Below are 72,089 nucleotides of genomic sequence, written 5' to 3'. Positions count from 1 at the left end.
TGCGTGCAGAGGGAATTTGAAAGACAACCGATTATCCCGCCCCTCGGACTGAGCACTGCAAACGGTGAGTGCCCAGACCCTACATTTTAATGTGGGTCTGGCTCGTCAGGCTAGCATTTTGGGGATTGCCAATACTAAATTCATTCAGATTCATAACCTACATCCTGATGTGTTGATATTGAGGCAATGATTCCATGCAAAGGCTTGGGCATCAGGGCCCCCTGACACCTTGGGCCCCTGGATTTGGACCCGGAAGGCCCGTGCAGTAATCCATCCCTGGGACCAGGGTCCCAGAGTTAAATGAACATTGGTATCAAAGGGATCTAGCCTACTACTACTAGGACCATGGGCGTTGGAGGCATTCTTAAAGTGGGTGGGACATTTCAGAGGGGGGGTATGGGGGTCCTCCCCCAGAAATTTTTTTTTGGACTAGATGCAATTTCCTGAATTCTGGTACATTTTAACAGGTTATTTAGATACTTCTATATAACAAAATAAAGCCAGCCTACGAAATTAATAAAAAGTAAATCATGCATAATTTTAAAAAAACTCAATAGGCTACTTGGCTATAAGGTTTCCATTACAGCACCGCAGACGTTCAATGAAAGCGGATGGTTTGTTTGAAATCCCGACACTCTTTCAACTACATGGAACGTAATAGTGATCATCAAATACCTCCCCAGATTTCAGTGCCCATCAGTCCCAACATTTAACAATATAATCAAACAGTCCAAAAGTAAATTAAATATCAAACTAACCGTAAATCCAAAGAAAATGACAATGAAGCACTAAACAGATGCTGAAAACAGCACTGGTATTTTGCACGGCAAAAGTGAGGGGGTCCAAACAACAATTTTAAAAAGTGGGTGGGTGTTTTGTAAGAATTTAAGAAATGTTTGTTTATTTTAACTTTTAAATGCATCAATCAAGTGCACTTTCTAAATAAATTCAGAGGTCAGACTTGCTTATTTTTATGGAAATATTTGTGCTGTAGCCTAAGCTATTTTGCACTTCAGAATTATAACCATGCACACACAGGTGTAATAGTTATGGTGATATTGCAATAAGTTCAAAACCACAAAAACATATGCTACATTTCACAGTTCAGAAATGTTCAAAAATGTGTGTATATTTCAGCACTCCATGAAATTATGCAGAAGTGGTCACCTGTGTTATTCAGTTTATTTAGGATGATATATTGATCATTGTAATGGCCATAGCCTATAGCCTACATGTTATTCCTTTTTCAGGATGTAACCATATCTGCATAATGTGAATGTTTGCATATGGCTTATGTCAGGCTTTATATCAATATTTGTGTCTCGTTATTTGATTTTCTTCATATTTTTGCATTAATGTCACTAGGAAGCATGCCAATATAAATAGTAATTTATCTGTCATGGAATTGGCTGGAACCTGACAATATAAGAACCATATAGTGGGATAATCTACGGCTGAGCAATTTACAAAAATGTATGTAAGCCTACTGACAAATAGTTTACATTAGAATACATTATAATTTCGCCCCAATGAGGCTATGTAGAAATGTGTTGCAATTTCAAAACCGGATTACTCAGGAACCACTTATTGCACAGAGGCATGCTATATCCTCGTATTCGTTACGGTTTGCTGTTTATTGTGATATTGGGTTTGCCAGGTGTTGTGTGAAGGGTTAGTGAAATATTAAACCGAGAGTAATGGGTGTGCACTGTGTGCAAAATGCAAATATGATTAGCCTAAATTGCACGTCGGTTCAATGTTAATTTTCTCGCGAACCATTTATCACAGCAACTTGGCGCTAATATCATTGGAAAGCTTAGATTCCGCACGTTCACCTGATGTGTGATATCATATGTATAGGTTTAGTTTAGTTGAACCTCATCTGCCAGGTATTTTACCTACCAGGTTGACACTTCAGCGTGAAAAATAGCCTACTCAATAATACTCAAAGCATACCTGAAGCCGGGGAAATGCGGGGGGAATGCGCCTGGGACGGCTTCTGAAGTAGCATCGCAAATGAGAGAACATTTAGAAAATTCCACAGACGGGGTGCACTTGAACCCTTTCACCGTCTCTGAAAGCATAACCGTGTCTCAACAGGTAGATTTATAGATAGGCTAAACTAATTTTTCAGGCATCTGACCGACCGGGTTGACACTTCAGCGTGAGAAATCGGGGGTGTGGCGTGTGAGTGTGTGAAACTAATCAAATGCGTGTGTCTCACGGCCAATGCGTGAGAGTTGGCACCTATGGATATAAGCACTTACACTGAAAACTGATTGGTTGATTTAGCAAAACAGACCAGGATGCTCTCTGTCTTGGATGCGCTTCAGGCACAAACACACCACTCCTCTCTCTCTCCCTCTCCGTTGTGTGCGCATTAAGCTATGCACACGCGATTTGAAGCAAAGATTCTAGAATCTTTGATTTGAAGTCCGGTCTGGCTTGCGTGCTCTTGTTCGCTCTAGGTTCCGGGAGATTTTATGTAATTTGCGGGCGTCAGGAAGCCGCTATCAATATGTGGGAGACTCCCAAAACTTCGGGAGACTTGGGATGTCTAGCTAGACAGCACTTTGTCGCCAGCACAGAATGTACAATGTACCTTAATGTTGTCATGTTTAGCTGACACAAACTCAAAGTAATGACTGATGAAATGCGCATCTCTCCCTCCATTGTTGTTTACGTTTGTGTGCACGTGAATTGTCCTCATGCTGAAAACGTGAGCATAGCCTACATGACAATAATCCCCAAGACAAGAAGAAAGCAAAGAATATATATTTTTATTAAGGAAAATGACAAAAATAGTAACGCACAGTAACTTAGATAAGTAACTTTAATCTGATTACTGGTTTGTAAATAGTAGCGCGTTAGATTACTCGTTACTGAAAAAAGTGGTCAAAATAGACTAACGCGTTACTGGCATCACTGTCAGCCATAGATAAACGTAGCCTATCTGGTCGTGGTGGCTAGTTGCACCAGGTAGGGAAGATGTCCTGAAGTGCAAGTGCACGTTAACCTTATGGTGGTCTTCTGATTGTTGGCGTGCTAAAACATTTTCCTATTGCATCCATGAACAATTTTCTTGCAGCAAACCGCGCAAAAGCAAACCCCTGGCACTTTATTTTTTTACACCATGGCTTGTTAGTTCTCCCCGTTTCCAACAGCCGCCCATCTCCATTTATTTTTTAACTTGACACCTGTGCCTTCCTTTATTGTTGTTTATGTAAAGCACATTGATGTTTATGTAAAGCACATTGAATGACCTCTGTGTATGAATAATATTAATAATAGCAAAGTTTTAAGTTGACTATTTTAATTGCATGGTTATTTTTTGTCAACATACACTCACAACCTACTGTCGTTAAAATGAGGCCTAAGCAAAATAGGCTACAAGGCTGTCTGTGCGTCACAAACACGACTGACCCCCACTGTAAAAAATGACACAGTAGGAATGCATGAAAAAAATTAGGCAACTTACATGTGAAAATATTAGGGAAAAATATAACCCTATTATTTTTAAGAATATAGACGTTAACAAATCATGGAAATTTACTTAAATTATTCATGTATACAAAAAAAAAATTTGTAAAATATCTAAATGTAATTAAGCATATTCAAAATAAATCAAGGAAATTTCCCTGATTTTTTCTGGTTAATATCGCATGATAAAATCACGTGTAATATAGTTGCCTCACTTATTTTGAGCAGTTATGCATGTTTTAAATAAGTCTATTACCATACATTTTAAAGGATGTGGTGTATATACAGAATTAGAGAATCAGTATTTCATTTAACAGCATTTATTCAGTGTAAATTAAACCTGACGTTGAGAAAAAAAATAACAATATCTTGGGGATTTAAAAAAAACATTTAAAAATATTCAGTTTTACAGTAGCCTGGCTAGCGCCACCACTTCTCAATGAGACGTGGTCTGGAAACCAAACGTTAATTTTCTCGTATTTGAAAAAAAATTCACAGATCCGTTTATCGGGTGCCACGGATGTCTATCACATGCGTCTGTGCATAACTCATTCCCTATCTCAGGCGAAAATTTGCTCCATGGTCTCCAGGCTGTCTTAGCAGCGTGAATCAAATCGCGCGCAAGGCAGCATGGGAACACCCAGGCTAGTTTTACAGTGTACTTGGAACATAATACATTTGATGTATTGACAGATACAGATGACTGACAGAGATATAACAAATATATCATCTTCATCAACATCTACACAAAATTCTCCAACTCTCCGCAAAAAAGCAAGCCAAACTGAGTAATCCGGGACAAAGGGGCCTTGGTCAGACAGGTAACCAAGGACCCAATGGTGACTATGAATGAGATCCAGAGTTCCTTTGAGAAGATGAGAGAAGTGTAAAGAAGGACAAACATCAGTTCAAAATTGTTTTTACACAACAATTCTACTACCAAATTTAGGTTTTTCTTGTCACGCTGCAGGCAAGTTGTGTGTGAGGCTATATGTGCACAACAATGCTTCTACTTTGTTTTTTCACATTACAAAACAAAACATACCCATGCATTTCAACAATGTGGCTGACCAGGATATGATGCCGTCTTGTGCAGTGTGTCAAGGGGCTCAATCTCTTATACTCCTCCATTGTTATCCAGAAGAGCTCCTGGACCATCTATGGGTAAAAGAGAAACAATAACGGTGATACACTTGTAAAGAGAAAACTTACCTGCACCCTCTAAAAACACAGGAGATGTATTAAAGTGTAACTTAAGATTACAAAAAACCTAGGGTCTATTTAAGTGTGGTAGCAAAATTGTGTTAATTGGTGAAGTTTTGAGCAAGTATGTTTTTTGCGTTAACACTGAATGGGCATAGGCTACAGTGAAAGCTAAGGGTGCAGCAAGCATGTTGAAAAAACAAACGCTATTTTAAACCACTGGCAGTGCTCAAAATATGTACACTTGGTAGTGTGGTGAGGGTCTGTAAAAAAAGTGTTATAAACTTTTGAAAGTGTACAGGGAGATTATAACAAGACCTGTATCTGAAGGAAGAAAATTGCCTAGATTCGTGTTCCGTTAATGTCAAATAAGCGGGCGCGTTCGATCTTGCAGCACTGGATCTGCAAGCACATCTGGCTGAATCTAAAAAACATGCCTTACGTTCAGCCAGATCTGTGTAGTGCTGCAAAATTGAACGTGCCCGTTGATTTGACACTACCAGAACACAAAGCCAGGCTTCCGCATTTGGAGGACAGACAAGGATTTCTCCTAGTGAGATTTTAATTTTAAATGCTCACCCATTTGGCCTTTTCTGCTGTATCCCCTATGGCAGAGGTGTTCTCTCCTGCACCAGGAGATTGATGTCCCTTGTTTGAAGAGGACCTCTCCATATCACTTCAGAAAAGTGAAGCATTTAGAGTAGAAGAACCTGCTGGCCCAAATTCTGCAAAAACACAAAATTGGAATCTTAAAGGGTTGCTTTAAGAATTTAACAAATTCAGTTTCCAATTTTAGTTCATTTAATTCAACTAAAGGGTAACAAAATCTTTTTTTACCTTACCCACTGGCCAAGTGATCTGATATCAGATGCATGCAAACATTGATTTCAAATTTATTAGCTAAGCTCACATAAAACCTCACCTTCTTCAATGAAACTTTCATAAGAAAAACCAGGCTGCAGTTTGAGGTACTTTTTTAGTCCACGGTACTGGACCTTGATGAGCATTTTGCCAACCCTGTTAAAACAAACAAAATCCATAATTATATAAAAACAAGAACCACAATTGACTATCAGCAGTATATCAACTAACTTAACTAGCAAAGGACTTCCAAAATTCATTCTGACATCATTTACCATGTAGACTAACAAATGTTTTAACCGCAGACAAACAGAAGTGTTTATGTGTTCAAATATGTTAACATAATCGCTAAATAACCCAAATAAAACCAACAGACACTTAACTAATATCAGTGCCATTCTATTACTGAGAATGGACAATGCACCTAACCTTAACCAACAACACTAACAGTTACCTTACACCACGTGTATGCTACAAATGCCTAAAAGAATGCCCTGGTGGTCTCAGCTAACGTTAGCTACGAGCAAAATATATATAACCCGAATTAAAAGCAAATAGTGTCCAGTTCAATCAAACGTCAATTAGTTGACAGACTGCTTTAATCAGTCAGTCAACAGATCCCTTAGTGCCAGACAAGCATTTGAAACCACACTAGATCGCTTAGAACAGTGGAGTCCTGGCTAACTAATGTTAACCAGCTACGTTAGCATGTTAGCTATTCCCTCAGTGGCTATTAAAGTTCCAACCGTCTTTTCAAATTCGTTACAAAAAGATTAAGACGTCGTCGACTCCAATATTATATTAATGTCAGTTTAGAGTGTCCCAATTATTACAAATGATTATAAACGTGGCCATTTCAAATTGATAAGGTTATAATATAACCTACCGAAGTTAAGGTTAGCTTGCTGGTTAGTTTACCAACCATCTGAGTAGAAGCTAGCTTCTACAGCTAACGTTAGCGACCTTGCTACTGTTAAGCTAACTTCACCAATATTTCCTAGAAGGTCAAACACGTTGGTATGAAAAAACCTGTGATGTGACATTACTTAATTGTATATTTGTAGTAGTTTTCATGCTAGCTTTCACAAGTAGCAGGAACAAAATACTTTACCTTTTACTATTCCATGTTGAACTTTACGGAAGCGTATTAGGGCCACATGAAGAGAAAATATTTTTGAAAATTCTGAGATAAAAGTCAAAATTTTCGAGAAACAAAGTCAGAAATATTTTCTGAGATTAAAGTCAGAATTTCTGAGAAAAAAAGTCAAAATTTTCGAGATAAAAGGCAAAATTTTTGAGATAAAAGTCAAAATCTTTGAGAAACAAAGTCAGAAATAATTTCTGAGATAAAAGTCAGATAAAAGTCAAAATTTTCGAGAAACAAAGTCAGAAATAATTTCTGAGATTAAAGTCAGAAATTTTGACTTTAAAGTCAGAAATTCTGACTTTAATCTCAGAAATTATTTCTGACTTTGTTTCTCGAAAATTTTGACTTTTATCTCAAAATGTGTTACTTTTATCTCGAAAATTTTGACTTTTTTACTCAGAAATTCTGACTTTAATCTCAGAAATTATTTCTGACTTTGTTTCTCGAAAATTTTGACTTTGATTCTCGAAAATTTTGACTTTTATCTCGAAAATTTTGACTTTTATCTCGGAATTTTCAAAAATATTTTCTGTTCATGTGGCCCTAATACGCTTCCGTAGAACTTCAATGGCGTCCGTCTTCGAGGCATTCTTTTCAAAATCTCAACTGAAGGACGTTTTTCAGATGTTCAAAATATTTGAGGAAAAGGCTGCACATTTATCAGCGAGAAATTGTGCAACTTCCCACAATTCTTTTAGGGAACATTTTCTCTGAATATTTTTCTCGCAAATGTAGTTGATTTATTTGGGGAAAAACATAATAGATATTTTTTTAAGGCGACTGCTTCAAGAAATTAAGTCATACTTGATTTTTTTTGTGTAATTTCCTTGGCACCAGGATTCATTTTTTACAGTGCCCTTACTCAACAGTTCGCAATATTTTTATTTTATGTTAACATGCTCAGTCAAAACCTTCCGTCGCAAATTGTGAAAAAAGACGGGATAGGCATAGGCTATGGTTTATATTGAGTCGCTTTACTGTTAGTTGCATTGATCAAAAACTGTAACAATAATAGTAGGCTACATCGGGTGGCAGCAGGCTATCTGTTCAAGTCATAGGTGACACCCAAAATGAATGACCTCCCCTGACAAGAGTTTGCGATAGTAAGAAATTGTCTACATTGATGCACGGAAATAACACAGCCTCCAAATTCGCACATAGAGCTCACAATATCATATCCAAAAAAGTTAAATGGATTGGGCAACCTCATCAGCTGTCTCGATGGTGTCACTATAATCCAACTTTGACCATCCTCCAGACGTGTTCTTTTTTTTTTAAGCAACCGCCCCAGGCCAATGAGACAAGCGTGTAGCTACAACATAAACAAAGCGAAACTCATGGGTGACGTATCTTCTTGATCGGTCTGATTGAGACACAGAAAGTTCTCAAGAACACTATTAGGTCTTTAAATATTTACCATCACACACATTCATTAATCGGAGCTAATATTTGTAGTTGCCTTAAAAAAAGGAAAAGAAAAGGTGATAGACCCCCCTCCTATTTTTTTTCCTCACCGGATCTGCATGACGGAGAACTTTAATCCTTGTCTGATTTACGCTATGTGAGGATATTAGACTAAATCTACTGATCATTTGAAAAATTAAGACCTCCGTGAAAAAATTTCAGACTTTTTAAGGCCTTAATTTAGGAAAATGAAATTTAATACTTTTTAATACTTTTAAGACTCCGCGGGTACCCTGGTAATAGGGCAGTCGAGGATCGGACTTCAGGTGAGATGGGTGAGAGGAGGGCCAACACATGGATGGTTGATGACTGGTGATGATGTACCTCAAAAGTGAGGTACAGTAAGGGGAAAAAGAGAGATGTAGAGTGGGTTAGTATTACTGAAAAACAAAATGCTTAATGTCAATAAGTAATTAGTGGTACACTATATATTGTTACAGTATATCATAGTGAGAATAGGCAAGAGAGGGAGAGTTGAGAGAGAGAGGAGAGAGAGGAGAGGGGGGGGGGGGGGTTGTACGGCGTGACACATGAAAAGTCCATGACAGCACTATGCTATAGCAGCATAACTAAGGTATGGTGAGGGGTAGTCGGCACCAGCGCAGGTATGGTCAGTGACCACCATCGCACGCGCGACTGGGGTGCCAGTCACACGAGGACTCAGCAGGGTGGTCCATTCCAAAAATCCCTGAGGTGGGTGAAGTTCCACACCGCACCATACCTAACTATGGGAGGCAGTAAAGAGGTATGTTTTAAGTCTAGACTTAAAAATAGGGAGGGTGTCTGCTAGTCGAATTGAGGAAGGAAGATTATTCTAGAGGAGGGGTGCGCGATAGCTGAAAGCTCTGCCTCCTACTGTAGTTTTTGAGATTCTTGGAATTACAAGAAGGCCAGTATTCTGTGATCGTAGCGGTCTAGGTGGGTTATATGGGACCAGGAGATCTTTAATATATTCTGGTGCCTGGCCATTAATGGCTTTGTATGTTAGAAGTAATATTTTGAAGTCAATGCGACTTTTAACAGGCAGCCAGTGTAGAGATGCCAGGATAAGGGAAATATGTTCATATTTTTTAGTTCTAGTGAGTGTGCGAGCAGCTGCATTTTGTATAAGCTGTAGGCTCTTTAGAAAGGTGTTATTGCAGCCAGCGTATAGAGCATTGCAATAATCAATCCTTGAGGTGACAAAAGCATGGATTAATTTCTCAGCGTCTGGTATGGATAAAGACTTCCTTATCTTTGAAATGTTTCTTAAGTGATAAAATAAAGTTTTGGTAATCTGTTTTATGTGATTACTTAGTGATAGGTCTTGGTCAATTGTAACTCCTAGATTTTTAACACTTGTGGATGAGGATAGTCGAAGATCAGTAAATGTAGCCTGTGATGAGGATAGGATATCCCTCGTCTTTTTAGGACCTAAAACCATGACTTCTGTTTTATTGGAGTTCAAGAGCAGGAAATTATTTGTCATCCATGTCTTTATGTCTCTTATACATGTGTCAAGTTTGGCTAACGGAGTTAATTCGTCAGGTTTTATGGAAAGGTATAGTTGTGTATCGTCTGCATAAGAATGAAATTTAATGCCATGTTTCCTAATTTCTGAGCCTAGAGGAAGCATATAGAGAGAAAATAACAGGGGCCCTAGTACTGAGCCTTGAGGCACCCCATATTTTACCATAGTCTGGGTAGACGGTTTATTGTGAACCTGTACAAATTGTCTGCGGTTAGAAAGGTATGATCTAAACCAAGCGAGTGCTGAGTCTTTAATGCCTATCGAATGTTCAAGCCTGTGGAGTAGTATATTGTGGTCTATGGCAGGGGTCCCCAATCTTTTATGTACCATGGACCGGTTTGATTCCTATTTTTTTTTCACCGAGCCTTGGGGGGGGGGGGGGGGGTTCGGGGGTTCCATGTTCCATATGTGTTGTGCATGCATTACTTGAAAAGAACTAGCTCCAGTTATGTATGAACAGTGAAGGTAACGATCTCTTGTGAAAAACGTGAACTTGAAGAAGTGAAAATTGAACAATATGAACTATGAATATTGAACAACTTAAAGCTACATCTATAAGTGTGAACATGCTTAACAAAATATGGGAACAAAACATGGGAACTAAACGTGCACTTACATCTGGGGGTGATGGAAGACAGTGACACCCTCAGTGTGTTTGAGATGTCCAGTCGATTGCGCAATTTGGTCTAGTTGCAGTCATTGCCGAAAACCCAGCCTCGCATAGATACGTGGTGGGAAATGTTTTCAGCGCTTTTACGGCTATCTCGGGATATTCTGCTTTGGTTTTGATCCAAAAACCCGCCAGAGAGGTTTCCTTATACACACTCTTAAGACCACCGTCATTTGCAATTTCGATCAACTGCTCTTCCTCCTGCGCTGACAAGTTAGGACTATTGACAAATGGGTTGCGGACCCACTCATTGGTTTGCCGTAGATCTTTGGAGGATGGGAAGTAACGCTCAAACTCATTTGAAAGCGCAACAAGGTGATCGCGCACCAGCTGCGAGAGAAAGGGCCCTGCCTCAGTCTCTCCCAAAACCCCCACTACTGTTTGGAACATATCAAATACACCCCGGTCCACTCATCGTCCCCACAAATCAAGCTTGGCTTTAAATGCAGCGACTTTATCTGCCAGTTTAAAGACAGTCGTCATTCTCCCCTGGAGTGACAGGTTGAGGTCATTAAGCAACCCGAATATGTCACACAGGTAAGCGAGTTTTGACACCCAGTCCTCATCACTAAAATGTGCAGCTAACGGTGACTTTTTTTCTGTAAGAAATCTCTGCAGCGGCTCTCGCAACTCAAACACTCTGGCCAGTGACCTGCTAAAGATGCTTGTTTTTGATGCTCATTCTAGCAGTTTAGCTAACTTCGTGTGACACTACCGTTCGCCAAGAACTGATCAAGTGAAGTGAGCTGACCTGAGGCTGCGCAGCGCTGAAGGCAATATGTGTTGAAGGCGGGACAGACAGACGTAAGAAAATAGACCTTGCAAAATGCAAACATGCGTGCAATCAAACAACTGCATATAGGCCTATGCCATGTAAAACGTGACATTATTGCGAATTAAATTTAGTTTAGTTTGCATGCATATTTTTTTAAACTCATGTCGTAGGCTACGGCCCGGTTAGGAATGTCCTGCGGCCCAGTGGTTGGGGACCGCTGGTCTATGGTGTCAAAGGCAGCACTGAGGTCCAGGAGGACCAATATTGATATATGTCCATTATCGGCAGCGATGAGGAGGTCATTAAAAACTTTAACTAAGGCTGATTCAGTACTGTGGTGAGCTCTGATATAATTCTTGGATTTTATTCATATGCAAGAAGGTACCAATTTGTACAGACACTATTTTTTCTAGTATTTTTGACAAAAAAGGGAGATTAGATATAGGCCTATAGTTGGCCAGGTTGTTAGGGTCAAGGGTAGGCTTTTTGAAGGATGGCTTAATAACAGATAACTTAAACGACTGTGGTACATGGCCTGATAGTAGTGAGTTATTTATAATCTGGAGCAGAGCATTGTCCAAGAAAGGGAGAGCAGTCTTCAGAAGAGGGGTAGGAATAGGATCTAGTAAACTAGTTGTAGATTTTGATGAAGAGATTGTGGAAGTGAGGTCTAATATGTCGATAGGTGTAAATAAATTCAACGTTGTTCGTCTAATCTGTGATTCAATTATATTTTCGCTACCGTTCAGCAATGGAGTATGAATATTTGGTGAGACTGATTGGTTATTAATCTTATCTCTAATTGTTTCAATTTTGTCATTGAAAAAGTTCATGAAGTCATTACTGTTTAGGCAAATAGGGATAGATTCAGTTACTTCGGTGTGGCTCTTCGTCAGGCGGGAGATTGTGGTAAAGAGAAATTTTGTATTGTTTTTGTTTTCTTCGATCAGCGAGGAATAGTAGGCGAGGTTGACTTAGCTTCGTTGAGTGCTTTTTTGTAGGTGATAAGGCTATCTTTCCATGCTTGGCGAAAAACTTCCAATTTAGTGGTACGCCATTTTTGTTCAAGTTTAAACGCTGTTTGTTTGAGTGTTTTTGTCTGTGTGGTATACCATGGAGCACGCCTTACTTGTTTTCTTATTCTCTTTTTGAGTGTTGTTACTGAGTCAAGGGTTGAGCGTAACGAGTTCATCACATTATCAGTAAACAAGTCGACCTCGGCTGGATTAAGGAAAGGGCCTACCTTTAGGCCTACCACATGATTCCGGAATGGGGTAGGCGTAAGCGAAATTTTTTCTAGAAAGTCTGCATTAGTTTTTTCATACTGGTTATAAATGGAGTATATGCCATCAATAGGGTTGGGTATCGTTTCAATTTGAACGATTCCAATTCCGATTTCTTTTTTCGATTCCGGTTCCTAACGATTCTCGATTCCGATTTTTTTTAAAGGCAGGGTCAAAAAAAGTTTAGGATATTTTAAATGAGCTAGCTAACCAACGGTCTTTCTCAGGGTATCTGCACATTTTCCAAGTGCAAATTTAAAGACTTTTTAAGACCTTTTCAAGTAGGGCTGGGCGATAAACCGATTTTATCGATTAACTCGAGTGTGCAGTTCACGTCGACTTGTTTGAATGAAAATCGGTTTTCTCTTTAACATCCGCTAACGCTTCCCTCTGGCCTACCGTAGAATGAGCTCGGCCCTCCCTCCCCCCGCATAGAGCGCGCATTTACCAAATAGTGAGTGATAGTGATAGTAGTGAGTGACAACATGGCAGCAAGCAGGGAAGAACTCGTTCCGAAGAAAGGCACTGTGTCATCCGTAATTTGGAATTGGTTCGCGTTCGCGAGGTCAGATTTAGACCAGACAACACCCCGCTGCAAAGTATGTATGAAGTCTGTTGCTAGCAAAGGCAGCAGTACGACAAATTTACTGCAGCACCTCAAACAAAAGCATCCTGTCGAATGGGAGAAATGTTGCGCGCAGCGGAATGAGAAAGACAGCAGCACCCCAAGAACCACACGCACAGCCGCTAAAATACAGTCCACCGTACCACAAACGTTTTCAAACTGCATCCCCCATATGACAAGAATTCGGCCCGCTGGAAAGCCATAACAGATGCGATCGCTATGTATATAGCAAAGGATATGGTGCCAATATATACGGTGGAAAAGCCGGGGTTCATTAACATGATTAAAGTTTTGGACCCCAGGTATGTGCTACCTAGCCGAAAGTACTTCTCCGACGTTGCCTTGCCCAATCTATATAATAGCACAAGACAACGGGTCAAAAAAAGAGTTGGAAGATGTGTCCTTTTACTCTGCCACCACAGATTTATGGTCAAGTCGGACGATGCAACCGTACATGAGTCTCACTGTGCACTTCATTAACAATGACTGGACCCTGCGCAGCGTCTGCCTTCAAATGGCATACTTTCCAGAGGACCACACGGGTGAAATTGTAGCCCAGGGGCTAAGAGATGCTCTCAACTCATGGAACCTTGCCGAAGACCGACTCATTTGTATGACTACTGACAGCGGCATGCAACATGATTAAAGCTCTGAAGGACAATGCGTGGCCTAACCTGCAGTGCTTTGGACACAGATTGCACAATGCTATCGGTAAGTCTAATGGCTATCCATCAAGTGACATTTTTTACTTTAGCAAGACAATCTAAGTAATGCATCATGTAATTAATGCATCAGGCCAATATTATGACAAAATGTATGAATTAATTAACCCCGGAACCAAATCTTGTCCTGGGTTCGGACAAGAAAAGTCGCCATCTTGTGCCCACTTGGCAAGATTTTAGTGTGTTGGAGTAGGTAACTAAAGCTGTGGGGGGCATTGTTACATGCCACTGGGCATGTCTAAAGCCAGAGGTGGTAGATAGGCTTGCTAAGAATGTTTAGAAATGTTTAGAAAAAAGCACCCTATGCTGTCATGTACAGATAACTAATGCTGTTGAATGTTATGTTACATAAGGTTACATGTCATGTTACATTTTCACAGTTTACAATGGCAGGGCCTGCCATTATGCCTTTTTGGCAAGTTGTTGTTGATTGCACTTTAACTCCAAGGGAGAAATCAAAATAAACAAGTATTTTTGGAACAATTTCTTTTGCATCTGAATTTGGGAGCTGTTAAGAAAATCGATTTAAATCGTAAATCGGATTTTTTGTGAAAAAATCGGGGATTTTTTTTTAGGCCGATATGGCCCAGCCCTATTTTCAAGACATCTAAATGAAAATTAAGACTATACCACAACAAAAAGATATATATGACTGTTTATGAAATAGTTTTTTTTCCCTACTAATTTTAACCCCTACCCCATTTTGGATGTCTACAGAAGTTACCAAATATCCCAGGTAAAAAAAAAAACTATTAAAAGTATACTTTTTGAAAGTGTACTAAGTACCGTTTGTACTTTTTTCGTCAAATCCAAGTGTAATTAAGTGTATTGAAGTATGTATTAAGTTCAACTTAATACCAACTTGACTATACTTTGAGTGTAATTAGTGCGCTAAAATGGAACAACTTTTTTCAAACTTTAAGTGTTCTTAAGTACATTATACAAAAAGAGATTTTATGAGCATTTGAAACACAGTCGCAGTACAATTTTGTAACATCCCAAGTGTATTGGAAATGTACTTAAAAGGCATTACAGTATAACTAATAATAGTGTAGTAGTGTATTTTGAATACACTCTTATCATCCTCATTTCTATTCATTTGGCATGCTTCTGTAATATTTTAAATTAACTTCAAATGTACTTCCTGACTACAATAAGTGCCTTGAAAGTTTGCAGTTATGTTAATAAAAGTATAGTCTTAAGATACTTTAAGCATTATAAAGGCATACAATTTAAGTATAATATTAGTGTGATTTAAAATTGTACTATTAGTACTCTCCTACCTATTCTGTTACATGACAAATTACACTTTGATTATGAGAAAAACATTTTATTGACATGAATGAAAACAAAACATAATATTCATCCATAACAAAAGTAAAACATTTTTCTGAAAGTTATGGATCTCTTGAGCACATCTTTTCAAGTTGGATGTGGTAACGCATGCATTTGGGTGTATTATATTATTTCACATGCATAGATTTTTCGAGTGGCTGTTTGGAGTGCTGGTCAGATTCCTCCTCGCTCGCAGCATTTTCTTCCATGCTTGGGGAGCAGTTTCCTCTGAGTGCGCACGCGCAGAGAGAATTTGTGCGCACACATTTAATATCTACGTGTGTGAAATAATATATAATATAATACACCCGAATGCATGTTTCATCGCGCAAGTGCTTTTTGCCACTATTGTGTCACGATACTCTACAGCCTCATTGGTAGACCATCAATTCAAAATGCAGATTTCATGAAAAACAAAAGTTGTTTACTCTCCTAGGTGAGAGAATTTGCCCTCTAAGCTTGAAATTGTTTACTGGACACCCAGCCTACAAGCCAACAACTTAACAGTCTAACATGGCTAAATTTGTAATGTATGATCATTTATTGCTTATTTGTTTGCAAAGTCTTCCGGCCCAGAGAGAAAACCATGGTGGTTACGGATCATGGCTGAGGAGGAAAGGTACAGCTGGTAGAGTTGTGCAGTGAGTGAACTTCCCTCCCAACACTAAGATGTGGTGGCAAAGGCTGTGGTAGCTAGCTTCCTTACTAGCACACCATCTTCCAGTCCAAGATGCATAAAGTTTTCGGTGGCAACCCGGGGCTGGACAGCAATCAAATGCATTGACCTTGGTATTAGAGAATTTGTCTCTGTTGTCTGTGAACAGAAAGAAGATGGATAATATTTTACAAGATGAACAATATTTTACACAGAAATCCATTGGCAATGATGAGATTAATACAGATTATCTGTACCTATTTGCCATTTACTTTTTATGGGTCAAATTAGTATTGACACCATCTGTTTGCCATCCTGGTATGGGTAGACCTGGCCAGGTAGTCTTTCCTTAAAGCGTTGTGCACCTTGGCACCGATATGAGTGCAACCACCCTGTTTTCTGCATTTGATTACCTTAGATTCCTTTGTTTCCATTACAACCGTATTATCGTTTTCGGGTCAAATGGCATTTTAAATGGGAGTCGTAGGGGCACTAGCCTATTATTTTGATGCATGAATCAAAATCATCATGTATCAAAATAGTTCTGCCCCTACGACTCCCATTCAAAATGGCATTTGACCCAGAAACGACAATACAGTCAAGCTTAATGGTGGCGCTTCTGACTTAATTATGCTTTCAACGAAAGTTTGACTCAGGTACATTCACAAAAAGACCCTGTTGCATTTTGGCTTGAGTTATGCTTTAAGAGTAAGGGGACAAGGTCCTGGATGAAGAATATTTACCTTTACTGCTGATTATTTGAGGCGTTCAGACATCTCGGTTTCAAAACTGTCCAGGAACACCTGTAAAAACATAGTTAGGCTACAGATTAAAACTAGGTAAATTACAAACACTACCATGAAATGAACTTGAATGCTCTGTCAAACACAAATAATTAAAAAAAAATCTAAATCTATCGCATAAACCAAGGCATAATATCAATCATGTAGCCTAAGCTTCATAGCACTAACTTAGTAGAACACCAGGTTTAATTCCCCCTCTAATATCAATGGTGGAAAAAAACGTTCTACTTCATAAAATGCATGTAATTTGTCCTGTAGACGCATTTTGAAAGATGTCTCCACGAAAGAAAAGAAAAAAAACAGCTACAATGTCATTAGCATGCCTAATGAATGTGAAGTGTGACTAGCCTAGCACCATCCTCATTTCTGTGAGTTAACTTAGCCTACACTATAATATTAAAGAACATTGGTGAACTTTAGGCAAACGTTGCTTAATAAAGAACACACTTTCTTCCATCATAGTTTGTCTAACGTTAGTGCTAGCCAACGCTTGTCAATAATCCCACAAACACAAAGCAGGCTAATGTAACGTTAGTTTTCTTCTTGATAGGGATCTGGTCGACGTTTATCATAGATATATATATCTATGGACGTTTATGACGTTAACGTTAGCTAAATTAGCTAACGTGATCTGGCATTGCTAGCTTGTACTAGCAAGGATAAAAACAAACTCTTGAAAGATTGCTAAGCCATCAATTTAACTTCCCCAAAGACTACCGAAGGTCATAAAGAGTAAGCTACATCAGAATAATTTAACAATATGCTTTGGGACTCACCTGATAACGAATAACTTGGCACTTTAGATCCAACTGGCTTCAGCCCTTGTTATCTCATATGACGAGTCCTTCTGGCTCTGTAGGACCAACGTCTCTGGCATGACTAGAATTTATGGTATCTTTAATTTGGACCTGTAACCTTATACGACCTGTAAACGTATGCATTTTCTGGTCTCTACAGTCCATCTATCTTGCAAATAAAGTTACAAGCATAGACTGTATAAAATAACGTTATTGTTTGCTCACACCACGTTTTGCTCAAAAGCTGCACAGATCGGCCCACTCCGTTTCAAATTCAAACAACCATGTTATTGGTCAACTGGATTGCCTATACATTTAACTGTGTTGCCTATAAATTTAACAAAATGCCACATTCATCCTCTAACAACCTCTACTACATCACAAACGTATAGGCTACTACCTTGCTAAGACACAAAATCAACAAAAGAAAAAATATTGTTTGATGACCAAAACTGATAGATCAGTGTGTCTAGGCTAGGTTATTGCACATTGCCATCCATGCGGCTGACACATCAGGCCTAAAAGCTACACACATTAGTATTTTATTAAAGGTGAGATGACTATGAATCTATACAAACAATGTATTAGGCCTACCAAAAAAATATACTTTCCATAAGTACACTATATTACAACTCTAAGTATTAGCAATTTAATACACTTAAACTAAATAAACTTCTTTACCATTTAAAATACACTAACAACAAAGTACACTTTTAAAAAGTACATTACAAAAACACTTTAAATATTGCACAATAAGTATATTTAATTGTAGTACACTGAAGTTGAACTTAATAACATCTACTTTGAAGTATACTTTCTAAAAGTACATATTAAACATACTTTACATAAAGTACAAAAAGTGTAAGCATACTTGCTTTATACTTCATGTACTTTAATCATATTTCTAACACACTAAAGTATACTACTTTTTTACCTGGGATACTTTGGCGAAAGAAAAATAATTGTGTGTGAATTACCTTCACAGCTATAAATGCCCAATTTTAATGCTTACTACTGAGGCTGACTGTTCTTCACCTGTGTCTGAAGTAGCCTAGGGCTACTTGCCAAAGACATGTGCACTGGACTGGATTCCCTTCAATATTTTTTTTAAAGTTAGACTAAGCTATTTACATATTTTAATAAGCCTACTTTATATAATTTACTATGTGCATCTATTCAAATATGCAGCACAGCAAATTAAAGTTAATCCACTACTTTACATTTTGCATACCAGTTGTATCTAAACCAACCAAAGCTTGACTGAAACATTGTAAAACCATTGACTTGTTTTAAATTAATTAAGAGACAGGTCCTCCTCGCATGATCCTGCCGAAAACTGCTGGTTTAATTTCAAGCACGCACGTATTATGAACGCACATATTTTTTTTTTTTATGTAGCAGTCGCTGACATTCAAAAAATATGCGGTTATATTTCACAACTTTTGCGAAGTAGGCCTAGCCTACTGGGAAACGCTGGCAAGCAAGCTGCTGGCAGATATTACAGGTAGGCTATTATAACTTAGATAGATATTTTCTTCCCTAGGCTAGGCCAGCAACACACGCTGGAAAGATGCAAACAGATCAACTTAACATATACAGTATTTCCTCCTGATTGCGAAGCACTGCACATAATTTGAGCAGCGGTCTTCGCGTCCATAGTTTGTGAAACGATGCTGCGTCCGAGCAAAGACTTTAGAGGCCAAGCGCAACTCCAAAAAGGAGAACAAATGAGCGTCTGGCTTCAGGCTGCGCCGGACGCCGGACAGGGCTTTTAAAATCCATATGTCCGGCCTAAATTCGAACATATGGCCAACCTATCGCTAACTGGCTTACCAACTCTTTCTCCCGCTCATTCTACCATAGGCTCCCTCATTCCACGTAGGCTACCTGTCTATCTCTCAGGCCTCAGCTACACCACGAAAACGTCAGGCATATTATTTTGTACATAGGCCTACTGTATTATTACTGTTTTCACACCTTTAACCAAACCCGTAAAAAACATCTTCACTCTGCAACCACTACACTTCCTCCCGTAGCCTAATAGCCTAGCCACTTATACAATTGCGTTTTAAATACACAAAACTGGATGGAGACATCACTCGCTCTCTTGCACTCGCTGGCGGTCCCATACGCACATTTAATACCTCTCTTTCGAAAATTCAGTTGTATTTAAGACGTTTTAAGGATCCGCGGGAACCCTGCTTTTTGAATGAAATAGTCTGACTGAATTTTTATTCTATGAACTATGCGCTTCTTCGTTAGTGTTCAGCGTTTCTTCTTCTGGTCGGCGGACTGGGAATCGAAACTAGGAATCGAAATTTAAACTTTTGAACGATTCCGGGAAAATAGCAAAGATAGTCCCGGTTCCAACCAATACTCGATATTCGAAACCCAAGCCTAGTCATCAACCTTATAGATGCTGTTTATGAAGCCCAGTAAACTACGGTCTGCCACAATCCCGAACCCTTCTGTGTTTGTGTCTCCCTTCATACCGGATGCACCCTCACGTTCACAATAATAACACAACGCAGAGTAGCAGTGGAGGTGCTGGAGGCCGGCGGCGTGCGCGGATGGAGAGCTAGAGGGCTACATAAACATGAACAATTTATCATTCAAGCAAGTTTATATAATGAGTTTGTTGTAAATTGGCAATAGGCTAATTGTTGTCATATGGCAACAGCATGCAAATACGAACCTATTCACGTCCATTCAAATTAATGACATTGTAGCGACTGGCTGTCAATCAGGGAGTGCCCGCGCTATGCATAACCCCGGGAACGCTCATGGTTGGCAGCCTGGTGAGAGGGGGGCGGGACCCCCGGGGAATATAGGCTACCTTTCGGGAAAGTTCTGCTCTTTCGGTTCTGGGCCTGACACGGCCCGCTGTGTGTTACATGCTGCATTGTGTACTTTGTGACAATAAACAAGTTCATGAAACTTTGGCTCTTGGTGAAACGCTACACTGGTGTCAGAAGTGAAAATTATCGAAGGAGTGATTAGGGAAGACCGAGGGTGCACCCTGCACGATTAGCTGGTGGGGGCTCTCCAGCGACGGTTTACAGGAGCGGGGCTCCTCCGCAATGAACTAAATAACAGATACAGAAGACAGGGCGAGCCGCTACGGCATTTAGCCAATGACATTGAGAGTCTTACCCGCAGAGCATATAGCAGCATGCCCCCGGCGGTACAAAGCGAGCTAGCCCGCGACCGATTCATGCAAGCCCTCTCACCACCCGAACTGCGTGTGGAGGTGCAGCTGACACACCCACGGTCCCTGCAGGAAGCGTTGGAGAGGGCGTCGGAGAGAGAGACGGCCCGCGCCTACATCACAATGCCCACACAGGAACACAACAGCCCCCAGGTCAGAGCAGCAGCAGAGGTTCCGCAAACACCAACATGGGCAGCGGAACTGACAGAGCTAGTGCGGGCAGCCTCCCTGGGCACTCAATAGCGCCCGGACCGCACTATTAGACTGTGCTGGGGCTGTGGAAAACACGGTCACCTGGTACGCTCATGCCCATAAGCACCCAGGCACCAGGGAAACGACCCCGGGTCCACATAGAGGGGGCAACGCGGACCACGAACCACAAGCCCCCACATACACCCTCAGGCACGGCTGGCCAGAGGGTGGTTGCGATAGTGGGCCGGACTTCAATTGGGGACCTCTGCCACATTCCAGTCACTGTGGAGGGAGTAATGTGTGTGGTGCTGGTTGACACCGGCTCTACAGTGACATTAGTGCAGCACAATGTGCTCCCCAGGCGAACTGTATTGGAGCCAACAGCACCTGCGGACGGTGACGGGGGAATTGTCACCCATGAAAGGCAAAGGGACACTGACATTTGTGGTGGGCGGTAAAACAGTGCGCCACCCGGTGTGGGTGGCGTCAGTCCAGGACCCCTGCATTCTCGGACTGGACTTTTTGAAGAACACGGGCTGTCGGCTGGATCTTGCAGAGGCTACCCTGTGCTTTCCGGGGGAACGGCCTGTCAACATGGCTCCACCCCCCCTGGGCTTCAACCCTACAACACCCCAGGTAACCACTGTGTCAGCAAACACTGCTGAAGCCAACAATGACCCTGTTGTAGGGACCGGGAGGCCCACTCCTCGAGACCCCTGTAGCCCCCCACCCCCCCACTCACAGCTGAGCAGAGGCATGTTACAGCCCCCGCTGCTCGGAACACACCAGCCGCCTCCCCCACTATCCACCTCACCTAGCCGCCTCACCTGCACCACAGCCTGCACACACTATACATACCCCTAAGAGCTGGGCACCTGAACCATTGGCAGCCCAGCTCCCCCAAACGGAGGAGGGAAGTGTCGTGTCGGCAGTACGGGTACTGCAGCAATTCCTCTCTCAACCTGTAGAAAATGCTGTGAACATCTGATTATGCATGGTAAAAAAAATACCCTCATATACCGTGAAACCGTAAGAATTTTGAAAAATGACCGTGATATACATTTTTGGTCATACCGCCCAGCACTAATTTCAAGGACATTTTTGCATTCAAAGAAGGTGACGTGGGGCGCACACACCTAATACAGCACGACATAGATACGGGTGACAGCCCGCCTATCAAGTTACGCCCACGTCGCCTCCCACTCGCACGCCAGGAAGCAGCAGACAATGTGTTATGGGAGATGCAGCAGGCGGGCATTGTGGAGCCGTCTGACAGCCCGTGGGCCGCCCCTGTCGTCATGGTCCCAAAGAAGAACGGTCAGTGGAGGTTCTGTGTGGACTACAGATGGCTCAATGGGGTGACAAGGAAGGACTCCTACCCCCTGCCACGGGTGGATAAGGCTCTGGACCAGGTAGTGGGTTCGGCCTGGTTCACGTCACTGGACCTAAGATCTGGATACTGGCAGGTGCCCCTCTCCCCCTCTGCCAAACCAAAGACTGCTTTCTGCACAAGCCGTGGCCTCTGGCAGTTCAAAGTTCTCCCATTTGGCCTTTGCAATTCACCAGCCTTATTCGAAAGACTGATGGACAAAGTGCTGTCAGGAGTCCCTCGGTGTAAGTGTGTGGTTTACCTGGACGACATTCTCGCCCATGGCCCCACTTTCCAGGCAGCTCTCCAGTCTTTGTGGCATGTTTTGGAGCGTATAGCAGCAGCGGGTCTCAAACTCCACCCGGAAAAGTGCCACTTCATGCAGAGAAAGGTGTCATTCCTTGGGCACAGGCTGGGCAGAGAGGGCATTGGCACAATGGATGAAAAGGTACGAGCGGTCAGAGACTGGCCCACACCAATGGACCAACAACGACCAAGACTTCGTGTGGATCGGCGAGTGTCAAACAGCATTCACCTCGCTACAGAAGGCGCTGGGGGAGGCTCCCGTGTTGGCTCCGGCTGACCCCTCCCTCCCGTTCATCCTGGACTGTGACGCGAGTGGCCAGGGAGTGGGCGGGGTGCTGGCACAGCTAAGCCCAGAGGGAGAGAGTGGTGGCGTATTAAAGTAAGACTTTTAACAAGCACGAACGTCGTTACTGTGTTACACGCAGAGAACTCCTAGCTGTGTTATCATCCATCCGCCACTTCAAATACTACCTCTGTGGGCTACCGTTCACCGTCAGGACAGACCACTCTGCCCTCCAGTGGCTCATGTCCTTTAAAGAGCCGGAGGGCCAGGTAGCAGGCTGGATGGAGGAGCTACAGTCTTATGACTTTAAAGTGGTGCATAGAGCGGGAGCTCGCCATTCCAACACCGACGCCCTGTCCCGCCGACCCTGCGCTGAGGAGGGGTGCCGCCACTGCGACAGGAGGGAGACACGAGACAGGGAGCTACAGGGCCAGGAGGCAGCTATCGTCAGCCGGGCCGCGGTGGCGGTGTGCTGTGAGCTCACTGAAATGTCAGCGATGCAGTGGAGACAACAGCAGGAGGCCAATATGGACATACAGCCAGTGCTCCAGTGGGTGGAGATGCAGACACGGCCACCATGAAAGGAGGTGGCACCGCTCTCCACAGCGACGAAAGGGCTGTGGGCAAAGTTCCAGGGCCTGCGGCTCACTGATGGGGTGCTACAGCAGGCCTGGAATGATCCATCGACGGGAGAGCTGAGGTGGCAGTTGGTGGTCCCCAGAGCAGAGAGACAGACTGTGCTGAAAGCAGTGCATGGGGCCATGGGGGCTGGTCACTTCGGGGTCACCAAAACTCTCCTCTCCTCCGAACAGTCCCATGCACAGCTCCAACAGTTTCCAGTTGGCGCACCCATGGAAAGAGTCGGGGTGGACATAGTCGGTCCACTCCCGGTCACTGACAGCGGGAACAGGTACGTGCTGTCAGTAATGGACTACTTCACTAAGTGGCCCGAGGCTTATGCCCTCCCTAACCAGGAGGCAGAGACTGTGGCTGAAGCTCTACTGGAGGGCATGATCTGCCGTTTTGGGACGCCCCAAACCATACACAGTGACCAGGGGCGGAACTTTGAGTCACGAGTATTCGCCGACCTGTGTCATAGACTGGGTGTAAACAAAACTCGCACCACCCCCCTACACCCGCAGAGCGATGGCTTAGTAGAACGCTTCAACAGGACCCTGATCCAGCAACATGCCATCATCACTGCTAAACATCAACGCGACTGGGACAAGCGCCTCCCGCTCGTGCTGATGGCCTGTCGGTCCGCCGTCCAAGAATCTACAGCCTGCACACCAGCCCTGCTCATGCTGGGTAGAGAGCTCCGCACCCCACCAGCAATAGTCTTTGGCCTCCCTCCTGACACCCCAGCTGTGCCCCCAGGATGAGAGTATGCCAGGAGACTGCAGGACCGCCTAGAGACAGCCCACGACTTCGCACGCGTACAGCTGCAAGGCGCAGGGGCGAGGCAGCGCAGAAACTACGATCTACACTACAAGGGCCGCCACCTGGAACCAGGGAAGCTGGTTTGGGTCCACAGCCCGCAGAGAAAAAAAGGTCGTTGCCCCAAGCTGGACAGTGACTGGGTAGGCCCCTGTAGAGTGTTGGAGCGTCTAGGGGAGGTGGTATACAGAGTACAGCTACCCCCACGTGGCAGACGAGTGGCCATACATAGAGACAGGTTGGCCCCCTACCACGGAGATGCTAACCCCCAGCTCCCACACAGGCCCTCACAGACCCCCCCTAACAGCCCCCTCCCAGACACTACTCACCCTGCATTCACTCAGCGGGAGGGGCACCGGGCCCTACACACGCCCACAAATGGGCACACAGACACACATTCGGACATTCCCACCTCACCCCTCTCCCCAGTGCCACTCTCTCCCACACGTGACATGGCGGTGCCTGCTCGGCCCCAGAGGCGAAGAAGATCGCCAGCCCATCTGAAAGACTTTGTTTAAAGTTGTTGCGGTGTTGTGTTGTGTGTATTTGTTGTTCCCTCAGGGTCGAGGAACTTTGATGCGGGGGGGTAATGTAGCGACCGGCTGTCAATCAGGGAGTGCCCGCGCTATGCATAACCCCGAATTTGAGAGGCGCTTTAATGACTTTGCATCCATCGAGCCTGTTGCCAGCTATGTCTTTTCCATTCAGTTCAGATATCGATGTGGATGGTATTGCCTCCCAATTAGTATCACTGTTCCACCTGGAGAGCTCTGCTGTTGAGAATGAAATTTTCACTTTGCAAAATGACATTGAAATCAAATCCAGGGCAACACATGGCAAGGATGGAGAGTTCTGGAATCTACTGCTGGAAGGGAAGTATCACAACCTAAAAAGATGTGCACTGAGTTTGACAGCACTTTTCGGATCAACCTATATGTGTGAGTCTGCTTTCTCTCACATGAAAATCATCAAGACAAAGTACAGATGCACAATGACAGATGACCACCTGTTGGCCTGCTTGAGGATTGCAACCAGCTCCTACTGCCCGGACTTCGAGAAACTAGCTTCCTCCTCCCAGTGCCAGAAGTCCCACTAAGGTCGTAAAAACCTTTATTGTCACTAGACACAGAGAGTTTGATACAGAACTCTGATTTAAAAAAAAAAAAAAACATTCTCCTGTTTTACAATGTTATTTTACTATTCTTCCTGTAAGCTTAAGCATTTACTATAGCCACCCAGCTACTTTTTGGACTACCAAAGTATCACAGCTACACACTGGACTCTGATTAAAAAAAAAAAAAATCCTGTGTTACAATGCATATGCCCACTGTGGGCTGCCCAGACATGTATTTATGTTTACACTTTCAATTGAGATTTATATGTTCATGTTCTGTACTACTACTCTGTTAACAATCTAACTTTGCTACCTAAACAAGCCTATCTGATCTTATTTCTTGTGTCTTATTTCTTCAGAGACTTGTGGATGGAATGAGCCTGCAAGAGCACAGGGACCTCACCACACAGTTGATAGTGAGGCAGCCAGGTCTGGTGTTTGATGCATTGATGATGCATCAGTGCAGACATGTCGTCCCCCCACCTGTGCCAGGGATGCCTTGGTGTACTTGTACACACTGCAGAGACATGGCAACCATTATTAAATAATAATAATTATATTATTAATAATAATAATAATAATTAAATAGGCCTACAATTATTTCAAATGTGTAGTTTATTGTTAAAAAAGAAAATTTCCACACAAACGTAACAACATTATTAAGACACGTGGTTATGCCACTCGGGCAACAACAAATTCCAACTGTCGGGAGAAAGGCCATCCAGTAGGCCTACTCATACCGTAACAAGTCTTTTGTTTTGTCTTGCTTAGGCCTACTTGCAATTAGGCCTGTTTCTTCAGGTAGGGCCTATTGTTTATCAACAAACATAGCCTACTAATTATAGCCTACTAAATGTTCGCTAGTCCATCATTAACGTGGAGTCGACAAATATAGCTATTGATATTGTGTTTGGAATGAGCGTTTTAATTAACGATGGATCGTAATTTACCTCTTATTTAAGATGTGGAGTGGAGACTTTGTAATCCACCGCTCTCTCTCCATTCAGTCAGCGAATGTCTGATGTGATGTCACACAGGAAGTGAACCTCAGCCGTCATGGTAACGTGCGCAGGAAAAAAAAATACTTTTTTTTTTTAGTTAATTAGGCAACGAAAACTTTGAGGAACGAAATAAAACCGGTATTAACCGGTTACCATTATTTTTAAATAAGTGTTCCTGTTTCAGAACATAAAAAATAATAATGTTTCCGGTTTCGTTTCTGTTCCCTGTAAAATACAAAAAGTTCCCGGTTTTCGTTTTCGTTCCTTGAACCGGTTCAAAGCCCTGGTTTTTATCATTTTTGTTTGGGATTTTGTGGAATGATAAAAGCACATTGTTGGCTCTTCCACGAAAGAAGTGTCAGGATTAGCTATAATGCAGCAATGAGGAGAAAAACATTGATGTGTGTAGCGGATAGAGGCTGCAGTCAGCCATCCTGTCTCTTTGGCTGCAGTTTTAGCACCTCAGAGGCCAAAATTCAAAGACAAATGGGGTGACCCTTCTCTCATATCACTATAAATGGTGTAAGAAGTGGGGTCAGATTGAAGGGGAGGGAAATGGGTACTGATATGGCCTTAGATGTCTCTTCTGATATGGCCTTAGATGGGGGAACGATTAATTAGGTAGGCCTATGCCATTTGCCGTTGTGAGGTGACAACATTCTGTCTGCTTACAATAAACGTCCTGTTCCCGCCATTTCTGTGGCTTTGAACAAAGAACCAAGAGAATGACATAAAGAAAACCACTAAAATAGAACACCCCCTTTAATTTCCCATTTCCATTATTTAAACCATTTTGATTAAAACATTTTAAAGTATAGGTGATAATTCATGCAATAGAGGGTTAAGTTAAGGATAGGGCTCTGTTCTTCTGAAATAGGGGGAGAGAGTTGGAAAGGGGGGGTGGGAACAGTCCCGGCGTCATGGGGGGGCTTTGGGGGGCCAGGCCCGTCCTGGAAGTCATCTGTGCCCGCCCTGGACGAGCTTGGCTACACCAACCAACCCCAACCCCATAGATTGATTTTGAACACGTATTAAATGTAGGCCTATATTATATGTTTGTCAATCTAGCAAGTAGCAAATAAAACTTGTAAAATCTGTATTATTCTGTAGCTAATCAATAAGGAACATTAGGCAAGTCCATCACTTAAATGGAGAGGAGGTTACGTGGCGCAGTCTACTTCACTTCTGCACTACCCCGTCATACGATGACAAATATGGCTTATCGGCTCGCAGGTAGACTATATCTCATATCGTAGTTAGTAGAAGTAGGCCTAGTAGTTTCTGGGTTTGTTTGATAGCGTTAACCTTTACTGTTTTTTCTTCTGACCTAGTCGAAGAACAGGGAGCTTGTTACCACTCCAGGGCCGAAGTTATCCGTAACTTCGGGGCTAACTCCCTAACACTATCTGAAAGTGGTTAGCAAATGAACGAGGATTTTGGTTTTATCTGCGGATTTATTTTTGCATTATTTTGAATAGCTCCAGTCTTAACAGCACGTCTACTTTTCCCACACGCATCTCAGTAACACACATATCCCCTCTCACTTTCTCTCTCTCCATCCCTGCGCACGGGGTTCTCTTAAAGGAGCTGCACCATTTTACAGCAATTGCATCTACATTTTCATATTAGAATGTTTTGTCAAGTGTAAGCTTAAACTACCGTGATCAATTTAAGTTCTCGTGCCCCCCCTGGAAAGGTGTAATGCCCGTCCGTGAATTTGTGTCTGCCGCCGGGTCTGGGTGGGAACAGTCAAGTCAAGTCAGTCAAAGTCAAGGGGGAATGGGTTGTAATTTTTTAGGATGGGGGATGGGTTGTCTCCTGTCATTTATCCTAACACCGTAGATGGGGAAGGCACAGTGTGGGTGTGTTGAAAGACTTGGTCCGATCAGAAGGTGGCTCGCCATCCACTTCATCAATAGTCATACAAAAAAACTAGCCTAGAAAATCCAGACCCTGGTAATCTAGAAAGATTAAGGGTCTGGCCACGAACAATGTATGGCCCAACTCGAGGGGCGGCACCAAGCGTGCATTTGAAAATCTCACTGCACGCAACACAAGACCAATCTTTACTCTGAATGATTCCGGACTTCGACGCAATTGGACCTACGACCAATGTTTACTGACCTCCAACGTTGCAGCGCTGTCGTCATCAGTTTAGCTTGCCTCTGGCCCACATATATCAGCATGGGCGGACTGGCCATCTGGCATACCGGGCATTTTCCCGGTGGGCCGATGCACCTTTTGGACCGATAGAATAGGCTATATATATAATTTAATTATTTTGGCCAACGATCGGCCCAAAGGAAGGACAATCAGCGGCCCATTGGTTACATTTCAATATTGACACTGGACTGATCCAATAACAGCTCACGTCAGGCCCCACCCCTCCCATCTTGGCTCAGAGCCAGGATTCTGTGAGCGCATCAAAAGTTAATCGAAGTTGCCTACACGAAATTGCGGCGGGTGCCGGTAGTGACAATTGTGCAAAATTAACACCAATGTAGAAGCTTGAAAAATACAATATTTTAAGTAGGCTAGCATATGTCAGCAACATGCTGAAGTTCGTTGAGTTTAAACGAGGATGTAAGCAAGCATACAGAGCAAGGGACAGTAAGCAAGTGGAGAGTGCGAGCCTAGTTGAGGCTACATGATAAGAACTCAGTGCTGGAACAGGTAGGCTGTGACATGCATGCCATGCTGACTATGATGATTATGATGACTTATTAATTGCGATAATGTAATGATATGGTAGCCTAATGATAACATAGTAAGGTAATAACAAATAGCGCAACTTACATTTTCTAAATGAATGATTTGCAAACCCGGACAGCAAAATAGTGTCAAATCAACGTTAATTGTTGGTCAGATTGATCAGTTTCCGTCAGATGCCCAAAATTCAACATCGATGGCATGAGTGGTGGTTGGTCTCTCAAAGTAGAGAAGGGTTCTATCTTGGAAGGGTTATCATGGTAAAGAAGGGCTAAAATGCTGTAGACTGACGGAAATGTAGGTTACAAAACGTCACGTCATGCACAAGCCAACTAAGCTACAGTATATATAACCTATATGATAGGCTATTGGAAGACACGAAAGATAATTAGTTCATGTAGCTGTACTGTTCCAAAATGTACCAGCAATGTAGGTAGGTAGTATAGCCTACAGGAATAAAATATTTCCAGCAACAGCCCTGTTTCAGTCCTACAATGATAACTGGTATAAATTACATTAATGTCTTCAATAATTTTTGGTGCTGCTGTCAATTGTAGCCTATTGAATAATTTGAAATGATACTTTGAATTCAAGCAGAAACTCTTCTTTAATAATTGCTTGTTAGCCTACTTGAATATGGAGATCATATGCTCCATGCCTACCTCTGATCGATCAGTCAGAGAGATAACCAATGAGGCCTACATCACTTTCAGTGCTCCATGACAGTTGAAAATATATGCATATTTAAGTGTAATGCAAAGATTTTGTATTTAATTAGGTGTGCCCCACCGATTTGAGGGCCGCTTGGGCCAAATATGCCAGGGCCGATTTTTGGTCCCAGTCCGCCCCTGTATATCAGATACGCCGATTTGATTGGTTCCCCGGGATGCAAGGGGTAAAAGTAACGTGCATCATTGCTCATTGCTAGAGTGTCTTGCAGAGACAATTCCATTGTGCTCTCGCAAGAACTCTGGATTTCCAGGGTACAAAAAAACCTGACCAATTCCAAAATTCTTTGTTAACCGTCTTTGTCTGTGTTAATACTATGCACTTGTATGTTTCTTTCTGTGCAGATTTCTTAATTTCTTAGTTGTTAGCTGTTAATTTATCTCGTTTTCCTGCGGTTTGCCTTCTATAAGGTTATATAGAGTTATTTTATCTTCGTAATCAGCTACAACAGTACGACGTGACTCATAATCATACAGCATATAATTTCGAGTAAAAAAACTCGACTCTGGGTTCGACCGAGTTGACGAGTCGTGGTAGAACTTCAGAGGGCGTTCCATGGGCATTTCCTTTGCCAGTTTGAACCGAAAACAGCTTGGAAAATGACTTGAACAGACAAATAGAACGGGGCAAAAGGCTCTGCTTTTACCAGCTTTTACATGCTAGGATGTTGGGTAGTGTAGTACTTTTCCTTTAAATCGAGAATAAAACATAGGGGGTTGTTGAGCAAACATTCTGTATCGGAGTCAGTAAAACAAATAGCCTAATAGTTATACTTGCCCTGCACAAGAACTTGTTTTTGACAAGTAGCTGTAACATAGTGTGCTAACCTCGACAACCCAACAGTAACGATAGCGTATGGATACTGCTTCTGTTTGCATATAACTTAATGAGAGAGAGAGAGAGAGAGAGAAACATCAGTGCATCACTCCACCAATCAGGCCTTTATGGTAAAGTGGACAGATGGAAGCCATTTTTTGCCGGGAGTTTCCCAAAAAGCACCTGAACGATAACCTGACTCTCGCCAGATGAATTTCGTTCCGCCTAGTTCAACTCATCCATCTGGGATCGCTCCATTGGAGAGGTGTTTCAGAAGGCTGGGCCTTATCAAAAATCTTTGCATATGATTGGATAAGCCACTTGTCCGTCATCTGTATTGACGTGACCAAAAAAAGTCTTCAGAGCCGTTCTCTGATGTTCTTTTAACGAAAAAATATTGGGTAGATTGGACAACACGGATGAAATAGCAGCATCAATGTTTTTTTTGTTTTTTGTTTTTTTTTAAGTATATTTTTTGGGCTTTTTTGCCTTTATTTATATAGGATAGTAGAGAGAGACAGGAAGTGAGTGGGAGAGAGAGATGGGGTGGGATCGGGAAATGACCACAGGCCGGATTTGAACCTGGGTGGGCACTCGGACCCGTTCATGGCACGAGCGCTGTAGCCTGTAGTCAGGTTACCGACTCGCCAGATGAATTTCTCTCAGACCATGAGAAGTAAAATCATCTGGTCTGATGAAATGAAGAATTAACTATTTGTTCAAGTTCAAGTTTATTTTATAGCACACTATCATACAAAGAATGTCACTCAATGTGCTTAAAAGAAAAAAAAGAATAACAGTAATAATAATTGTAATTAATATAATAAAATAGATCAAGGGGGAAAATAAGACTGAATGAATAGGAGGTAAAAAAATAAGTCAATAAAAGATAAATCAATAAATAAATAAACGAAAGTTACGTTTTTAGTTTCTTTTTAAAACACTCCAGTGTTGGGGAAAATCTAATATATATTGGAAGCTGATTCCAGCGCTGTGTGGCATAATAGCTAAAGGCCATTTCTCCTTGCTTGGTTTTAACCCTGGGGACTATTAATTGACAAGTTCCAGTAGATCTAAGTTCTCTACCAGGTGTTAATTGGGGAAGCATTTCAGAAAAATATTTGGGGCTAAGTCCATTCCATTTATTTGGCCACAATTCCCAATGGTGTGTGTGGAAGAAACCAGGCACTGAGCAGCACTGATGTTTGTCCTTCTTTACGCTTCTCTCATCCACTCAAAGGAACTCCTTTATAGTGACCATAGTTAGCTTTCTGACCAAGGCCCTTCGTCCCGGATTACTCAGTTTGACTGAGCGACCAGATCTACAGTAGGAAGACTGTTGGTTGTTCCGAACTTTTCCATTTGAGAATGATGGAGGCTACTGTTTCTTGTGTCCTTCCCCAGATCTGTAACTTCACACAACCCTGTCTTGCAGGTCTACAGACTCTCGACCTTGTGGTTTTTTTACTCTGACATACACCATCAACTGTGAGACCTGATATAAAGAGATGTGTGCCTTTCCTAATAATTTCCTAATAATAATTTCCTAATGATTAATTTAGGTACAGGTGGACTCCAATCAAGTTGTAGAAGCATCTCAAGGACCATAGAAGTAGGATTCAGAGCTTAATTACAAGCGCCATAGCAAAGGGTCTGAATACTTGTAAATGTAAAACTTGTAATGTAAATGAAATATTTTAGTCTTTTATTTTTTTAATAAATTTACAAAACACTCCAAACACCTGTTTTTTGTGGAGTGTTGGAGTATTGTACCGGTACGTAGATTGATGGAAAAAAAAATGAATCAATTTTAAGATCAGTCTGTAACATAACAAAATGTGGAAAAAGTGAAGCGCTGTGAATACTTTCCGGACTTTACACACTGTATGTGGAATATATGAAATAACTTGAAATGAACTTTTCCACGATATTCTAATTTTTTGAGACCCACTTGTATTAGAGAAGCTCAGCGAGGTTGTGTATCGTGTACAACTTGTTATTATTTATATGCCACAGCCTATGGAATATTGTTTCTGACCATGACCGTCCCTTTATGATAGCAGTGTACCTTTTTTCTGATGGCTACTTCCAGAAGGATAACGCACACACAAAGCTTGAGTTATCTCAAACTGGTTTCTTGGAGTGTACTCAAATGGCCTTCACAGTCACCAGATCTCAATCCAATAGAGCATGTTTTTGGGATGTGGTGGAGTGGGACATTTGCATCATGGATGTGTAGTCGACCAATCTGCAGCAACTGAGTGATGCTATCATGTCAATATGGACAAAAATACAGGGTTTTTTTGGAAAAGGAATTTCCAGCTCCTTGCTGAATCTATGCCATGAATAATGAAGGCAGTTTTGAAGGCAAAAAGAAAAAAAAACAGTGCTAGCAAAATGTATAAGTATATATACTCTTTTGATCCCGCAAGGGGAATTATATAGCCTAGTGGCCTAGAGTATCACACAAGCATTATTTAGCTGACTGCGTACTGTAATTTAAAAACAAATTTAATTAAATATTCCGCATGACAAGTAATTTCCTTTTATGGTAATATGTCTCAAGCTTAAATACAAGTATACTGTCTGTAATTGTTTTTCATGTGATGGGACGAAGTTGGCAGTGTCCCTTCCAGAGTTTTGGCCAGGCATTGTGATGCACTTGATCAAAAGCTATATGCTTCCTGTCTCTTCCAGTAAAGACTCTTGTTCAAATGCTTTGCTCCACCCTTGGCAGACACCAAGCTGACATTTATTGTTTCTCCCCTGTCCTCAGGAAAGAGGTTGTTGTGGCAATCCCAGTGTACAGAGAACTCACTGGTCAGATTGTGTCTATGAGTCATGCATCTTTTTTCCAGACTAGAGGAAAGTGCACAGGTCATTCAGTACCACACAGACTTTTATTTCATCACAGTGCAGTTGTTAAATTTGTGCATATTTGTGAGTTAAATGAACAGTTTACCTTTCAAAAAGGTATGATTTAATGTTAATAATATAAAAAGGAAATACAAAGCAATACAAATTTACATTGATCAGCATACAGTGATGATTCACACATTTCAAATGTATTATTTTTGCATTCAGTAAATTAAATACTTACTTGCACAACATGTGTTAGAAATAGCTTCACTCCATAAGACAAAATTTATGCAGAGTATCAACTGCAAAGTCTACAGGAGTTAACTTACTATTAACAGCCATCGAAGAAACATTTAAATTCTTAATCCAAGTATCCCAGTACCAATCCCTATATGATCACTGACTACAGAGTTTTCACTAATGTGATCAGATGACAATGCTCAGGGTTCCCTAGTGGTTAAGCTGTTTCTGGTAACCCTGCCATACAAGATTCAGACACCTCATTGCTGATAATACAGAAATAACAGATCATGCCCCTAAATATCAAAAGTCAAATGATCTGATCTGTCTTCAGAGAATAGGGAGATTGGCAAAACGAGTGCATTTGATGATCTTACAATGATCTTGTGTGTGTGTGTGTGTGTGTGTGTGTGTGTGTGCAGTGATCTGATAGATTTGTTGTATTCAGCATTTTCAGGCAGCAGTAAGGTGGTATTTCTTCTGTTTTGTGTGAAACACTTCATTTGTGTGAAACCTCTTACATTCCTGATATTTAGTCACACGGCTGCAAGGAGGACTAGATCATGGTTCTATGACCAATTTTCAACTCAGTTTCAACCAATAATTTCCAATCTCCTCTCCGCCTTGCTGCCTGAAGCGTCCTGAGCTTCTGTGGACACCAAGTCACATACTTTACAGGACATCTATTGCAACTGCAACACGTTTATGATGAATTCCTGGATTCCAGAATTTCTGGTAAGTAGGAATGAATACAGTGTAATTACTTAAATATGACACAAGACTGGCTACTAAGAACACCAAGCTGATGCTGGGAAAGCAGTGGTTACAGTGCAAGAAGTGGTTAGCGTCACATAACAATCATGTTACTGTATTGTTCTGACACAATGTTCTGCCTTAAGGTACATCACTTCCCTTTACACATTGATCTGATTACGGGACAAACTATTAAAATAAATATAATTATTTCCACTAAGTGCTGTCTTTCTTACTGTAGCTGACAACCTGTATTTGATTTATTTTGTGGTTTTGCCAAGCCAGGACTTACACAAGGGGAGGCCAGCAAATACACACTTTTTCCCGTTAGTGGGAGTTTTATGAAGGTTTTCTGAAACCCACAACTCATTAGCTCTTCTTTCTCATGTGAACATGCACACGACAAGGGTAACTAATGGGACATATGCAAACAGGCAATCACTGTCACTGTGAACTGTTAAATTTGCATACAGATGTGTATTACAGTTATACAGCCTGTATTACAGAGTCGCAAAATACATTATACCTATTGTTTTGGTGGATTTTTGGTGTGTTTGGCAGGGTGGTATGTTGGTGGATTTTTTGGTGTGTTTGGCAGGGTGGTTTTTTTGGTGTGTTTGGCAGGGTGGTATGTTGGTGGGTTTTTTGGTGTGTTTGGCTGGGTGGTATGTTGGTGGGTTTTTTGGTTGCCTGTGAGAGCAAGTTCAGTACAACATCAAGGGCTCCCAAATCCAACTGAATATAACCTTTCCAGGAGCATTTGATACAGTCAGCTAGACAGAGCGCTGCCCTGGTGATCCGTGACCCTGGTGAGCCAGCAGGCCCTCTGGCAGCGGAGACAAGGTTGTGTTTGAAGGTGGTAGCTGGGGAGAGACACGAGGCCCTTAACTCACATTCGTGACCCTCGCTCCTGGAGAATCTGCAACAACCGAAAGCACTGTGTGTTATGAACTTATAGTAAGTCAACAAAACCATTCTAGATCAGTCAAATCAAGCATCATCAATGAAAACATGAAAAATAAGATGCTTCACTCTGCTTTATCAGACAATTTAAACTTGGTCGAAAAGCCCATATCCCCTCTGGACACTGCTTTCATTTTTCATTACTGGACCTCTGTCAGGACATCCACCTCCCAACTGAAACCATCCCAGGATAAAAAAACACAAGCCCTGGTTCTCTAAAAAGCTCAGCGTACTCGGGTATGTCCCAAAGAACACACACAAGGAGGGTGATGTGGATAGATAGATAGATAGATAGATAGATACTTTTATTCATCCCTGCCGGGGAAATTCAGATGTCCAGCAGCAGTGTGTTGTCTACCAACAAGCATTCTCACTGCAATACACTCATTACAACCCTGATGACAACAGTTAATCAAATAAAAAGAGTCACAAAACCAGCTACTATTACTAGTAGTAAACAATTAATGCACTTCAAACAGGTCCGTTGTGTAGTCTTATGGCGACCGGAACAAATTACCTCCTAATGCAGCCTGGTTAAACAGAAGCTCAAGAAGGCAGTTTGGTGCCTGCCCAGGAATAGTGCAAAGTCAGGCTGGAGTGTGATCCAAGTCTCAGTGACACAGCTGTCTCTAAAAAAGGCATACCACACCAGATCTTGCTCCCGAAATGTTCAATGATACACCACCTTTGCAAGTTTTCAGGGGCACAGGCCCTTGCTCAGAGGGAATATTTCGACCAACAGAGAACGTGTTCTTGAAACAGTTCCGGTTATAATTATTTGAATCTTGGTGGTATCTAGTGAACCAAGCCGCATTTTCAGAAATTAGCTGCGTAAAATGCTAGTTAATGTCTGCAGTGTAGTGCTAGTTGACTAGTTTTGTTTACTTATGGCAACAGTTAATACAGAAGGGAAAACTCATGTTTGGTTATTTTTTGGTTCCAGCTTCGAACCAAAGTGTTAGTTTGAAACGGTTTCTGTTTGGTTGAAATGCTTAGAACGGTTCAAATGTTGGTTTCGCGAACAGGAACGGAAACGGTCTAAGTGTAAGGCCTAAGTGTCACGTTTGTTCCCCCATCCTCTCTCACTTTCACACAGAAGGATGTACTTGAGCTCTGCACAATGTTGGGATCTCGCCAGCCGCCCTGAAGCTCTGTGCCAGCTAGCTGTATTTGCATGCGTTTCCAATTAGTCTATCTCCATGTCCCGCCCTGTTTCGATGTATCCATCATTCCAGTTCCAAGGAAGGACAAAATAAATGCCTGAATCACCACAGGCTCATTGCTCTGACGCTCACGTTGCTTCCAAAGTCACATCTTGTCATTACACAAACCAATCACAGACACCCCTCTGGGCCCTCTATCGTCGCCTACAGAGCCAAACGACTCTGTGGACAATGTTGTAAACCTCACCCTCCACCACACTACACTTGGTCATATCCAGCACCTATGTTAGCGCTCTGTACATAGACCTCAGTACAGAGTTCAATACCAAACCAATGCAAACATCCAAGCTACCCATGAGTGTTCTGCATGACACCAGACACAGGAAATGGGCAGGATAGCGACAGACCCACCATCACACCTGGCTCACTGCCTAATCAGCAAACCCACCATCACACCTGGCTCACTGCCTAATCAGCAAATCTCCACTGCGGGTTCCGCTCCAACAAGACCAGGACCAACAGACATGAACCGTTTTCCCGCGTGGCTCTTGTAAACTACCTATCCTAGCTCCCACCCCCACTGCCCATCCCGCATCGTTGCTAATGCCCCCACCCCACTGCCCATCCCGCATCGTTGCTAATGCCCCCACCCCACTGCCCATCCCGCATCGTTGCTAATGCTCCCACTGTAGCAGATCACAAAGTGGGCGTGGTGGAGCATCGCGGTAACGTCACTGATTGACAGTTGGTCGTCTCCGGTTCGATTTGGAGAAAAGCGTCTGCTAAATACCAGTCAACTTTAACTTACAACTTACTTTAACTTACGACTTGCAAAGTCAAATTCCTGCAAGCATCATACATTTTGCGAATAAAGCAATTTTGACTTTGATTAACAATAAGGCAAAACGGATGGGATGCTGTTGGCATACTAACCTTGGCTTTTTCTGTGGGTTCCACAACTAGTCCATTGATGGAGTTGTTTAGCTCCCGAGACACCACACACAAAAACTCTGCCTGGTCCTCGTTACCATAGTTGTATGATGACCCGATGCTGATGAGCTGTGAAGCATGCGAGGTAAACACAAACAATCTTTTTCAGAGCATTTTGCGAAGGCTGTTCAAATGCCTGGATTCATTTTGAGGCACGATCCGAGATAGGAGGCAATCTAGACCCAGGGGATCTGTAATGCTTCATACCTGTTCAAACTTCCAGCCATCGGACATGGTGGAGACCATCTGGGTGAGTTCTTCCTCCTGACACTGAAGGACTCTGTACACATGCTTCACCGGACCCTTCGAAAACACCAGTCAAACAAACATTCACACCATTACATACTTAGATATGGAATATGTAATATGGACCAACTGACATGGACCAATTGACTATAAACAATATATACACTACATAGGCTTCCATATAAATTAATTATAAATTAATATTTTCCCTAAATTCTGCTGCCAGATCATGTGTTCCACAACCAAGCAAAGTGTGACAATAACTATCAAACTGAAAAAGAAACAAATCTGACAAATAAAACAACTTATTTTTTTCCTTATGTTTTTTCTTTTTTCTTAATTTTGACCAGAAGGCATGACAGAGGTGCCCTATCTCCATCTAGTGGTGAACACTGAATGTCGCATGCGCACATGCACACACACAATCACACACACACACACACACACACACATCCACTCACTTGTGATGTTCTGTTCTCATTGTCCCGAATCCGCTCCTTCACCATTCGAACCAGAGCAGCAATGTTATAGAACTCTGCCTCTTCCAAGACACCTGCACAGCAATGGTTTTGTTATTTACTTCACTGTAGAGCTGTTAGATTGTTTACAACACACTGTTAGATGTGTTTACATAATTACAAAACATTCCACCAAGCATCGCCTACACCAGAAAGATGTGTTGCTGCACAGGCATGTGTGTGTGGCTCTATGTATGCTTGCAAGAGTTAGTGATCAGGACAGGAGGAGGAACAGAGAGAGAGAGAGGGAGAGAGAAAATCAGGTAGATTACATGTGCTGTAGTGGGTATTTCCTTACCCTCTTCTGACAAGTCTTTATTAATGATCAGCTTGCCATGTCGCAAGTAATTCAAGACAGGGCCAAAATAGGTGGGGTCCCTGTCAATCAGATAGGCCCCTGTCTCATCCTTCAACAAAAAACACAGTATCAGGAAGTCTTCTTCTGCACGTCCCAGTTTAATGGCATTTTATTTCCCCAACTTCTCAATCTCTATTCCCAACAAAGTTTAAATCTACTACCCAAATTCTGTGTTTAGATTGTCGCTTATGGCAGACATGTATTGGAAACGCCCACCACCGCCTTTGGACTCAACATCAAAATGAACCTACCATGTCCGATTCCAGATCTGGATCATCTTGGCACAATCTAAACAGAAACGATTTTTGGTCCCTGCAGAGTGTCTGTCGGGTGGTGCAGAATAAGGTGCCGCCGACGTTCAGTCGTACCCAACGTGTGCCATGTTTTTCTGACGGCGCGCCTGTGTTATTTTTGCGGGGATATCCTGCTATTGAACGTACTGACAGCCCGTGGCATTTTACACCTCCGTGTGTAGCGATCATCACTGCAGGGGAGGCGACTGGAACGCGCCGCTGGTGCTGGTCAGGATGATCAGTATCAGTACCACTCGGCTGCAAGATGTGGAGATCTGCCATTTTATTGGAAAACAAACGACAGCCTATTCTTTCAAGCTCTCCCTGACGCTAGTTTATATCGCACAAAAAAGCACGGGCGTTTTCAACGCAGGCGAAGGCATTATCTAAAACGACACAACAGCAGAAATACAAATATTTGATTCTGCAACAAAAAATGTGAAAGGTTTGACAGCAAAAGTAAAACGCAGCCTATGAACTTCTCTAGACTTCTCCTGAAGACTGCCAATAATATGATGCGCTCTGTTCAGTCTGTTCATTTCAAAATAAAAGTAACACTGTTGTGAGAAATGCTGTGTTGTGATGGAAAAAATATTTTAATCGTTGAATAGTCTTAGCCAAGTGTATGTTTTCTCAAAAACAGAATCTGCACAGCTTTATAACACTGACTAATTTGTCAGGTCCTTGAAAGGTGGAGGTGAACAAAAATGGACAATCTTTACACATGGATGAAAAAGTGGTTGCCAAATATTTAATGACAATTCACCTACTTGGCCTATAAACTGCTACAGTCAACATTGACATGTCGTTGACCAAGCCTAATCTCTTGATGCATTAGAAGTTTGTTGAGTTATACTGCTAGAGCTAAGGTTGACCTGTTCTTGCCTGTAGGCTACAGCCTGTCTTGCCGTGCCAGTGCTGACTGAAAGCCTGATCATAAAAAGCCTGGTCATAGAAATGGTCTAGTTGGACTACCTAATTGGAATGTTAACTAGTTTCTGAACAAATTTCTATGTTCTAAGAGATAATCACCTACCAATGCATACAGAACGGTATTTGTATTAAATTAGACCTAGGCCTAGTATAAGACAACATAAAAAATTAATGTTATGCATTTTACTGTGAAAATGCAATACCACCAAGCGGTTTCATCTAGCCTATACAGCTGGTAAAAAAAATGAGGGTAACTGTATCATTGTTTAATGTTTATTCTGAGAAACACCAGAAATAGGCCCTAGTGAAAACTAGGCTTAAAGAAAAAGCCCATAAAGTCATTCACATATAGGCCTGGTGTTAAAAATGGGTATCTATCTAACAATAAAAAGATCAAGTTGCAATATACTTATTGTAGTGAATGTAAGTAATTAACCACAATACTTTATTTCTAATAATTATATTATAAACGGTTAAACTTGGGCAGCATAGGCACGGCGGCCAATCACGAGCCGAAATCAGTCTTACTGTTGCTGATATCATTTCCGTTTCCTGTCGGCCATCACGCTTCTGTCATTGCTGCGTCTGGATCGGTGCAAAAGTAAGTTCTCAACGCTGTTGTCAACTTAATCAATTATTCGATCATATTGTCCAACATCAGTGATGCACTGCTGCTTTAAAGGTTTTTATGTTGTATTTTATTTATTTGCAGTGGCATTTTTACAGGTTTTATCTAGTCCCCTCTTCTGACCTTGCTTTAACCATTTGCGAACGACTAACGTTAACGTCATTAGCCTCAGAAGTAACATTACTGGCCAGGGTCAAGAAGGCATCTTTTTATTCTCTATTTTGGTCTTTCTGTAACAGCATGTCACCGTGAATAACATAAAGAAGGATGTTTATGTACTATTCGATGTTTACAATCCATTCTAGTAGACCAATAACCTCACAGAGCTTGCTAACTAGCCAGCAAGCTATTTGTGTTCCTACCGACTGCACTACATGGATTTCTTAGCTAACGTTATCCTAGCACAGTTAGCTAGCTAGCCAGCCAGCCGACAAAGCCAACGGTGACCAACAGGCCTAGTATAGAAAATACCTAGCCAGTGCATATGACCTTGTTACTGAGATATGGGGAAAGGGTACAATTAGCGTTAACATTACTATTTTAAGGTTCATCGGTAGTTTAGCTTGTCTTTTGTAACAGAAACGTTAACTTAAATGTACGTATGCATGAGTTAGCCTTAAGGTCAACGTTGTACAGCTTTCTCATAAGACCACTGTTGTGGTTTTATGCTGGCTAAATGTAGAGATCATGTAATACCTCTAATTTGGTAAGGTTAAAGAAAATGGCAGGCCGACGCGCAGCATTGAAGTCCATTGACTGGCTGGCCTTTGCCGAGAGGGTGCCACCCAATCAGAGGGCCATGTTCAACAACCTCAAAACTCGCAGTGATGCCATCGCTGCAAAGTAAGTCTGACATTACGAAGAACTTATTATATGTTGGTGGTCTAAACTAAACTATTTGGGTGATGACTTACACTAGATCTGTCTGGTTCCTGAGATTGACAAAGGTTACTAACTTTTTTGTTGTTGCCTTCTTTTTCGTGAAGACTGACCTCCCTCCCAGAGAAGCCAGCAGCCATTGACTGGGCCTACTACAGACAAACTGTACCTAAAGCAGGCATGGTGGACGACTTTGAGAAGAAGGTAAGCTTAGTGGAAAACACCTGCACAAATGGTTAGATTGCTACTAAATTTCTCCTTGCATAGTGTGTGTGTGCACATTTCATTAATAGCATTCTCAATTTCTTTTCACGCTGTCAGTTTGCTGCTTTGTCCATCCCTGAGCCAGTTGACACAGAGACATCAAAGATTGCCGCACAGGAGCAGGAATCGGTAAGTAATTCCTTTTTGTAATGGCTCCATCTACGACAGCATAATGTTTGTGTAAGGTGACTGACGTATATTGTTGCTGTTATATGGGTTTCAGCGAGGCAGGTGTTGAATATGTTGCATGGTGGCATTTGGCCATAAACATGTTCAAATAAAGTTGCCTTTACAACAGTTTGTCATATGTTGATTATTTAACAGCTATCACTTACAGTATAATAGATGACTATCATGGTCGTTGCTCATTGCAATGAATATGTTGAGGTCTGCAAATCAATTTTTTGTTTGTTTATATCTTCCTGCTCTTCAGAACAAACAAGCACTTGACTACATCCAGGCATCTAAGGCTCGTATTGGCATGTATCAAGCTGAGGTGTGTATTTTTATTTTCTTCTTAGATTATAGGTGTGTGTGTGTGTGTGTGTGTGTGTGTGTTAGAGAATGAGTCTGTTTAATACTTGATGTTTGACACCCACTAGCGCCCTCTGTGTGGAACATGCTGTTCTCTCAATGACCTGTACAAACTTCAAGAGCTTTTTGGAGGTTTAATACAGTTCAACTCATAGGAGATGTACTAAGTATTATTTTAGAAAAATCCTCTGAAATTACCACCTGTCGTGCTTATTTGCATTCTCAGACTTCTATGGAATTCCTTATTAATCAGTTAATTTTGCTCTGCTGCACAGTACTACATGTACATATATGTAACACATGCTACACAAAAACTGTCAGTCTGTGTTATGGACGATTTACAGGCTTAGCACCAGTGACAAATGTTTTCTAAAGTGTAGATGTTTGTAACTACATACTGATGCTAGAGATTTTGTGGATTGTGTTACAAAACTATCAACCTCTGTAGCACCAGTGCTATGAGCAAAAGAAGTAAACGTACAGCCCTGCTCTCTGCAGCATCCTGCTTGTCTTGTGTTGTGTGTTTTATGTCATATTGATGTCAGGGGCTTTAGGCTGGGGATGACATGACTCACAAGTCTTTGGATGCTTCAAATCCATAATTTTGGCGACTCCGTATCACCTCTCAAGGAATGGACCTCATGTCTTCTCCAAAATGCTGATGCATTGTTGCCATGTGGTGTAGGAGGCACAAGGAGCATGATCTCGTCTGCAGGCCAAGGCTAAAATTGTCAGAGTGGGGGTTTAGAAAAAGAATAATACACAAGTCCTCCCATCTTGAATAACTGAGATGCTGCGAATGTGAGGATGCAGAGATGCAGAGTTCTGTGAATGACCAACGTTGCCCTCTGGTTTCCCCCCACAGCTGGAGAAGTTCAACAACATGATTCCCTTCGACCAGATGACCGTCGAGGACCTCAACCATACCTTCCCCGAGACTAAGTTGGACAAGGAGAAGTATCCATACTGGCCCCACAAGCCTATTGCTGACCTGTAAATTGTTAGAAATGCCCACTCTAAGTAATATTACACCCCACTTATACAATTGTATAGTCCTGTCTGTGTATACACCTGTTTGTTTCAGGAGTTTGTGACTCAGGATCATATTCTGAGGAGTAAAAACTTTGAAATTCACACATGCATTTAGCGTTTTTATTTGATTATATTGACACAGCTAGTTCATCAGTGTAAAATAAAAGTTGTAAAGTTGTAGCTATAAGAGAAGATAAAAGTTGTCTACGAGAAGACTCCTGTAGGTGTAATACATATACATATGGGTCCATACTGCTCTATGCATCACACATCAGATTCTAGGTACATGTAGTACCATGTTCTCCCTTGCCTTAAAGGCGCTCTAAGCGATGCTGGGTAATGTCACTTCTGTTGACGTTCAAACAAAACAGAAAGCTAGCTCGCTACTTCCTCCCCCTCCCACCCGTGCAATTGAAAGTCTTCTAAACATCCATCTCGTCGGTGATTTGCTGGACCAGTTTATGTTTTTATGGGCAAGGTTTGCCCAAGTTGTTTTGTGGCTGTTTTTGTAGCCTGGGTTTTCCAGAGATAACATTTTTTTACAGTGTATTCAGGACACAGGCAGCTAGCGTATGGTGAGGTGATGTATGCTGTAAGTGACAAAAAATAGCCTATAAAACCTATGACATCACTTAGACCTCTATACTTAGTTTTATCTTGCCTCATAAACACAAAAACTGTCTGCAGGACTGGAAACAACATGTCTTGAAGTAAAGGCTATCTTTGTTGTAAACATTTGTAGTGATGTCTTACAGTACCTTTGAGAAAGGAAGAGAAAGGAATTTATGACATGAATTAGGAAGAAACTAAAGAAATATGGTGACCTTAGACCTATAGGGGGCGCTGTAATTAGCAAAATTACATTTTGGCCTATAACGGTTGATGCGTTTGGAATTAGAACTTACTAGTGGTGTCTGTTAATACTGTGGGAGGTCTAAAGGCATACACATATTAATTTGTGACGTCAACATAACATCTTGCCGCCATATTGGATTTGATCAAAAACACAAGTTTTTACAGGTCTCAAATTTTGTCTGATTTTCACGAAACTTGGCACAGATTAGGGCTTTGACTTTTGCCCAAAAATCATATTCGAAGTTCGTTTGTTTATTATTAAAATTCGAATATGTGTTAATATTTTAACCATTAAATGTATTCAGTAAGACCAGAGAATGTCTAAGGGGAGAACCTTCACTCTCGGAACTCTGCAGTGTGGTACTGCATCTAGGGGCGCTCGTGGGCGAGTCCAGAATGAATGGAGGTCTATGGAGCTGTACCCCTCATAATCCACTTTTCTCGGGATATAATTTTTTTTTTAATAATTTGATTATTGTATTTGAAAGGGGAGGCAAAGACAATACACTTGGTTGAGTATTATATTTTTTAAAGTCACTTAATTGTTCTAAAAAGCCTGTCAAACTTGTCAATGACATCATTCATTAGCATGATCATAGCATAGCATAGCATCAATGCTAGCGTGTTATGGGCAACAACGACCCAACCTGTAAGAAAACAAAAGGACATGACTCCCGGATTATTTCACTTTTGATTGATAATCCATATCCATTTTGCGAAAAATAAAATAAAATCTCAGGGTTTCAGTTGTTAAATAGGTGAAAACAATAAATGTAGCCATGTAGCTCCATAGGACCACATGTATTTTGGACTCGCGATCGCCATCTAGGTGAACTGCAGCCAAATTCGGTTTGTATGGGATTAATAAAGAGTGGGGAGGCTCAGGGGCGGACCTTCCATTAGGCATGGTCAGGCAATTGCCTGGGGCCTCGGCCACCAGGGGGCCTCGTCATCCCCGTATCGTATTTCGTTTTTTTTTTTTTTTTAAATAAATGATCACCGCATCTAAACAATATATTCTAATCCATAATAAAGATTGAAAAAATATTTTGATTGCTCATAAACTCATCATAAAATCAAATGACTGCAGGTCCGCTTTCTGTCACCATAGCAGCAACTAGCTATGAACAAGGTCTTGGTGAGGAGTGGAGTTGAGCGATTGACAGCAGCCATGAAACGTTTCCAGAGTGGAAGTGATAAAAGAAAAACAAAAAGCGAGGAGGAAGAATTTCTTGGAACTTCTTCCAGTCGAAGAATTCTTCCACGCAAGAAAGTAGGCTATTTTGGATAGCTCTTGTAGGCCTACTACATATTCTTCTACTGATGATGATGATGATTATGATGTTGATTTAAGTGAAACAGTCATGAGGGATCACTGTCACTGCCGAAGTCCGCACTGGTGCTGTTGGTGCTGCTACGGACACCATTTCAGTAGCAGAAGCTTTGGGTGCAAACGAAACAAGTACGTGAGTAGCCCTAACACAATTGGCTACAGTTATCAGTGACGACCTTGCGTTATGGCCAGACACCGTAGCCTAAGAGATGCAGAGCGAGTTGAAAAAAAAGGCCCTGTGCAAATTAAGAACTTTGAATTCCCCAAAAATGCAGATAAACTACCCAGAAGATTCACGGTTGAACATTATTACATGACCATGAAAAATGGAGAAAAAATAAACAAAAAATGGCTAGTTTATTGTTTTGGATGTCGGCTTTTTGGAAGATCGAATACCTCAGTTCGCACGCACACACTCACTCTCACTCTCACTCTCCCTCTCTTTTACACATAGCCTACACAGACAGACTCTCATACATAGCTACAAAGAGTATATTCACACAGAGACCCCAAACCCCTATACTCTCTCTCATCTCTCTCTCTCACACACACACACACACACACACACACACAGACCATAATTGTAATACTTTCAAAGGTTTTTACTAATGTTTTTTGATTGTCATCTATGGCAATAAATATTTGTTGTATTTGAGTATGCCTCAGCGTCCCATTATTACAGAAAAAAGTGTGTTTTAGTTTTAGGGTTTTGGTGTGTGTGTGTGTGTGTGTGTGTGAGGGGGGCTCGGAGGGGCCTCGGGGTCTTTTGCCTTGGGCCTCAAAGTGTCCAGGTCCGCCCCTGGGGAGGCTCCGTAGACGGGCTCTGGTAAGACCGATATTGGTATCAAACTTAAGTTCTATATGTTCTGTCCACCAGAGGGCAGTGTATCAGTCAATGTCAATAGACTACGTGCACTAAAGGCTGAGTATTTATGCGTGTGTTAAAATTGTTATTATTGAGCACGGGGCTGGGCGATAAAACGATAGCGATATGTATCGCAATAGACATGTAATCGATATCAATAAAAAAATAAGTTCGATAGAACATTCATAATTAAAAGCAACACACACCTCCTGCCTTACGTTGTCCATAAATAAATAGGCTATATATATTGCATTGTAGTATGTCAAACTCTACCAGAGTAGGCGATAGAAGTAGGCCTATCTCAACACAGACTCTCCTTGCCCCGTGCACTCTCTCTGCACATGCTAACCATGCTAGCTAGCTACAGTGTGTAGGAGTCATAGTTGATGAAAAGTGTTGACATAGTTGATGACAAGTTAAAAGTTGTTGATAGACTAGTGAATGTATATAGTTTAAAAGTTTAAAAGTTGAATGTAGATAGTTTAGAAGTTGTTGATAGACAGCTAGTTTAATAGATAGATAGTTTAATGATAGTTTAAAAGTAGACCGTTTAAAATTTGAATGTAGAAAGTTCAGTAGTTTAATGGGTTACATTGTTTAACAGTGGATTATTGTAGTGAGGACTTTTATTTTGAAACAGTTTTGGGCAGAGGAAACAGTTGAATAGGATGTGTAGTCTTAATTGACCCAGATTGTATGCTTAAAGCCTGAGGTATGAGCTACACCAGGCGCGTAACTGAAGCGTTCCGTTCGCGACGCGTAAAATACATTTTAGATGAATGGTCTATTTTTTCCGAACGTACGCCCCACTGTCACGTCTGGTGTAGCTACTTCTATTGATTATAATGGAAGCTAATTGTTGCAGCAGACGCAACGCGAACGGAACGCTTCAGTTACGCGCCTGGTGTACTCAGCCCTGAGGCTGCAGGTGGCCTGAACACCTGCCATAGGATTCTAATTGCTTAATGGCCGTATTATGATGTCATAATCGGCAATGTTAAGTCTATGGGGATTTTTAAAAAGTTTTTCTTTAATAGTTTAAAAAGTATAAAAGTTTCAAAGTTGAAAAGACATAGCAGCTTGGTCCGTTTGAAGACCTACGTTACAAAGTTTGAACGAAGTTTCTAAGTTAAACTGTTCAAGAGAAATTGCGTACGGAAAAAGTGGTAAGGGGAATAATAATAATAAGTTGTTGATGTTGTTGTTTGTTGTAATAAAGTGTCTATTATGTCTATGTGGGAGCTCACTAAGCGCGAACCAGCAAGGATGCTAACGTCACCTACAGGAGCCCAGATGACCAATAATAGCCTTGCTAATGAGCTCGCGATTTTACTTCACCAGACGTGAAAAAAACCTCGGAACCTGAATTGAAAACAACGTTTACAGCCAAATACATTTACAAAAAATGATTTCCATAGGCTACAGGTTCGAATATTAAGAGATCCCTAAAATTCGTTCGAATATCTTTAATTTTTAAAATAATCGAATTATATTCAAATAACGAAGTTCGGAGTCAAAGCCCTAGCACTAGCACTAGATGATCTTCAGACCAAGCCTGACAAAAGATAGTTATAGGCGTTTCGGTATTCGAAAGCGTTCACTCAATACAGCCAATCATATTTGGCGGCAAAGCCGCTAAACAGGAAGTGAGCTCATATCCCAGCCAGGCTTTGTTGTATGAATTTTTTACAGTCTATGGTATGAAGTCCAAAATGGTACATGGACTTGGTACCTGATTGTGAGGACACACTAGAAAGTTGGCCTCATTTGGCCTCTATAGGGGGCGCTGCAATACAGGAAGTGAGCTCATATCTCAGCAACGCTTTGATGTATGAAGTTCAAACTTAGTACAGGGACTTGGCACTTGATTGTGGGCACACACAAAGACATTGGTTTAATTTGGCCTCTAGGGACACTGTAACATAGTGAATAAACTGATATCTCAGCCATTCTTTATCGAATTATCGAATGAAAGTTGCTGTGAGTGCTTGCTCATGCCATGGCAATGCCATTTCTGCTGGTGTTCTGCTAGGCCCCCACATTGCCGCTTGCGTCTCTATTTTCTGAATGTGGTTGAATGCCATCTGATATTCATCGTTCCATCAGACCATCAGAAGATCTCAGTAGAGTTGATGAATCACCCTGCTGTTTTGAAAGATGGCATCTGTGTGATGAGATATAATGTGAAATTTCCCACGCTCAGCGTGCTGCATTATAGTTTAGTGGACGGATAGAAAGCTACAGCCAATGAAAGAACAGTCAAGGGAGAAGAGGAACACATGGGGAAAATGTCTGTGAAGGCTACTATATGACCTGCTGTAAAATTATTTGCCAATAAATTGTCAATTAACAGTGAGAAGTTGTTTTTATTGGGTCTAATTCTTTACTTTTTATGACAAGCTTTTACTTGTGATTTATGTTTTGTGGCGTGTTTGTTTGATTAGTAGCCACCTGTGGAACTCTTCAAAATTAGCACCCAGGGATGTCATAAGTCCCTTTCTCCACTAGAGGGTGAAATACACCTTCAAAATAGGCTTTAGTCCAACGCATAAGAAGTAGGGGGTAGGATGAACTTTCTATGATTCACATTTAAATGCAATGAAAATCTTACTATAATTTCAGTATATGTATAATCTTTTTCTGCATTGTGCAGTCACTGTGTGCCATGGTAAAATGAATCATTACAAACATTACATTACAACACAATAATTACAAACAAAGTCTTAGGTCAGTGACAAATGCATGGTCCAAACTTTATTCTCATTCCTGGACATGCTTTGCATATACCTACACGAGTATACATTAGATATCTAAAAGCAAAATACATCAAAGTTAATAAAAAAACATATAGACTTTAATGCATTAAGAATTAAGACCTGGCCAACATGTCACTCTTGACTTAGTTATTGATATTGATCCTTATAATGATGCTATGAGGTTGCTGCCAGGTTCCTAGATGCTGTAGTGCCACTCATCTGTTTTGTCTGGTGAAATTTGATCTGTAAGTTCACATACGGCCTGGATGAATCGGAGAACAGTATCACAGAGGATTTAACCAGCCCTAGGAAGCTGATCTTCGCTCGCACCACATAAACGCACTCACACACACACACACACACACACACACACACACACACACACACACACACACACACACACACACACACACACACACACACACACACACACACCTGCCACTGCTCTAACTGCTCCTTCTGCAGGGTAAGGAAATGGGAGCAAGGCCTGGCCTCAGCAGCTTCACATTATTAGCATAGCTGTGTGAGGGAATCTCATTGTCAGCACATTTGACATCTGAGTAGCACCCCACCCATCACACACAGGCGCGTGCACACAGACACATACACACACACACACACACACAGCAACAGGCACATGTGTGGTTATTTTAGCTGCCATGCATATGCGCAGTTGCACAAGAGTCCAAATGCATAAATGCTTTTGCCCTCTTAACTGTTATCACTGCGGTCCTCGTCTATGCTCTCAGCATTCTATACCACACTTTTGCTAACCTGGACAAAATCCCCCATAACACTTTTTTTTATTATTGTAAACATGAAGCAATTTTGTTAAAGTAGCCTATAAACCAACTTATCCGTTGCCGCCCTGCACTATATCTCACAGGCAATAAATATTTACAAGGAAATTAGCAAATAAAATATAGAGCTCAGTATGCTGTATGTATTTGTGTGTGTTGGTGGGCTTGATGTTTAGGGATAGATTTACTTCCCGTGAAGGTGGAAGGTGCCATGAAAAACATTGGCCACCATAAATTACATCCTGACATGCACACCATTGTGCACTATAAATTTAAATCTCCCTTCGCACTCTATGGACCTCTGGTGCGGACTCTTTTGAGCTGTTTAACATGTGCTGGCCTGATGTGTAGCCCTTCAGTTTGCTTGTTAGAAAAACAGTGATAGTTTTGTCATCAGACTAGCTCTAAGTAACAGAATTGGACAGAAGAAAACCACATCTACTGCGCAAAGCTGCTTTGAATTGGCCCTGTTAGTGTGGAACATAGGCGGACTTGCCATAGGGGTCAACTGTTACCAAAACTGGGAAGGGCTTGCTTCTTGAAAGGGGTACAGTCTGTCTTCAGGAAAGAGCGTCGTCCTTCCCCAAGAGATCTGCCCATTGCTGTCTCTCTCAAAATGAAGTGGGTGGATATGATCTCACTGTCATGCTCAGTCATTGTCAATGCTACTGTTAAATTCAGGTGAGCTCATTCCAGGGGCAAAGCAGCTGCTCAGTACTGGTTGACTTCTAAACAAGATCATGTTTTAAATTCCATAAAATTTGATGAATCAAAATCATAAGGTGACTTCATTGAAAATGTAAAGGCTTCCTTTAACAAACTCTTTTTTCAGAGCATGCTGTCCCTGTCTCTCCCTGGGTTTGATTCATTTTTACAGAAACCATGTTGGTCTCACACTCATTCAAATCAAATTTAGTATGTCTAGTAAAATGCCATGCAAAGGAGTTTTGCAACTATTTTAATGTGATTAAGCATGTTGTTTTGCCCCCTCATACTTAGCCTTTTAGTGCCATGCACGGGCATAAACAACTACATTTTTACAAGATGCAAAACAGTCGACTTTTCCCCTTTGAGACCAAGTGGAAGATTCCACTCTGTTGTTTGGGCTGCCAGTACATCTCATAAAGATGGCTGCACGGGCCGCTGTGAGCACTCTGGAGTGGTGAAAGCCAGATGTGGTGTGTCACCCGGGAAAGTTAGTTAGTCAGGCCCTGCGTTTGTTTTTACAGCTTAATTAAAACCCCTCCTCTCTCCCTGCTCTGGCGCTGGCCCACCGGTGACCTGAGGGGTGTAGCCACGGGGCTGAGCCGACCGGGACCAACTCCAGGGGTCAAGGGTCAGCGTTAACAGACCAACTGTACAACTGTTCTCCACCCCAACACAAGTGTAGACATGCCCTGGAGAAAGAGAGAGAGTGTGTTTGTCTGTGTAAGAGAGAGAGAGTGAGTGTGTGTGTGTGTGTGTGTGTGTGTGTGTGTGTGTGTGTGTTTAAGAGAATGTGTGTGTGTGTGGGTGTGTTTAAGAGAGTGAGAGTGTGTGTGTTTAAGAGAGAGAGAAAGAGAGAGAGTGTGTGTCTGTGTGTTGTCCTCACTTTCCCTGTGCTCAGCCATTCTTCCTCCCACCCACCCCAGCTGACGATTCAGCTGTCACACACACTTGTGTTCACGTCGTGTGTTCCCTGGCCTCTCTGACCGTAATGATTTGACCGCATTCACTCTGCATGTCCCCTGCTCAGTTGTAATCAACTGACTATAAGCTAAGTAGCTGAAATGTGATCCATTGGTTGCATGGATTTAAAACAAATCCAAACTGGATGCTGTTGTCTGCATATTTTTATATTAGTGAGGTATGGCCTAAAACAGAAGGGGCCCAGTACCAGGACTCTCAGAATTCCCCTTACCATCCTGTATTAGATCTTTGGGACGCTGGGTTGAATTTCTCGCCCGTCCGATGTTTTTACTGTAGCTGCTAAAGAAGCATGTCTAACCCACAGCATATCAATCACTCCCCACTACATTAATACTGTGTGTGTGACCATGGCTATTTTGGTTTGGAGTAGCAGTGGAGCATAGCCACCGCCTTTGTTCTGGAGTTCCTTTTTTTTGTTCTGTTTTTGAGGATGGGGATTAAAGCTCTGCATGTGAGTAGCCAATGTCATCTGGGGTTATGCTGGTTATTTAAAAACATCAAAAAAAGGGACTCAACCTCAGGCTCTTTGATGTTTTTGTCAGACATGCTTGCTTGGGGAATTTGATTCCTGGTGAAGGGAGCCGTACGTTGAAATTATTACGAGGCGCAGGCAAGCCAAGGGAAACAAGGCAAGATAACATTTTCAGTGATGATGCAAATTTCATGCAGAATAAAATGTCTAGTTCCTTTTTGCTAAATTTACCATCGAGTTGTGCTGTAATTATCCTTCATGCGTAGCTTCTGGACTAAGGTGACCTTCTCCTCAGCTTCTCTCTCTCGGGCCAGTCGTGACCTAGCACTCGTTTTCTCTCTGTTTTCTTTGCAAGTGCCAGACACATAAGTCTTGGAGTGAAGTTTTTCTTTTTGTAGCTTTTTTTGCTCCAATAAAATGGAGCCCGGGTCAGGTGGTCTGCTGTGCTGATCAGGTGATGAAGCCAGCGGGGAATGCGCGTGTCATTGGCCAAGTGTGTGTGGCTGCCAGCAGAATGATTTGCGCTCTTGGACAAGGAGTTGACTCAGCGAGAGATCGGCTTCCTGAGAAAGAGGGTGGCTTTGTTTTCTCATTCGCAGCGGCCTTCAGAAAGAGGTCCTTTAGGTAATGGTGTTTACAATGGTGTTTACCACGCAGTCATTCCACAGTGCTGGTCATTATGGTAGTGTGGCAGTAGGAGAGAGCAGTCTTCACTGAAGGCATGACACATGCTGATTCAGCATGAAGTTTGAATGAATGAGTCTCAGTATTTGGGATTAAGAGCCACTGTGTGGATAGCCTGACTGGCATTTGTGCAGAGCATGGCTCTTTTTAAAATTTCAAATGATCTGCATGATGGGGGGAAAAAGCTTGTTCTTCATAGCCACTATTCAAAAATGAATTGCACTCTTGCTTTCCATAACAGTGGCATGGTGTGCCCCTGCCAAGAGACACATTCAGAAAGTAAACCATTTCTGGAATACACATGTTCACATAGCTTTTGCTTTTGGACCACAATTTGCCAAAGCTGCAGAGTTAAAAAAAATTCTGACTTCTCAGTTCAGTAGTCAATAGTCATAGTCAATGCCAATGTCATCCTGCTTGTTTTCCTGTGTGTTTATGCTTATGGTAATTTTGATAACACAGATGAATGAAGACCCAGTCAGACCAATTGTAGGAAAAATTCAGGAACAGAGTTTTATTTGATGTGCATCAAGGGAGAGACAGCATGACTTCACCTAAACATCCATCAGCTGCTCTAACTAGACAAGGAAATAGTTAGGGTTTAAGTATCCTTTACCTAACGGGCTGACGAGAGATGGCATTGGTTATCCCATCTCACATGGACTACACTGAATCAGACTCTGATTAGTGGCAACCTGGCAATCCGGAGCAGATAGCTACTGACACAGCCATGCAGGACAGTGAAATACTGTAAAGTCATAATATTCCCGCTTATCTAAATACATAGTCACACACAGATATACTCAGGGACAGTACAGGAACAGAATGAAATTACAACAGCCATCTCATTATGTGGAAGAACAAATAACAGAAACATCAGGACATAAAGCACTTGTGAATATAAAAATCATAAATTCTGAATCCAATACTCTCAATGTCAACAGACACAGAGCTTTCAACCATCAACATTCACCAAGGGTTCAATCTTTAAAGAAATGTTGAAGACATAACATGAGGAGAATTTATTCTACGCTTATCAAGGAGACAGGATTGTGCTCTCAGGGTGTTCCTGGTCTCCTGCGTCCTCGTCCTCGTCTCACCCCACCCCTCGATCCATCCATCACTCTCACTGTGTCTCTCTCACAAACAAACAAGCCACATCCGCTGTGGCGTGAAAAGGCCAGAGTGCCCTTGCTCTCCTCGCTTCCTACCTATCCATCAGCTGCCCATTGTGCCCTCTTGAGTGAGTCATCCATCATGCCATGAATCACACAATCTGTCAGCCCCCTGTTTCCTGCCACGGCTGATGGGCATTGTCGAACCCGCACAATGGCCCCCGATGCGCGTTTCCTTCAAATGCTGATGGGCTGACCCTGTCTGCCCCTAATGTTGATGGCTAAATTTATACGCGATCCATTTAGTCCCGAAGACACTGTGGCCGGGGGGGGGGGGGGTCAGGTCAGCGAGAGTCTGATGAGTGGACAGTGGGCATCATCTGAGTCTGGAGAGGACGTGCCCTGACCCTGACTATGGCACAAAGGGGCGCGGAAAAGTGCAGGGCACGGGGAGGGTGCCCCTTAACAAGGGGTGACGAGGAGGTTATGACTCCACTCCACATATGCACATATTTGCATGTCCACTCTCGGTCAGGAGACAGGAAGTCCAAACTGTTTTGATTTCTGGGGGCTGTCAAGTATTGATCGGGCGAGTCTGTATCTAACCGATCTGTGTGTTTTCCATACTCGGGTGAGGATTAAAGTTTCACTCCAAAACAAACTCACCCCTCCCCCACGTGGTGTTCCTTTCTTTCTCCAACAAACAAGATAAAAATCTTGTGTTCATCCAATGAGAATCAGTGATGGATAGTGTGTCTACACACCACACTGCCAAGAGATCTCCATGGGTATCGGTGTCTGTGGTATGTTCATGTGGGAGAGGCCTGGGGAGGGAGCCAAGGTCGCCTGCCACGCCAGTGTTGAGACTGTGGGGGTCACAGCGTTTGCAGCGTCCACAGATAAAGCCTCGGACTGGTTTAAAGGAGAAAGAGGCCATAAGTAGAAGTCAAGGGGATAGAAAACCTCTCTAAACAAACGAGCTAGTCTTGCTGTCTCTGTAATGTCAGGTTGAAGTTCTGTGTTGTGTTTTGTGTGTGTGTGTGTGTGTGTGTGAGATTGACATTATCTTAGAGAGGGTTTATACGAAGCCAGGGCAGCACAGAGCACATTTCATTGTCCGCAACTAATGAATGCATGACATCATGAGAAAGTAGTCGCCCTGGTGACACGGTCCACTGTTTCTATGGCACGGCTGAAATGGCATTGCCAATTCTTGTGAATGAAAGCCGGGGTGGGGGGGGGGGTGTGAGTAAATAAAAGTGCTATTGGCAGTGTGTTTGTTTGACATCCTCCTCTTGTCAGAACTGGGGGAAGCGGGGCCAGGGTTGGGGTGGGGTGGCGGTAGGCATGAGGTGGCAGGCCCCATGAGGACGCGAGGAGTGTTCCCGGCTGTCTGCAGAAACCAAGTATTTCTCTACACTCAAGTCAGTGTGAACTGCTGTGGGCTGAATTACAAGCAAAAAGAAATGGCCTGCTACACCATACTCTTGCTCGTACTCTTTTTTAAAGGTTGTATTTCTATGGACTAAAATAAATGTATTATGTAAAAGCATTATTTTATGGCGACCATGAAGACATATGCCTTTCATATGCCATATGAACGACTCATGTTGTTTGGTCTAAATGAACATTTGACTTTGGATTATTAGATTGCTGGAACCTGTTGAACAATATGACACGTATATGAACATATTGTATGTTCGTTTTGATATTTTACATTTGCAAGATTTTTCACACAAAGCACCACAAATTATGCTGATTGATTTATCTTTGGTGAATTGTTCAGCATTATCAGTAGGATTCACATATCCATACAAAGGGGAAGTACATAAAATGGGTAAGAAAAACAGGAAAGAAGGAAAGGGAACCTGTCCTCAGCTCAGGGCAGCGAAAACCTCCTGTTTGGAATGAATACCAGCACCAATCAGCACAAACACACTGACAAGAATTTTGTGGTAAAACATTTTGGCCAAACAGCAGACTCTTTGCAGCGGGTACGCAGGACACTTACTGTAACTCCCATTTCAAAAAGCCTGCTGCTGCTAATGTCTCTTTGATTTGTACCAGATTCTTATTTGAGGACAAACCCAGTATGGAATTGACATTATTCAGCTTCTCTCGCTCTCCAATAAAGTGAGATCAAGTGTATTTCTCAATCTTCCATCTTTCCACTGAGGAAGAGTCAGCAGGAGTTTCCTCCTCATTGATGCTTGTAACTCCACCTGTCTTCTCCATCAGTGGCCTGGAGGTCCCTGGTGTCCCATGCAGGCCACACTGGAGAGGAAGGAATTTGTACATCAACAGGACATTCAGACAGACTGAATGAATTGAATGAATGCTACATTTTAGTCATTTCCACTGCAATGTAATTAAAATGTGATTCCATAATGCAGTTTAATTAATCAATGTAATTCATTTTTAAATTTAAAATCAATCAATTAGTCATTTACTAAGGAAACAAATAAAGCCCCTGTGGAAAGGTGCATAACTCCAGTGACAAAACAGTCGCCATACCTAAAATTAAATCACAGACACCAGCATCAGTGAGTTTTAGTTAGATAGATTGAAAGAATGAAAAGTAAACACTTGGCATGACTTAAAATAAATTTTTTGTAAAAAATGGAAATGGCAAACAAATGAAAATAAGACAAATACACATTCTTGTTTCACTTTGATTTCTGAAAGTACTTCATATTCATAACAAATGTGATGGGATCTGGGAAAACTTAAGATTCTAATACCATCCAAGCAACATCCAGGATTTTGCGAGTATAGTATCCAGGATGTTGCTTGGGGAAGGGATCAGAATCCTAAATTGGTGAAATTTCACCATGTGATGGGTTTTCCCAGATCCCACCATCACATATATTTCAAAATGATGTAACCAGAGATGTTCACCAGAGAGGGTTGAAACCGAGCAGTAATCAAGGGTTTATGATTTCACCATGTGATGGGTTTTCCCAGACCCCATCACATATATTTCAAATGATGCAACACCCCCGCCCCCCAAAAAAAGGTATGAGAGAATTGGTATGACTAAAGCATTAAAGATTAGACAATTAATAACATTGTTTGTGTGGGAAAATAGTTCAAATAGAAACTTCTTTATTTCAGTCTAATAGCTAAAGTGAAATGTAAAACTCCCTGGATCTAATGGCATTGAAATGTGGAAATGGCTGCATTTCAGATTTCCCCCACTGGACTTATTTATTTTCTATTGATTGCATCTGTTGTATCTATTTCAGACGTTCAGACTATTTCAGGCAAAATATTCTGCAGGTGCCCACTGGGACAGACAACGATTCCTCCCGCTCATAAGGAGTCGGCGGAAACGCAGATTAAGTTCCCTTTTTGGACAGCAGTAGATCTGGAACCATGAACCTTACTGAATAATTTTATGTCTTTTTAAAAAGATAAGCAGCTTCTTTTGGACTCAGATTGAGGCGAGACTAAAACAATATCATTGAATTGGCCTCTGCCTCCTCCGTTTCCATTGTTTTGGAAAAGTCAGCATTCACTATGATATAATTATCCTGATCTTTGGCTCTCCAGGAACACATAACGGGAAGTAATCTGAGGTCTTATGTTCCCGTTATTTCCATTATGTTTTTACAGAACATTAGAAACAATTTAAGTTTTTTAGTAGATATTTTCCCTTCTTGTTGTACTTTATTTTTTATTTTTTATTTGCATCTTCTGATTCAATTTACTTTACTGCATGTGCTCTTGTTATTTAACTATGTTTGAACATTCAGTGTCACTGATATAATGTCAGTCAAAGTAATATGCCACATTGGACATAAACTACATTCAGAAATAATAATGATAAACCAAACAGGAAGTGTGATATCAGAAGACCCAGCCAGGTGTGAAAGAAACTGAGAAGACAGCGAGAGAGCCAGAGAGGTTTCCTGGATAGAAAGGGAGAGATGGAGGACAGAAACGAGCAGGGCTGAGGGAGCAAAAGAGGAAGACTGTGAGGGAGATAGAGAAGGAGAGAGAGAGAAAGAGAGAGAGAGAGAGAGAGAGAGAAAGAGAGCGGGTGTTGATTATGCTGAGACTGTCTTGTGGGCGACAGGAGTGTGAGAGGGGTGGGTGTGTGAGTGCGGTGGGGTTTTTTGTGTGAGTGTGTGTATGTGTGAGGTGGTGGTTTTGTGTGTGTGTGTGTGTGTGTGTGTGTGTGTGTGTGTGTGTGTGTGTGTGTGTGTGTGTGTGTGTGTGTGTGTGTGTGTGCGCGCGCTCCCTGACTGTGGGCGGTGTGTTTGTGCGGAGGGTGGGGCCACGTGCGAAGACCACAGAGGGCCCATTGATTTCGGCCCAATCAAGGCCAGGGGCCTGTGGGGGGTGGGGAATGGTGTGAAGTCAACACATTCCTCTCATTCCTGCGCTTCCCCACAGGAGAGAATGTCACAGGCACAGTCCCCCCACATCCCTCCCTGTCCTATTCCTCCTCTGGGACGAGTACATCTCTCTCAGTCGCACCTCTCCTTTCCTCTCACTTCTCTTGTTCCCTCCTCTCTTCTCCTCCATGATTATTCTGCCCCCCTCCTCTCCTCCTCTCTTCTCTACCATGTCCTTATTATTCTTCTCCAGTCCTCTCCACCTCTCTCTCCCTCTCTCTCCCCCTCTCTGCTCCAAGGCTGAGGAGCGTTTTCTGCCTCAGGCCGGGTTTTGCCCCCAGTGCACTCTTTTGGGTCAAGGGAGGAATGATGAATTAGCAAATGATGTTTAGGTTTCCATCTGATACCTTGTCGGTCGTGTGTGTTCAAGAGAACTGCATCCCATTATGCGGACCGTGATGAAACGGGGGAATGTCTGTCCACTCCCGTTTCCTACTGTGCCAATAGTAGACCACTCTCCAAAAATATATTGTGATCTCTGCCTAAATAGTCTCAGCCATGCTGTCTTTTTTTGGAATACATTTACTCGGGAAAGGTAAATAAAAACGGATAGAGAGCTCCTCAAATGAATTCAAGCGGTGAAACAGGAGGACGTAAAAATGCACTAAGACGCACTTTTCTCCACCAGCTGGGAGACCTTCAGATGCGTCCCAGCAGCTGTTTCTTTCTTTCTTCACCTCCAGACAACAGGGCTTTGGCTGTTCTGGAGGCCTTATTCAGACAGTGGTTTTGAGGCCCGATTCGGTGGAGATGGAGAGCTCGGCCCCGTCGCCACGTTCCATGTCTCCCCCCTTCTCTGGGGATTTTTTTTCTCCGCCGTAGAGCGCCCCAAGAGAGAGGGTTTGCTGCGCCGCAGTGTTGCCATAGGAACTTTGTTTGCATTTCCCACTGAGTGATTCCGGGGCTACTGGCTTTCAGCTGGAATTCAAACTCTCAAAATTGAGCTCGCAGGTCGGTCTGGAAAAGTAATCGTCAGTCTGCGCGTCGGCTTATTGGAAGACATTTACGGGGACGTTTCCGTCTAGTGAAAATTGTGCATGCAGCCAGGGGAAATACTAGGGAGTTTTCTAAACCCAAAGGCTTGAGGACAGGGCTGCACTGGGCACAGACATCCTCTACAGCCAATTTATACAGACTTTATCTGGGCTTTTTTGTGTTTTGTTTTAACCTTGAGACAAGAGGTTCCCTGGCCATTAAAATCACAGAGGTGAAGTGCACAGTCGTCCATTTTGTGCTGCATCACAGAGCCCCATTGAGCGTGCTCCCGGGTCTCTTCTCCCTCAGCACACCCTGCCTGCACTCCCACTAGGCTCACGTTGAAACAAAGAGCCCTTTGAGCGTGACCTTGACAGATCACTTCCCCGCGCACCATAGGAACCGGTGCAGAGGAATCCGTTCAGTTCGGTATCCATCCAACAACAGATTATCCCTAAAGTAGAGATATATATATATTTCATGAACCAGTGGCATAATGAACAAAGCGGACTGGTCATCACGGTGGTCATCTGCTCAAGGCCAGGGTGAAGTTAGTGGGATGATTAATATTTGCCAAAAACAGATAGATAGCCTATGTTTTACATCAAACAAATGGATTAATGTAATTGTGTTCTTTTAAAAAGCACAAGAATTATTGTCAGTTTATTTTGGCCTACAATCCAATCAAGATGAGTCTGGCATGGTGTATGGATAATGATATTTCAAAGTGATAGTGTTATTATTAGAAGCCAAATGACTTATGCCTGGTTCTCTCAGAGCGGATGGAAATGCCTCTGTTTTGAGAGCAATTTCATCTAATTTGCAGTGACAGCCTAGAGAAACAAATGTCCGAGTGAACATTCAGGGGAAGGCAAACTTCAACAGGAGAACATTGAAACCAGCTGCCTAGGCTTTCCTAACTGTCTCCTGCCAATCACTGAGGCTGTGACTAATGTTGAAGGTTCATCAGCACTACCAAGCTTCTGAGAACAAAAAAAAAAAAATTCTGCTTAAAAGCACCATCACTTATCAAGCACTTCTCTAAAATTGTCAGGAAATGCGTGGTTTGAAAGGAAATTGCAAAAGGATATATTTTTACACTTCATGCAGATTCATGCTTGTGGTGATGGTTAGAGTGATAATGACAACATCAGGCACACAGACTTCCAAAAAGGTTTTGTTTTTTTTAATCAGGTAACCGTTACAATTTAACAGCCTGAGGAATAATACAGACTGAAATTGCACTTCACAACTTTTTCCTTTCTTAAAAAAAGTTTTAAAAAAAGGCATCAACTCCATACATTTCTGTCATAAGAAACAAACAGCAAAAAAACAACCAAAAAAAACTGTACATAGAAGCTTTTTACAAAGCATTTGGAACTCTCCATTTCACAATGCTCTTTCACATTTTTACTTCTTTTTTACACTTTTTACAGAGTCTGCTACATTCTCTTCTCACATTTAGCTGTGGAAGTGCGATCAATGAGAGAATGACTGTTTCCACTTTTTCTTTTTCTTTTAAAAAAAAAAGCAAAGGCATTTCCACAGTGGATGGCTTTGCAAGAAGTCCGACATCTCGTCACATTTAAAAGCCGTAGCCTCTGCCGTGCTAAGCCTTGAGCCAGCATCTGAGGAGGCTACTGGGGGCACTTGAGTCTGTCTCTCCTCAGCGCTCCACACGGTCCTCAGTGCACTGGAGAGGCCGCCTGGGCTGTCTGTAGGGGGAGTGGGTCCCTCCCCCCCAACCCAAGTCTTCCAGGAGAAGCCCCCAGCTTTGAGCTCTCAGGGGCCTGAGACGTGCGAGTAGGGGTCTGGGGTTGGGGTCGCGGGGTCGCGATGGGTGTGCTCTGCGGTCTCAGTCCGTGTCCACGTGGCACGGGTTGGTCCCCAGTCTCTGCGCCTCCCGGTACGCCGTCAGGAAGTCCTTGTAGCGCGGCACGCAGCCGAGCCACGCCTCGCCGAAGCGCACCGTGCCTGTAAAGAGGAAGTCGCCCTCGCCAGGCCTCACGCCACACTGATGGGGCATCTTCACAAGGCCAGTCCAGCGCTTGGCCCGCCCGCCCCCCGACACAAACACCCGCGTCTTCTGCCGGAGCAGCCGGCTCAGAGACACAGTGACTGAGGACCGCTCCTCCTCCTGCTCCACGCTCACAATGCTGCCCTGGGCCACTGGGAGAGGGAGAGAGGGAGGGAGAGAGGGAGAGAGGGTGGGAGAGAGAGAGAGATGGTTTAATTTCAATGTTTGAATTGTGTCCATTACTGCGATTTTGTTATCACTGTTTGTATTGTGTTATTGCACTGTAACTTTGGCAACATAGCATGAGTCATGCTGATGAAGCAACCTTGAACTGAAAGGGAGGAGAGAAGGGAGGAGAAGAAGATTGTAGAGAAGAGAAGAGCTAAGCTGATCAACAGCCGAGTTTCTCTCATCACCTGGTGATTTAGCAAAACCAACAAACCACCAGGTGTGTGTGTGTGTGTGTGTGAGTGAGCGTGTGTGTGGACTGTGTCTAGGCCTTACCGAAGTCGCTGGTGCAGACGGCCAGGAGTACCTCCGTGTCACTGCACGGCTGGCAGGGGGCTGTGGAGAGAGAGCAGGGGGCAATTAGTCGGGTAATTTCACTGCTGGAAAACACATTGCTAAAGTCATCAGCAACAGGAACCCCCCACCCCACACCTCCTCCAGCATATCTGAGGCAGCTAACTCTTCTCATTAGAAAACAAATGATGGAAGTCAATGTGAGCTTGTGACCCCTTCAAGCATCCACTACCTCTTAAAATGCACACAGAAGACAGCCACGTGTGCCTCCACACACACACACACACACACACACACGCACACACACACACACACACCAACCCGAGCGGTGGTAATTAATTTCTCTGGCGTGTGGTTATTTATTTACACTGCAGAGGCAGACCCGGCCGTCATGACCCACTGGCTTCCAGTTAAACACAGAAACCCAGCAGTGGAGGCCTGCAGCACACAGCCGCTCGTTAAACACACACACACACACACACACACACACACACACACACACACACACACACACACACACACACACACACACACAGGCTGAGGGCCACTGGCCAGCCCCAGGGGACACCTTTCAGAGAAGGAACTCCTCACACTCACACAAACACAAACAAAACAGAGTATAACACACACACACACACCAAAAAAAACTTTTACACACACACAAACATCGAACAAATCACACACACAAACAGTTTTAAGAGTTTAAACACATACACACACAAACACACAGTCATTCATTCAAACTCCGACACACACACACAAACTCAAATGAGAACCAGCTGGGGGGGGGGGGGGGTACGGACACAAGACCCCGGCACTGTGACTAGCACACTCTGCACAGAGTCCCAATGGGACCAGTAGCACGAGCCACTCTCTGATGACGCAGCCCTGGACTGAGGGCCCGCTATCTGACCAATGAGAGAGAGAGACAGTGAGAAAAAGAAAGAGAAAAGCTTTGTTTAGAGGAAGTCCACCACTACTTGATCTTGAGCTTGCCCAGATCTCGACAGCAATACTTTCACACAGCAAAACTAACCTCTGGCTTCCACCCCTATGCTTTTTGGCGTGTGTGTGTGTGTGTGTGTGTGTGTGTGTGTGTGTGTGTGTGTAGGTTAGTGGTGGTAGGAAAACTGAACAGCCCAGCATAGACTATTTATAATTCCCCCAACCCCAATTCTCTCTTGATCCAGCAGTGTTAGCGAGCCTGTGTGTGTGTGTGTGGGAGGGGGGGTAGCACTCTAAATGAGCCCCTTCATGTCCGCCCTGTGATGAGTTGACTCAGGTGGCTCACAGACAGGGGTTTATTAGCGCTGGTGCGGTTTTCCTCAGCTGCAAAACTGCCCCCTGGGGCAGGTGTGGAGGTATGGGGAGCAGTGGGGTGGGGTTGGGTGGAGTGGGGTGGGGTTGTTGGGTGGGCTGGGTGTTGCAGAATCAGCAGAAGACTGAGAGGGAAGAGAAGGCAGTAATCCCCGACAAATGGGCTGATCCACCACACCCCAAACCCCTTCTTGACCCCCCTCCACCCTCTGCTGTGTTGGTTCAGGTGGTCAGTGCCCTAGCCCCAGCTAGAGAAACAAAAATCCACCCCAATGACCAACCAAACGGCAATGATGCATAATTTTTTTTTATTAAAAGCAGTCGGTTAAAGGCTTTCTTTTCTTTTCTTTTTTTGAGTAGCCACAACGTTTGTTCTCTGATGCCACTTTGTCCTGCTGAGCTGCTGAGCTAGATAACACTCATACTCAAAAGAATTTTCATGAGAAAACCATCAAGATTGCAAAAGAGCAAAAATAATAACGGAAAAACAAACATGGCGCAACCCCGAACACAAACTTGGTTTGGGCCAACCATCGTTTCATTTCCCAAGAGCTGTGTTGGGGTGTGTGAGTGGTGTGGTGTGTTTGTGTGTGTGTGTGTGTGTGTGTGTGTGTGTGTGGTGGGGAGAGCAGGCCTTAGGTCAGCTGCTGTTGCCACATACACAACCAGTGCAACACCACCGGGGTCAAAGGTCACCCATCCACAGCGCTCAGCTACGGCCGAAACCGAGCCGCCATTCCATGACCAGATGAGACGCCCGTCTCCAAACACCTCAAAGCGGCACCCCTGGTTCCTTCAGGCGGCCTGGGCAGACATTGCCCTCCACGGTAAGAACATCAAACCCAGGCTATGAAGGCCTCCTTAAGATGTTTTTGGTTTTTTTTGTTTGTCTCCCTTTTTCTCTTTCGTCCTTTTTGGTTCATAGCTGCGCCCGGCTCACATGTCAGTGGGACATGACAAGAGGGAGTGGGGTTGGGGAACGGGGGGACCACAGGAATGGGCTGGCATCTGATTCAGCAGCCCGCGCCGGCCCCACATTAACGCAGCGCAGGCCGCAGGCCTGACCACTTCAGAGGTGCGAGGGGAGAGAGGTGGAGCGTGGGGCGGAGGGGTGGGGAGGGGGAACTGTCTCGTCCCCTCCCAACATCTGGGCCCAGATGCATTCCCCACTAATGGAGTCAAAAACTCACAACATAATGGCTATGGCATGGCATCAGAGAGGGAGGAGGGAGGAGAGAACGAGAGAACGAGAGAACAAGAGAGGAAAGGAAAGGAAGGGGGAAGGAGAAAAAGAAAGAGAAAGATGAGAGAGGAAAGAGGAGGACGGGAGTGAGTGAGAGGAAGAAAGAGGCCAAGACAGAGACGGAGAGACGGTTGAGACGGGAGGTGGGGGCAGAGGGGAGTAGCGGAGCGCAAAAGAGCGGAGGGAGAGTGGAGGGGTAGAAAGAGAGGAGGATAGTATATCCTCTCCACATCTGGCCTCTGACACATTCCTTGGTGATGGGAGGGCAAGTCTATCCCAGCAAAGTGGGTCCAAGGCAGAGAAGTTGGAAAATGGAGCGAGAGAGAGAGAGTGAGCGAGAGAGAAAGAAAGAGCGAGAGAGGGAGAGAGAGAGGGAGTGAGAGAGAGAACAAGAGCGAGAGAGAGAGAGAGAGAGAGCAAGCGAGAGAGGTCATCTTACTGATCCTAGCCATCACGTCTCTGTCTGTAGGCCTGCCAGCAAATGAGACACAGACCTGAGGAGGCTTGCCAAGGACAGGCGTGACAAGACCCACTGGATTCAACTACAGGTCTACAAACCACAAAGCCACCGGGTCCACACGACTCCAGAACAGCCCTCATGGTCTCCCTAAGCCCTCACCCCCTTATCCTCACCAGCTCTTCACTTTACACCACACAGCCCGTCTGCTGTGTAGAAGCCAGGGTTTGCACCGTGAGCCAGCGTCCATGGGCCAGAGAGGGATATGTGAGCTCTTAAAGAACAGTAAATAAAGGGTGGAATGAAAAAAGCAGATGTGGGAAGATGGGTTGCTCCGCGTTTTGGGGAAATGAAAAAAAAAGTGAGAAAGGCAGAAAAAAAAACAAGAACACACATGCACGTATCTGCACTGCTTGAGGCCATGAGATTTTGGCAGGTGCACAGCATGAAAACAGAAAAATGATGTTTTTGCGAGTGAGGCAACGTGTTTGACTGGGAGCCTCCATGCAGTGCAGGCCACTGGGGGGGGGGGGGTGCTCAGTGTCCAGGCTCTCCGGGGGTGACTCGGCATGAGCTGAGCTTATACGTCATCAGGGAGGGGGGGGTGGGGTTGATCTGACCTTTCTGATTCGGTCTCAAAACAAAGCACATTCGGAGAAACAGCAGGTCCGTTTGGAGTGAAAATAAGGACACCGAACTTGGGGAAAATGGGAACCAGGGGCCTCGGCTTCAACAAAAGTGGGAGAACTGTCAGTGCTTGTGAGGTCTTCATAAAAACACAAAGCGCATATGTGCACACTGCACGGTATGGCAAAACAAGATTTGTTGAAAATGTAAAAAACAACCATAAAAAAAAAAAAAAAAAAAGAGTTCAGGAAATGGATCAAATGAGTGCCCTTCTCACTTTGAGTAATAGTCTATGGGGGCGATACTGCAACTACCGACCAGAACAGTATGAGTCATCCTCATCCGTTATCAAGCATTAGAAGCTGGATCCACACACACACACGGTCTGACGTTAATCAGTACTGGTGTCTGAAGTGGAGACCTACCGGTGAGCGAGTTGGTCCCAGGCAGGTCGGCGACCAGCTCGTACTGGAAGGCAGTGATGCGGCGGCTGATGTCCTGGTGCAGCACGGCCTCGATGAACACGGCGCCCTCCTGGATGCTGAAGCAGTGGACGCGCGCACCCGCCTGTTCCTCCTCCCGCAGCAGCAGGCGCAGCTTGCCCGACCGGTCCAGGTAGATGTTGGTGCCGCTGGACTCGGCCGAGGGCTTGATGCAGACGGAGAGGCGTGCGGCCGCCGGCGACATGGTGTTGGGCCGCAGGTTGACGATGATGGCGCCCGTCGGGTAGATCCACTCCAGGGAGCCCTGTGAGCAGCGCAGATATACCTGCTCCACGTCCCGCGCATGGCCTTCATGGGTCAGACCACTGGGGGCAGAGGGTGGCATTAAGGGAGTGGGGGGAGGGGGAGGGGGGGGGGGGGGGGGGGGGGGGGAAGGGGTTGGTGGGTTGGAGAAAGAGGAGAGAGAAGGGGGAAGTGGTTAGAACCTGTCAATCAACCCTCAAGCACAAAGGAGGCCTTCACTGCTTCGCTCGCTTGACAATGACTGAATGGCTGAATTAATAAAGTGCACTCTTCCACCGAACCCCCCCACCCCCCCCCCCAACACACACACACACACACACACTCCCTATGATGGCCACAATAAGTCAGGCAAAAGTTAATGTTGCCTTGAATTCTTATTGTGAAAGATTTAAATGAAACATGGTGTTTCAGTTTTAAATGGAAAACAAACAAGACCAGGTTCACTCAACTTGTGTTTTACAGCTACCATCCTACTAATTACTAATTAAGATGTAGTGATTTCTATCCCCTTTTTGATGGAAGTTGGTTGTATCCACATCACTAACATGAGCTGTGGAATACTGTAGGCTATGGTCTTTTAAACCCTGAATCACAGTCTTAGGGCAAACAGGTGCTCCTTGACCATAGGCAAGTTCCAGCTTTTAGATAGATAGATATACTTTATTGATCCCTAGGGGAAATTCAAGGAGTTTAACACACATTGACACATTTTCACACGTGCCCTATCCCTGCTAAATGCCTTCTCTGACCACTGACTACATTCTCTACTTAGAAGTGCGAATCAGATCTGTATGGAGCTCGGGCATTCAAATGCTGAAATTCTCCCAAATACAGAGACTGGAAAAAAATGTCAGTTTCACTTAACTTGGCCTAGGGAGAAAAGACTCTGCTTCAAAGGAGGCTTTGAGCTTTAACGTAATTGTTAAGAGCAGTTTGCGCCTGAACTGACTCCAAGCTGAACCTAATGCCAAGGAGAAGGCTTTCTCTGAGGGCAGAATAGAGAAGAAAAAATGCAGTTAATATTGTTTCACGCAAGGTGTTGAGGCCCACGCGCAAGACCGCCTGCATGACCGATCACGTGCAGGCCCAACTCCATGGATCTCCACAGACTCTCTCTCGCTTTCCCTCTCTCTCTCTCTCTCTTTGCCTCTGCCCTTCTTTCTTTCACTGTCCCAATCCCTCTTTTTCTCTCTCTCTTTGTTGGTGCCGTGTTCTTCTTTCGTCACTTTGGCAAAGGCACGGCCTGGCACAAAGCCTTGGAGAAGCTATTTGAAACAGAAGTCAGTGATCCAGGGACGCACGGCGCGGTGTGGCCCGGCTCCGGCTCGGCTCTGGCGTGGTGCAGAAACAGTAGCCGGGAGCCAGCGGCAGGCAAGTGCAAATGCAGGTCACGCAGTGCACCTCGCAACAGCTCTTTTCAGACCAAGAGGAGGAAGAAAAAAAAAAGATGGGGGGGAAGTGGAAGCGCTCAGGCCGGGCAGCACTTCTGTCTCTGGGCACGGCCGGCACAAAAGACCCTCAGCTTGCCCTCTACCAAACTGCACATCATCTGGGGCTTTCATTTATTTCATTTTTGTACCCCACCCACCCAGTTTTAGGCGGGGGGGGGGGGGGCAAGGCCCAAAATCAGCCATCTGCCTCCCATTGCCACCCACAACCCCGGCGGTTAGGGCTGCTCCACAGAAGGGACGCCCCAACTTCAAACTGGAAATGGCTCCAGGCGGCGGGAGAGGGCAGCGTGGCGGACTCTTAAATCTTGCACTGGCCTTCTAAAGCGGGACATGTGCTGCCGAGCCGCACGACAGGCCTCTTGCCAACACGTCTCTAATTATGTTTCTTTTTAAATACATTTTTTTTTTGCATTGCAGTAACAGGGGGGCCTGGCTGCTAATTAACAACAGATCATCGGTTCAGCCTTTCAACACATCATGCTCTCTATGGCCCTGGGGTGAAAGCTCATCATCATAAGCTTTTTCTAGGTAGTAGGCCATTTTTAATACCTCTATTGAAACTGTCATTTCAGAACAGGTTAGATTTTAAAATAAATATGTGACCTTTGTCAAAAGTACAACAGCTGTATTTGAGAGTTGATTCATACATAATTTGGCATTTGAATAGCAATTAGGATACCAATGTCCAGTGTTTTCTACACAATACATAGGCCTGTTTAGATTTTATTTTAGATTGTATTGGGTCTACTACGCTACTTTTGTGGATCTTTTTATGGATCTGACTGTCATGGGTTTTCAATATGAGCAAAATAATCATAAGAAAATGCCAAACAACATTTCTTTGAGCCTCATACTAATTAAATGTAGTCTAGTTCTAACATAGTTCGAATCTTAGAGAATATTTAACGTAGTGAGCAAAGATGTAGGCTACGTCTGAAAAAGACTGATACTTTATCTCTTGCCAAAGTTTACTTAGTTGGTTCGCTCCCTAATCAGTGCCAGCCCAGATTTATGATAGAGCGAGGGTGAATTCGATACTTTGCGGAGAACCGCTTCTACATTTTGGCAGAAACTAAGCACTTTCAATAGTTTCACAACAGGCCAAGCTTGCACTGAGAGTTTCACTGGCCAAGGTCAATTATTTTACCTTGCGGTTCTTTGCAAATGGACTTGCTGTTAGGCCTACCGTCTGCCTTGCCGAAGAGCAAGTCAACTTACCACAAGTGATAACTAAGTAGGCCTACATTTCACAGGGATGTATTTGTTGGGGAGCATTTTCCGTGGGTTCAGGCATGTAATAGCCTACTTAGTCCACAAGCAACCTGTACGAAATTAAATGAATAGCTTAAAATTAGGCTACTCATTCATTACGTGCACACAACCAACGCATGTTGCACATTCATAGGCTTCAAATCAAAATACAAATATAAAATACAAATGCAATGTGTTTGATCAACGTAATTTTCCAGCATTCTTCATTTATTTCAGGACTAGACTGCACGTTTGCTCGAACTGAATGGTTCTTAGATGCCACTCTTGCCAGAAAAAAATGCATTTTCACTCGGGAGGACAACCGGACACAGCAACGTCAGTGTAGTTTCAATAAATCATGGAGCAATATTACGTGATCTCCTCTAAGGGCAGAAAAGATCTTGAGCGATTATTAAGCATATTTATTTGCAAATGGTATTGCCTTTTATTCTTCACAAAAGGCAGGCAACTGTGAAAAAGTTACGACTAGGCTACAGCCTGATAAACCGTGAATGCTACCTCTCTGTTAAAGTTAAGCAGTGTATCTGACAGTCCGTAGAAGAACAGTCGTCTAAACAAATGTAAACTGTAACTTACCTTCCTCTCCAACTACACTGGTCACTGGAATATTGAGAGACTGCTATCCGACATAAAATCAGAGCAGATAGTAAAAACGCCAAAAACGGTGAGAGCATGTTTGTCCCACCGTCTTTCCTCCCCAATTCGATAGTAGGTCACTTGGAACTCAGGTAAAAAATAATCCGTTTCCGCAACTTCACCTACATTGTGTTTCCGTATACACATAAAAGTAACGAAGACCTAAACTGTAGGCTATTAGTTTTCGGTAAACCGTTTTAAAAATATCTAGAGTTACTTCACATTATGTCCGTTCACCTACGATGGCACTTCTGAGTTTGCGTTCCTCAAAAGCGCAGTGAGTAGCCTATCTTCTCGACTACTCAGATTCCACCCAACGTCACAGGCTCAGCTGACGGACAAAGCACGCTTGCGCACAACCACATTTCGAAGTGTTTGAGACTGGCTTTGAGGTTAAACGAGAGGGCACAGGATTGGTCACTCCTACTATTCGACCACTCTGGCTTTCACTTTCCCTATATAGAAGCAAGACAGCTGAAGACACAAGTTTGAAATCTGTTGCATCTGTGGTTATTTTATCCCTGGCTTAGGCTACAATTTGCTTCAATTTTGTATCTGAAACTTTAAACAGTCCTAGATCTAACTTTTATCAAATAATACTTTCAATTTTATTTTTTATATATTTTTGTATGATTAACTCATCAACTCATTCAGGTAGAAATAAACCTGTTGGATAAAGATCTTTTAATCTGTTTTTTGAGGCTGTTACCAATGTTTTGCCAGGTAGATAGATTGACAGAGAGGGAGAGAGAGAGAGAGAGAGAGAGAGAGAGAGAGAGAGAGAGAGAGAGAGAGAGAGAAAAGAAGGGAGAGAGAGACATCTTGTTTTGATTCGGGCTGACACATCTCTAGATGCATGTTAGAACAAGATCTCTGTAATCACTGACACCTGCACTCTTACACCTGTTGGAGGTCTTAGGGCGTGTGTGTGTGTGTGTGTATGTGTATGTGAGAGAGTGAGAGCGATAGAGAGAGAGAGAGAGAGAGAGTGTGTGTGTGTGTGTGTGTGTATATATAAAAACTGTGAAAATGTCATTACACAAGATATGACTCTTTTTTTGTGATGGAAGAGGTAGGCTAACATTTCCTGTTTTCTCAGGGTTTCAGTTGCAATGTAGGCCTTCTGTATGTTGCAACAGAAAAGGGCAGATATGGCATAACTGTGTGGCCAGAAATTAGAGAGAAAAAGTTAACAGTCTGTGGTTGGTTTGATGTAATTCGACCATATAAAAACACAAAGTCACTGGTCAGTTAAGACTTGTATCAGGCCCAGAGAAGGATTTTTTGTTTGTTTGACTTTCCCCATTTCAAATGTCCTGTCCTCCTTCTGCTTTCATTTCTCACCTGGCATGTTTTCTTTTAAAGATGGTTGTCAGCTTCCAATGTAGACCATGAACAAAGAATTAGGCAACCATGCCACCTCAACCCCAGAATTCATGGCAGTCCAAACAATCCTTAGGCCATTTTTAAGCTTTTTCCAAGCCCATTATGAAATCTGTATCCACTTGCAGGGTGTGCCTGTGTGTGCGTATGTGTGTGAGTGTGTGTGCGTATGTGTGTGTGTGTGTGTGCATGCGTGTGTGTGTGTGTGTGTGTGTGTGTGTGCGTGTGTGTGTTAGTGCAAAGGCTTTAGCAGAGTGTCATTCATATGGCCATGGTGTATTAGCTGTTAATGCCTTCAAGCTGTCCGCCTCGCTCCCCAGAACCAGTGTGTTCATGCCGGATTCCCTGGAAACTTAATAAATCCCGGTGATCTAGATCTCCAAATCTCAGAGGAGGAATTTGGGTCAGAGCGTTCTTTCATTTAAATTTCTCTTCTAAGGGGGCACTCACCCAGCAAGTGGGGGGACTCAACATGTCATAAAAGGGGGTGCAGTGAAATTGATTTCAGCAGAACAGAATTTTTAAAACAGCCACCACAACGCATAAGAGCACAGATGGAATGACTACTGAAGAATGTTCAGTGTCTCTTCAGAGTGCGTTGCACTGAACACACATGAAGACAAAAACCTATAAATTCCACTTCAAATTGTAATGTGATTCATTAATGTCATTTAGTGCTATATTTACTTGTTAAATGATTTGTTATGATCACTTTCTGTATAAAAAAATAAGTGGAAAAAACTGTGTGGGCAAAAAAAAAACAACAACAATTAACAGACACATTCAGCATACATCATTTGTGAAATCATTTTCTTCTTCATATTATTTTGATAAATGTATCCCCAAATGTGTGTCCCACCCTCTCCTCCAGGGACGAGATTTCACAGTTTGCTTTGAGCCTTGAGGCTCAGCGACCCTCCCTTCAGTCACAGCATGGCAGGCCGCTACAGTGGCCTGAAAGGAGGTCAGTCAGAGGGTGCTGTGATGATACCTGGCAGGCATGAAGGGCCCAGCATGGGTGCAGAAAGTCCGAGATGTGGCCGCAGGCCTCAGTGCCGGACGGCTTGACAGAGGACGCGCTCTGTTTTCACTTACCCAGCAAAGTAGTGGCCGTCTCATCGTCAGGACAACACGGCACGGCAACCACAGAGGGACCTACCCTGTTTTCGGTAAAAGTTTGGTGAATCATAGTTCTTGGAACTGGAGGTATGCTTTTTAATTTCCACATTGTGAGAATGATGTAATGTGATGTTGTGTGTGTGTGTGTGTGTGAGATAGAGAGAGAGAGAGAGAGAGAGAGAGAGAGAGAGAGAGGGCAGACATCAGT

General features: G+C 43.1%; 3 protein-coding genes across 3 annotated transcripts; 1 reads left to right on the top strand and 2 right to left on the bottom strand.

The window, feature by feature from the left end:
• Nucleotides 1-33,375: 33,375 nt before the first annotated feature.
• Nucleotides 33,376-39,392, bottom strand: LOC143102722 (BTB/POZ domain-containing protein KCTD5-like). The gene is made up of 6 exons (XM_076266519.1): nt 38,836-39,392; nt 38,525-38,633; nt 38,170-38,261; nt 37,670-37,765; nt 37,406-37,531; nt 33,376-35,265 (listed from the first exon to the last, which is right to left on the bottom strand). The coding sequence occupies exons 1-6, from the start codon at nt 39,157-39,159 to the stop codon at nt 35,236-35,238; spliced, it is 777 nt and encodes a 258-aa protein (XP_076122634.1). The 5' UTR covers nt 39,160-39,392; the 3' UTR covers nt 33,376-35,235.
• A 956-nt stretch (nt 39,393-40,348) lies between these two features.
• atp5pd (ATP synthase peripheral stalk subunit d) lies at nt 40,349-43,249 on the top strand. The gene is made up of 6 exons (XM_076266518.1): nt 40,349-40,411; nt 41,150-41,281; nt 41,425-41,521; nt 41,639-41,710; nt 42,015-42,077; nt 42,981-43,249. The coding sequence occupies exons 2-6, from the start codon at nt 41,160-41,162 to the stop codon at nt 43,110-43,112; spliced, it is 486 nt and encodes a 161-aa protein (XP_076122633.1). The 5' UTR covers nt 40,349-40,411; nt 41,150-41,159; the 3' UTR covers nt 43,113-43,249.
• A 17,006-nt stretch (nt 43,250-60,255) lies between these two features.
• metrnla (meteorin like, glial cell differentiation regulator a) lies at nt 60,256-69,694 on the bottom strand. Its single transcript, XM_076266517.1, has 4 exons — nt 69,320-69,694; nt 65,700-66,082; nt 61,613-61,672; nt 60,256-61,260 (listed from the first exon to the last, which is right to left on the bottom strand). Exons 1-4 carry the CDS (start codon nt 69,415-69,417, stop codon nt 60,947-60,949), a joined length of 855 nt encoding a protein of 284 aa, XP_076122632.1. The 5' UTR covers nt 69,418-69,694; the 3' UTR covers nt 60,256-60,946.
• Between the last annotated feature and the right edge of the window lie 2,395 nt (nt 69,695-72,089).

Source organism: Alosa pseudoharengus, unplaced genomic scaffold, assembly GCF_046254945.1.
Source record: "Alosa pseudoharengus isolate Yale_2024_CS ecotype anadromous, Long Island Sound unplaced genomic scaffold, YU_APseudo_1.1 YU_APseudo_1.1_scf_4, whole genome shotgun sequence".
NCBI lineage: Eukaryota > Metazoa > Chordata > Actinopteri > Clupeiformes > Clupeidae > Alosa > Alosa pseudoharengus.
Note: the sequence above shows the minus strand (reverse complement) of the source record. Positions and strands in the feature narration are given on the sequence as shown.

Coding starts and splice junctions, on each gene's coding strand:
- LOC143102722 (XM_076266519.1), bottom strand. CDS start 39,159: ATGGCAGATCTCCACATCTTGCAGCCGAGTGGTACTGATACTGATCAT. Junction 38,634..38,835: donor CAGATCTGGAATCGGACATG/GTAGGTTCATTT, acceptor TTTTTGTTGAAG/GATGAGACAGGGGCCTATCT. Junction 37,766..38,169: donor ATGAGAACAGAACATCACAA/GTGAGTGGATGT, acceptor GTGTTTTCGAAG/GGTCCGGTGAAGCATGTGTA.
- atp5pd (XM_076266518.1), top strand. CDS start 41,160: ATGGCAGGCCGACGCGCAGCATTGAAGTCCATTGACTGGCTGGCCTTT. Junction 41,522..41,638: donor TGGACGACTTTGAGAAGAAG/GTAAGCTTAGTG, acceptor TCACGCTGTCAG/TTTGCTGCTTTGTCCATCCC. Junction 42,078..42,980: donor TTGGCATGTATCAAGCTGAG/GTGTGTATTTTT, acceptor TTCCCCCCACAG/CTGGAGAAGTTCAACAACAT.
- metrnla (XM_076266517.1), bottom strand. CDS start 69,417: ATGCTCTCACCGTTTTTGGCGTTTTTACTATCTGCTCTGATTTTATGT. Junction 61,673..65,699: donor TGGGACCAACTCGCTCACCG/GTAGGTCTCCAC, acceptor CTCTCTCCACAG/CCCCCTGCCAGCCGTGCAGT. Junction 61,261..61,612: donor CGTCTGCACCAGCGACTTCG/GTAAGGCCTAGA, acceptor TCCCTCTCCCAG/TGGCCCAGGGCAGCATTGTG.